Genomic DNA, 72,089 nt, shown 5'->3' with positions numbered 1-72,089 from the left:
TTTGAGTGTCATTTTTTCCTTTGGGGAGCACCGCCAACAAATGTTATTTAGTATTAAGGAATTTTTTTCCATTCAATACTCTTTCTACAGTTGGTTGTTACAACATACACAAATTGCAATATATAGATTTAGGCAAGTGCAGGACTACTACTCTCTTTTTTTTCTCCTCAATAGTTCCCAGTATAGTGCCATTAATACTATATTTTCCCTTTATGTCACATGAAATAGTGACTCCTAGATCCCTTTCCACCCCAGTAGATCCCAGTATAGTGCCATTAATACTATATTTATCCTTTATATCACCTGAAATAGTGACTCCTAGATCCCTTTCCTCCTCAGTAGTTTCCAGTATAGTGCCATTATTACTAGATTTATCCTTTATGTCACCTGATATAGTGACTCCTAGATCCCTTTCCTCCTCAGTAGTTCCCAGTATAGTGCCATTAATACTATATTTAGCCTTTATGTCACCAGAAATAGTGACTCCCAGATCCCTCTCCTCCTCAGTAGTTCCCAGTATAGTGCCATTATTACTATATTTATCCTTTATGTCACCAGAAATAGTGACTCCTATATCCCTTTCCTCAGTAGTTTCCAGTATAGTGTAATTAATACTATATTTTGCCTTTATGTCATCTGAAATAGTGACTCCTAGATCCCTTTCCTCCTCAGTAGTCCCCAGTATAGTGCCAGTAATACTATATTTATCCTTTATGTCACCTGAAATAGTGACTCCTAGATCCCTTTCCTCCTCAGTAGTTTCCAGTATAGTGCCATTAATACTATATTTATCCTTTATGTCACCTGAAATAGTGACTCCTAGATCCCTTTCCTCCTCAGTAGTTTCCAGTATAGTGCCATTAATACTATATTTATCCTTTATGTCACCTGAAATAGTGACTCCTAGATCCCTTTCCTCCTCCGTAGTTTTTTGTATAGCACCATTAATACTGTATTTAGCTTTTGGATGTTTGAGACCCAAGTGCATGATTTTGCATTATTTTGACATTAAACTAGTTGCCATGTTCAATTGCAGACATCCTTCAGTCTAAAGGTAGAATGAAAATAATACCCTGTCACCTTGGCACTAAAATCCAGGAAGGGGGTTGGGGGTTGCAGAGAAGATCCCTGGAAAATCCCAGGGCTAGTTGTACTTAAGGAGGAGAATATAAGGTTCTTAAATGTATGAACAATCAACACAGAGTGTCGAATAGTCCAATCAAAAATTGTTCTTTTTAATTTCTTTGCTGCTGCTGACCTGAGGGATATTAAGCCCTCAACAGACTGATAAAAAAAGTAAAAAATGTCACAGCGCACTAGAATAAAAGAAAAAATGTATATATGTATATATATATATATATATATATATAAAACTTTATTTAAAATACAGATAATATATTACACCTTTTAAAAGTACATAGAAAAATTACTATCTCACCTAAGAAGCCGCTACAGTGTTAGATCATAATATAACTCTTTATTTGCCACAATATGATGGAATTTGCAAACATATATTTAGCACAGTGTATCAAACACTAACTATGTCACCTTTCTTAAATGTAAGAATGTTTAAAAAAATAAAAAAAAATAAAAAAATAATAATACGGGGGGCGTGGCCAGGACGGGCATGGAGTAGCACACACATTGTGCAGCTCTCCAGCCAATAAATCCTCTAAACCCATCCTGTGATTCCCCCTGGGACTGGCCTGCCGACTACGGCTGGATGAATGCCTAGTGCCCCCCCTGGAGTATCCAAGACCGACTGCTGTTGCCTTCCTACCCGTTTGGAAGCCGTCCAGTGTGAGGCCTGGTGAGTGCTGGAGCCGCATGTGACACCGCGATCTCGCGCTCCCTCCACAACCGGAAGTTCGGCTCTTTCACCCTTGACCCCCGCCTGCTTTGGCCGCTACGGGCGGGTGTACGGAGCACGGACGCACAGCACACCGCTCCGTTTGGCTGTGAGGACACCAGGAGCATCCTCTGAACGGTGCTCTGCCCAGCCTGCGCTGCCCGACCTCACGGACACGCGGACCGCTCCCCGGCCTCTGCTGCTGAACGTAAAGACGCTGCCCACGCCACAGAGCTGTGAGTACCTGCTGTCCTGCTGCGGAGGGTGCCTTTGCTGGGAGGTGGTGCTGGGACTGTCACCCTCTCTCCCCCCTCTTTTATCCTGGATGATATAAACATATATTTCCTATATTAATATAAATACAGGATCTGAGTTCTCCTGCCAGGCCCAGGGACTTCCTCTGCTGTGCCTTAAAGTGATAGCGTCTGTGCAGGTGGGAAACTGCCTAACTCTCTGCTTCAGCCTACAGCTTTCAAATCCACTGTGCCGACATTCAGCAATACAACCAAGACCGCTGGTCCTTCTGTATATATATATATTCTTCCTACACCTCTTGGCCCTCTCACAGTGTGCTGGTGCCTGCGCCTCCTCTCTTTGCCTGTATTGCTTTGATATATAACTGGGTGAGTGCTGCGGCATTGTGTTGTCCAAAATGGTTAAAGGCCGCCAACAGAATGCGGCGGCGGGCGCAATGGAGAGATTTATCCGCAATCCCGGTCCTCAACAGCAGAGGAGGGAGACTACACAGTCTGAGACGTTGCCCCCATCTCCTGCAAACAGCTCTGCTTCGTCTGAACCGCCCGATGCTGCATTACAGAGAGTGTTGGATGCCGTGACTGCTAGTGAGGCCCGTTTGGCTGATAAAATCGGACAAGTGCAGTCTGACCTCTCCATTATCCATCAAGACCTTCAACGGGTGAGAGAGAGGGTGGGGGAGGCCGAAACCCGTATCTCCAATGTAGAGGACACTATTACCCCGCTGGGACGGCGTACTGATACTTTGGAGTCCCAGATGACTGACATGCGCAAAAAACTAACAGATATGGAGGGACGCCTACGTCGCAATAACGTCCGCTTCCTTGGTCTGCCTGAGAAGGAGGAAGGCTCATCACCTGAAGAATTTCTAGAAAAATGGCTTCGGAATGCATTTGGGTCTGAAGAATTCTCGCCTCATTTCACAATTGAACGAGCTCATAGAGTTCCGATGCGCCCATTACCTCCGGGGGCTCCGCCCCGTACCTTCATCGCCAAGTTCCTCCACTTCCGTGACCGAGACACTGTCCTGAGACTTGCTCGCACGAAAGGCCCACTAAAATGGAACGGGTCGCCAATATCGGTCTTCCCAGATTTCGCGGTGGAGGTGCAGAAAGATAGGGCTCAATTCCTACCTGTTAAGAGAAGACTCCGGGAACTCGACCTGCCGTATGCTATGCTCTTTCCATCGAAACTACGAGTGGTGGCAGATGGTGAAACAAAATTTTTTGCAACTCCTCGAGAGGCGATGATCTGGCTGGACAGACGCTTCCCAGCGGGACGGGCTCTTGCTGATCCTTGATTAATTCCTGTGACTCTAGTGGCAAGAGATTTTCTGTGCAGGATATGCTTATATATATGTTTACAGGGGGGCTGCAAGATAAGGGAAATGTTTAATTATCTATGTGGTGCTCCCTGAGGATGTGGGGGTGGAGGGAGGGATAACTGCTGCCTGATTTTTTTTTTTTCCTTCCTCTCATATTGGCCAATCATATATCTGTTGCCAGGTTGGGGGGTTGGGGGGGCTGGGGGGGGGAAGGGTATAGTCGTGGTCCAATTATATCCGATAATACGTTGTTCATAAGTCCCGGGGGGAAACTTTTTTATGTTTCGCCCCCCTTTCTTTCGGGGGTGATCTAGTTTAATGGCTGGGAGTGTTTTGTTTGTGTTTTGTTTTCTCTTTTCTCAGGGTCATTATATTCTTGGCTCCACCCAGAATATAGCTCGTTGTGTGCTGGGTTTGAGTCAGTGTTCTGTTTGGGGATCCAAGTATGCTGCAGGTTGGGAGTAGTGTACAGGGAGGGGGGGATGGGGAAGTTAAAGGCTATGGTTATTTTTTGTATGGATGTCTGGAGATTGGGTGTGTATGGCTTACGATTCTATTTATTGAGCAGTGGTGTCTTGCAATTGCGTGCCGCGTGGGTGTATCTGGCTGGCTGCGGGCTGTGGCCCCTATTATTATTTTAATGACTCCCCATGGTTGGACTTAAGATGTTGTCGTGGAATGTGCGGGGGCTTAACGACAAGATTAAGCGATCTCTGGTGCTTAGACAAATCAAGCAATATGCTGCTGATGTGGTATGTCTTATGGAGACTCACCTGGTGGGCAGTAAGACCCTTGCCATTAAGAGACCTTGGGTAGGTTGGGCATTCCATTCTACACACACCTCTGCCTCCCGGGGGGTCTCTGTCCTGGTGAAGAGGACTGTTCCATTTGTGCTGGATTCGGTACAGTCGGACCCGTGGGGGAGATATGTATTTTTAAAGTGTAAAATTCATTGTAACCCTCTGCTTTTATTGTCCGTGTATGTGCCTCCCCCGTACTCCTCCGATGTCCTGAAAAAAGCTGCAGGGTTTATGGCCTTGTCACCGGGAACACCTGTGGTTTGTCTGGGAGATTTCAATAATGTGTTAGATATAACAATGGATAGGTTCTCTACTACTCCCTCTGGTCCACATTCTGGACGGAATGGTTTTGCTGATGTTGTGTCGGGGTTGGGTCTGGTCGATCCCTGGAGACTGAGACATCCATCAGTTAAACAATATTCATGTTTTTCACATTCCCACTCCTCGTTCTCTAGGATCGACCTGGCCCTTCTATCGAGCGATCTGGTTCCTAAGGTTCGGGATAGCAGATATGAGACTAGAGGTATATCGGATCATTCTCCTTTAACGCTGGTCTTGGATTTTAATTGCTCTAGAGGCCAGGCTGTGTGGAAGTTCAATCCATTCTGGCTTGTACATATGGGCGATGGCTCCGATTTGGCGGCTGCATGGCGGGAATTTTTTGAGATAAACAAGGCTGGGCAGCCTATCTCTAATTTTTGGGATGCGTTTAAGGCCTTTTTGCGAGGAACCTTAATTAAACGAGTGGCTAATTTAAAATCCTTTTTTAAGCACCGGGAGTCCGAACTGGAGACCCTAAGTGTTGCTGCAGAAGCACAATATTTACAGGATTGTTTAGATAGCTCCAAATCTACATGGTTATCGGCCCAGGGGGAGTGGAGGGAATATCTCATGGAAAAGACTCAGCATAGACTCCTCTTCTCCTCTCATGCTTTTTCTACTTCTGGGAATAGGCCGGGGTCGTATTTAGCCTCCCTGGCACGGGGTGAGAGATCCTCTAACACCGTGGTTGAAATTGAGGCCTCAGATGGTACCACTTTGTTGCAAACCCCACAGATTGCGTCGGAATTTGTGGCATATTATAGGCGATTATATAGCTCTAAATTAAACTGTACCCCTGGGCAATTGGATGAATATTTACAGACTATACAGGTCCCTTTGCTGACTTCTGAGGCGCAGGACTTCCTCGAGGCACCCATTTCGCCAGAGGAGATTGTGGCTGCTATCAATGCTGCTCCCAATGGGAAGGCTTCGGGGCTAGACGGCATACCGTCTGAGCTCTATAAACGTAATTTAGATTTTTTTGTCCCCCAATTACTTGAGTTATATAATCAGATATTTACACAGGAATCCCTCCCAATATCTATGGCGGAGGCATTGATTGTAGTCCTTCCAAAGCCTGACAAGGATCATAGGAAGGTTGATTCTTACAGACCTATTTCCCTTCTACCGACCGACGTTAAAATCCTGGCCAAGGTCCTGGCATGTAGACTGAATCAAGTCATTACGCAGCTTATACACCCCGATCAGACGGGGTTTATGCCCCATAAATCAACATCCATTAATCTCAGACGATTATTTACCCATCTCCAGGACCCCCGTGAGTCATCCTCATCCATAGTTGTATCATTGGATGCCGCCAAGGCCTTTGATTCCGTTGAATGGGAGTATTTGTGGAGCATCATGCGCAAATTTGGTATAGGCCCTAACTTTATTAAATTTGTTCGGCTGATGTATTCCTCTCCCCTAGCCAGAGTGGCGGTGAATGGTTTTGTATCACATTCCTTCCCTTTGTCTAGAGGTACACGTCAGGGGTGCCCATTGTCCCCTACCCTGTTTGCCATGGCCATTGAACCCCTTGCTTGTCTTTTGCGGGTGAACTCTGAGATTTTTGGTTATAAAGTGGGTACCAGGGAGGAGAAAATAGCTTTGTATGCCGATGATATTCTGCTATTTGTGGATCGCTATGCTGAGTCTATGCCTAAGATTTTAGAAATTATCAATGAATTTGGGTGTTATTCTGGGCTCCTGATTAATTGGGAGAAATCCTCCATTATCCCGCTTCAGGGTGAGGTTCCTGCCTCCCCATTGGTTGCTCTCCCATTAAGATGGGTGAACTCCTTTAAATATCTGGGCATTTGGGTATCCAACGACCCTCACAAATTTACCTCCCTCAATGTCACACCACAGATATCTTATCTTCGCAATAAGGTCAAGGTCTGGGGGAAATTGCCCCTGACAGTTACAGGGAGGGTTAATATGGTGAAAATGGTCTTTCAACCCAAACTCCTGTATATTCTACAGCAGTCCCCAGTATACATCCCTCAGAAGATTTTTAAACAAATTGATGGTTTGCTATCTTCTTTGGTTTGGGCTAGCAAACGGGCACGGTTGAAACTTAATACTCTGACAAGGTCCAAAACATCAGGGGGTTTGGCTCTTCCCAATTTTCGTTTTTATTACTTTGCAGCACAATTAGCACATCTCTGGGAATGGGTTAATGATTCTGATATTTCGAGTCTGCACTCACAGGTAGTAATGCAAGAATACCCAGGTGGTTCCCCATTGAGATTGCTTCTTTGTGGAAGCGTCAAAATGTCGGCACTACCACTCATAAAACAATATATTACTATTTGGAGGCTGGTGCACCTTATATTGCAAGGACAGGGCATTGACCCTGACACTCCCCTGGACAATAAATATGGATTGCCGGAGTTGTGTCAGCTTCAAATCAGGGAAGTATGGGAACCATGGGGAGTGATTTCATTGGGACAACTATACACCGACGGGATTTTTAGATCCTTTCAGCAGCTTCAACATGAATTTAATGTCCCTTCTGCATATTTTTTTCGCTTCCTCCAATTGAGGCACGCTATGTTTGCCCAATTTCCTGATGGCCCGCCGGCGCTTACTGATTCCCCGGTCAAATTGCTGCTGCAGACGGTGGGATCTGGACATATAGTCTCCAAAATATACAGCCGATTACTTCAAATACATCATATAGACCCACTTATCTCCCTCAGGACTAAGTGGGAGTCTGATCTAGGTCCATTATCGGATGACATATGGGAGGACGCTCTGGGATCGAGCCGGCTTTCAACATCATCTGTCCGATATCAGCAAATTCAGTTGTTCGTGCTACATAGGGTATATATGACCCCAATGAGGCTGTCACATATAGGTGGATCCCATAGCTCAAAATGTCCCAAATGCGGTAATCAGGGAGCAGACTTTTGGCATATGATCTGGTTATGTCCCTTGATATCGTTTTTTTGGGAGAAAGTTATACGTGCTATAGTTGATACAGGTATCCCCTCTTCCGTACTTATACCCATCTCCTGTATATTAGCGGCTATGGATGAGGAGGTTCTGGATCCACCCAGTCGATGCTACATTGTGAACCTCTGTGCCTTGGCCAAGGTGTGCATAGCCAGACTGTGGTTGGCTAATGAAGCCCCAGCCCCACAATCCTGGATTTCTCTAGTTAACACCTCTGTTACACATGAAAAATTTGTATACCTGGCCAGGAATGCGGAAAAAAAGTTTATTGCTATTTGGGGGAAGTGGATGAGCTCTCGCTATTTCACCTCACGGATGAGTGTTGCTGAGTCTTAGAAGTATTTAGATGCCTGTTACGAGTGCTTCTGGGGGAGTTATGTGGGGTGTGCGGCTCGCGGCCAGCCGGGCTCAAATGAGTGATAATGCCGTGGCAACGTGAAATGCGCTATGAGTAAAATGTATAATGCCACTAGATCACCACTGCTCTGTTGAACTATGACTTTGACTGGGATAAGTATCCACACGTCCCACTATACTCTCTATATACAACTGTAAGCCTGTTGTTGATTTATTGCCTTATATTTGTTTTATTTGTTTTAGTGTGTATTTTATGTTTGTTTTGTATTGCCTTCGGCAATACCTAAATGTTAAATCAATGGAAAAACCAATAAAAATGTATTGAATTTAAAAAAAATAATAATACTATAGCAATAATAATAATAAAATATAATTTGTTATTTCCGGGAATCGAACCCGCTATGGGGCCTGTTACACCTCACCGCTAGGCCACAACGCCTGGTGATACAGATGCAAACTCATGTGTAAATAGAAGCAGTGATCCCTTTCAATTGGTTTTGCTTATGCTGTATTTTCTACGGGACTTGGACGCTCACATAACCCTAATGCCAATGGACCATTTTACACACGTAAGTCTGTATCTGTATACACTGTTTTTATTGATTGATTTAATTTTTGTGATCCCAACAGAGAATTTATATTTTCTACAGCATCACTTTATTAACAGTACTCTACACACTTCAAGTTCCTGATTGACTCTCTCCATCTGACAGTTGGTCTGTGTGTATAACATTACAGTTGTCAATGGCACATTGCCAGGGCTTGCTATGATTACTGTACTGTACTGTATATCCATCCGCCGCAATTCGCTCTACAGTACTGGATTAGTGGAGCATTAGCCACCCAGTGGTGAAGATGTGTATTGCATGCTGTGTATGTTGTCGCACCTCAACGAGCCTCTCCATGCAACACCTTCAACAAACTGAGCTATAGCTGAGGCAGGACAAATAGTCTGCTTAGGTGGAGAAACTGCAATGATGAGGGAGGCTCTATCTGTGTGTGTGTATATTATAAGGGCACGGTCGTGCCCTTATATTAAGGCTGAATCGAACAAACGGAATTCTCCCATAGGGAACTTCTGAGATGGGGGCATGGTGTTTGAGGGGCTACACCTCAAAACTGATTGGACGTACTGAGCTGAAATTTGGCATGGGCACGTAGAATCGTCACCCGGTGCTGCATGCCAAATTTCAGGGCAAAATAATAAAAATTGAGGAATTGGGAGTTTCCTAAAGTTCCAACTGTCAGTTTTTTTCTGCCACTCCCTCTGTGGCTTTTTGACATGGTTTTCCTATAGAGTGAATGAGGAGATTTTTGGGAAGGCATAACTCAGGATAGGGGACGAATTAAGACTTGGGGTTTGTTTTACTAGATAGAGTATGTCCCTGTGTAGTGCCTTTTGGGGTTGTAGTTTTTCAGAAAGTTATAGTTTTTTTTTAATGAAGAGAAATATGCCCCATTATAGAGATATGGCATTTCAATTTGTTGCGCCTGCGCAGTGGCCGCCAGCAGGGGGTGTACAGTGAGTAGCTGTAGTAGCCTATACACTGGCCGTTGGGCACGAGGAGACAGAGAGGGAAGGAGTCACGTGGAGCTGCAGGAGGACAGCCAGCGGGAGGAGATCGCCGGAGCTGCACACCGCTGGGTGAGTATTATCAGGCAGCCCCCCACTGTGTACCCTGCTTCTTTTCCCCGTTCCCCCCTGCGTGTCCGGCCACACTCCCCTCCCGCTGTGTGCGCGGCCGCCAGCCTGACCGCTCCTGGTGGCTGCCTGCGTCTCCTCTGCCTGTGGTGCCGTGGGCTGCCCGCTGCTGTCGCTCCTACTGTCCCCCCGCGGCTATCAGGCGTAGCGGATTACCGGTGAGCCGCTGGCCGGTGCTGGCGCTGCAGGCCGCCTTCTTGGTCAGCTTTGTGACCTGTAACGACGCCCCGCCGGTGCCCGGAGAGCCGCAGCTGCACATTGAGCGGAGCTGGGAGCCGGAGCTGTGCCGGCGCCGTGTGCAGGACGGAGACTTCGTGCGCCACAGTTGCAGTAACTTTTTTCCCCCCTCAATTAGGGGTAAGCTGAAACATGATTCCTCCAGATTGTCCACGTCCTCACATGTGCTGTGCTTTTCACATAGAGATGCTGAGTGCTCAGAGAGAATGCTTTTTGCAGGGCCAGCCTAGAATTCCTGTGGGACAATATTTTCGCAGGGCTGCATTGGTTATTTAAGCTCATAATGCAGATGCTATAATGTGCTTTTAAACACACACAATCTATTCTGTATTTAGATTGAGTTGAGAGGTTTCTGTAATATGTCTGCCGCCCCCCCCCTCCTCCTCCTCCGCTGTGTGCCGCCCCCCCTCCTCCGCTGTGTGCCGCCCCCCCCTCCTCCACTGTGTGCCGCCCCCCCCTCCTCCGCTGTGTGCCCACTCCCTGCCTCCCTGCTGTGTGTCCCCGCCCACCCTGCCTCCCTGCTGTGCCGTCCCCCCTGCCCTCCCTGCTGTGTGTGTCCCCCCCTGCCCTCCATGCTGTGTGTGTGTGTCCCCCCGCCCTCCCTGCTGTGCCCCCCCCCCTCCCATCCCTGCTGTGTGTCCCACCCCCGCCCTGCTGTGTGTCCCCCCCCTCCCCTCCCATCCCTGCTGTGTGTCCCCCCCCGCCCTGCTGTGTGCCCCCCCCCACCCTGCTGTGTGTCCCCACCCCGCCCTGCTGTGTGTCCCCCCCCCCTCCCCTCCCCTCCCATCCCTGCTGTGTGTCCCCCCCGCCCTGCTGTGTGTCCCCCCCCACCCTGCTGTGTGTCCCCCCCCGCCCTGCTGTGTGTCCCCCCCCGCCCTGCTGTGTGTCCCCCCCCCGCCCTGCTGTCCCCCCCCCCCGCCCTGCTGTGTGTCCCCCCCCGCCCTGCTGTGTGTCCGCCCTCCCTGCTGTGTGTCCCGCCTCCCGCCCTCCCAGCTGTGCTCCCCCCCTCCGCCCTCCCTGCTGTGTGTCACCTCCCCCCGCCTTCCCTGCTGTGTGTCCGCCCCCCCCCTCCCCCTGCTGTGTGTCCGGCCGCCCCTCCCTCCCTCCCTCCCTGCTGTGTGTCCGGCCGCCCCCCCCTTCTCCCTCCCTCCCTGCTGTGTGTCCGGCCACCCCCCCCCCTCCCTGCTGTGTGTCCGCCCCCCCCTCCCTGCTGTGTGTCCGCCCCCCCCCTCCCTGCTGTGTGTCCAGCCACCCCCCTCCCCTCCCTGCTGTGTGTTCGGCCACCCTCCCGACCCCTGCTGTGTGTCCAGCCACCCCTCCCACGCAGCACCTGATACACACACGCAGCACCTGACACACACACGCAGCACCTGACACAGACACGCAGCGCCTGACACACACACACAGACACGCAGCGCCTGACACAGACACGCAGCGCCTGATACCCACACACAGACACGCAGCGCCTGACACCCACACACGCAGTGCCTGACACACACACACACAGACACGCAGCGCCTGACACACACACACAGACACGCAGCGCCTGACACACACAGACACGCAGCGCCTGACACACACAGACACGCAGCGCCTGACACACACAGACACGCAGCGCCTGACACACACAGACACGCAGCGCCTGACACACACAGACACGCAGCGCCTGGCACACACAGACACGCAGCGCCTGGCACACACAGACACGCAGCGCCTGACACACACAGACGCGCAGCGCCTGACACACATACACTCACGCACCTTACACACACACACGCAGCACCTGACACACACACACGCAGCACCTGACACACACACGCACACGCAGCACCTGACACACGCACTCACACGCAGCACCTGACACACACACTCACATGCACCTGACACTCACACGCACATGACACACGCACTCACACGCAGCACCTGACATGCTCACACGCAGCACCTGACACACACGCAGCACCTGACACTCACACGCACCTGACACTCACACGCACCTGACACACACACTCACGCACCTGACACACGTACTCACACGCAGCACCTGACATACTCCCACGCAGCACCTGACACACACGCAGACACGCAGCACCTGACACGCAGCACCTGACACACACGCAGACACGCAGCACCTGACACGCAGCACCTGACACACACGCAGCACCTGACACACAAACACGCAGACACGCAGCGCCTGACACACACGAAGACACGCAGCACCTGACACACACACACGCAGACTCGCAGCACATGACACACACACGCAGACACGCAGCAGCTGACACACACACGCAGCACCTGACACACACACACACACACACACACACGCAGCACCTGACACACACACACGCAGCACCTGACACACAGACATGCAGCGCCTGACACACACACACACGCAGCGCCTGACACACACGCATACATGCAGCATCTGACACACACATGCAGCACCTGACAGACACACACACAGACATGCAGCACCTGACACCCACACACACAGACATGCAGCACCTGACACACCCACACACACAGACATGCAGCACCTGACACACCCACACACACAGACATGCAGCACCTGACACACCCACACACTTACAGACATGCAGCACCTGACACACACACACAGGCAGCACCTGACACACATATATACATGTGGCATTTAACGCACACACGCACAGCACCTGACACACAATCATATACACTCAGAGCACCTAACACACACATACACTCGCAGCACCTCACACACACTCGTATACACACGCAGCACCTGCCACTCACACATATATACACATGCACCTGCCACTCCCACATACATGAACAGCACCTAACACACACATATATACATGCAGCACCTGACACACACATACACGCGCAGCACCTGACAGTCACACACATACAGATGCGACACCTGACACAAACACATACACGCTCAACACCTGACACCCACGTGGCAGCTGACGCATACAAATGCAGCACCTGAGATACACACATACACGTACAGCACCTGACACACACACACACTCGTATGTACACGCGTGGCTCCAGGCACACACATACGTACGTACACACGCGGCACTTGACACACACACACACACGTACACGCGCGTCACCTGACACACACACACACGTATGCACACGCGTGGCTCCTGACATCCACACACACACATGTACGTACACGCGCGTCTCCTGACACACACACGTATGTACGTATATGCGCGGCACCTGACACCTACACGTATGTACGTATATCCTGACACCCACACGCATGTACACGCGCGGCTCCTGGCACACACACACACACGTACATGCGCGGCACCTGACACATACACGCGTGTACGTACACACATGCACAGCACCTGACAAACACACATGTAGGTACGCGCCACCTGACACACACACACACGTACACGCACGACACCTGACACATTCGTACGTACACGCACGGCACCTGACACACACGTACATACTAGTGATGAGTGGGTTCGGTTTGTTGGAATCCGAACCCCCAGAACTTCACCCATTTTACACGGGTCCGAGGCAGGTTCGAACCTTTCCGCCTTGCTCGGCTAACCCGAGCGCGCCCGAACGTCATCATCCCGCTGTCTGGATTCTCACGAGATTCGGATGTCTGCATTCGTGGAAAGGGGTCCCATGTGTAAACATGGGACCCCTTTCAGTCCGTCTGGTCCGGGTGTTCGGTTTGTTGTTTTGCCAAGTACGTGGATTTAATCTGGAACCTGGATCAGGTGAGTATAATTATCTTTTATTTTCAGGTACCCGTGGATTCTACTTGGAGAAGAGGACTGACTGCTTCGTGTCAACATAGGTAAGTATGTGTGTGTCGGCAAGTGTAAAATAAAGTTATACTTTCACGGTGTCTGTGTCCTGTTTTTATTTGGGTATTTTTTTCCCAGTAGAACTACAGGTACCAGCGGGCCCGTTTTTCTCCCGAATGCTGGTACTTGTGGTTCTCCAAGTACCAGCTTGCGGGGGAGGCTTGCTGGGACCTGTAGTACTACTGGAAAAAACAATATTCTTTCAATTTTCTCAAGACTATCAGCCTCCCATCTGCAGCCCTTGGATGGGGGGGGACAGCCTCGGGCTTCACCCCTGGCCCTTGGGTGGCTGGGGGGGGGACCCCTTGATTGAAGGGGTCCCCACTCCCCCAGGGTACCCCGGCCAGGGGTGACTAGTTGGATATTTAATGCCACGGCCGCAGGGCACTGTATAAAAGTGACCCCCGGCTGTGGCATTATCTGTCCAGCTAGTGGAGCCCGATGCTGGTGTAAAAAATACGGGGGAGCCCTACTCTTTTTGTCCCCCGTATTTTTTGCACCAGCACCAGGCGCAGAGCCCGGTGCTGGTTCTAAAAATACGGGGGATCCCCTGTCCGTTTTCCCCCCGGGTTTTTAGAACCAGGACCGGCTCGAAGAGCCCGAGGCTGGTTATGCTTTGGAGGGGGGGCCCCACGCAATTTTTTTTTCCGGGTTTTTTACATTCCTTTTAAAAAATAATAATCTTTTAAAAAATATATAAATAATACTTGTGCCTCCAAAAAAGACAAACCAAGTACCTAATCCCTTCTAATATAGATATGCTATTACCAAAAAAAAACACTTTTATTTATTAGATTCCGCCTGCAAAGTGTGGCGGATTGAAAATGATGAATTTACAGTTTAAAAGCACTGTTGTCGAATTTACAAACTTCAATTGAATATACTTTAGTCGAATTGCTGCATTTGTACCATTGCAGAAAAGTAGAATTTGTTAAATGTCGAATTTTAAAAAGTCGAATTTTGAAAGCCTGTAAGAATAGGCCCGCCCCCTTCTTCACATCAGCCGTCCCCTTCTACCCCTGTACCTTGCTCTCTCCCGTCTGTAGGACTAGGCCCCGCCCCCTTCTTACCCTCCTGTGACTGCTCTCTCCTGATAAGTGGACCAGGCCTGCCCCCTACACGCTGCTGGTGTCTTCATTGTTACTTGGTCTGGAGCTTCGTTGGGGAGAGAACTCACGTGAGCTCATTAAGAATGAGGAACTGGGATGTTTTAATTTTATTGTGAGTAGTGTAGTGTGGTGATGTAGTATGTTGTATGTATAGTGTAATTATGAAGTGCAGCATATGGGAGGGATATAGCATAGTGATGTAGTGTGGCATATGTGGGCTGGTAGCGCATAGGCGTGCGTACAGGGGGTGCCTGGTGCGCACAGGCACTCCCTAATGTCCAGCACCGCTGCACGCCACGCTTGCTGTAGCACAGTGATCGCTGAGTGTGTGATAGGTGGAGCCTAGCCTGCAGCCGGCCACCCCACTCCCCTCCCTGCCGTGTGTCCGGCCACCCTCCCCTCCTTGCCATGTGTCCGGCCTACCCCCCTACTCCCTGCTGTGTGTCCGGTCACCCTCCCCTCCCCTCCCCTGCTGTGTATTCGCCCAGCCCCACTCCTTCCGCTATGTCCGGCCATCCCCTCCCCTCCCTGCTGTGTGTCCGGCCACCCTCCCCTCCCCTGATGTGTGTCCGGCCACCCTCCCCTCCCCTGCTGTGTGTCCGGCCACCCTCCCCTCCCCTGCTGTGTGTTAGGCCACCCTCCCTCCTCCCCTGCTGTTTGTCCGGCCACCCTCCCCTGCTGTTTGTCCGGCCACCCTCCCCTGCTGTTTGTCCGGCCACCCTCCCCTCCCCTGCTGTGTGTTCGGCCACCCCCCTCCCCTCTTCCCGCTGTGTCCGGCCACCCCCTACCCCCTTCCCTCCCTGCCATGTGTCCGGTCACCCTCCCTTCCCTGCTGTGTGTCCAGCCACCCCCTCCCCCCTGCTATGTGTCCAGCCACCCTCCCCTCCCCTGCTTTGTGTCCGCCCCCCCCCCCTCCTTCCTGCTGTGTCCGGCCACCCCCTCCCCTCCCTGCTGTGTGTCCGGTCACCATCCCCTCCCTGCCGTGTGTCCAGCCGCCCCCCCCCCTTCCCTCCCTGCTGTGTCCGCCCCCCCCCCCCTCCCTGTTGTGTGTCCGGCCACCCCCCCTCCCTGCTGTGTGTCCGGCTACCCCCCCCAGACATGCAGTGCCTGACACACGCATATGCAGCATCTGACAAACAGACGCAGCACCTGACACACATGCACACGCAGCACCTGACGCACACGCAGCACCTGACACACACACTCACACGCACCTGACACTCACACGCACCTGACACACACACGTGTGGCACCTGACACACACACACGGATGCACACGCGTGGCTCCTGACACACACACACACACATGTACGTACACGCGCGGCTCCTGACACACACACACACACACACACACACACACACATATGTACGTATACGCGCGGCTCCTGACACCCACACACATGTACATGCGCGGCTCCTGGCACACACACGTACACGTACACACGTGGCACCTGACACATACACGCGTGTACGTACACACATACACACCTGACATACACACATGTAGGTACGCGCCACCTGACACACACACACGTACACGTACACGCACGACACCTGACACACACGTACGTACACGCACGACACCTGACACACACGTACGTACACGCACGGCACCTGACACACACGTACATTCTAGTGATGATGGGTTCGGTTTGTCGGAATCCGAACCCCCCAAACTTCACCCATTTTACACGGGTCCGAGGTAGGTTTGAACCTTCCCGCCTTGCTCGACTAACCCGAGTGCGCCGGAACGTTGTCATCCCGCTGTCGGATTCTCGCGAGATTCGGATGTCTGCATTCTTGGACATGGAACCCTTTTCAGTCCGTCTGGTCCGGGTGTTCGGTTTGTTGTTTTGCCAAGTACGTGGATTTAAACTGGAACCTGGATCAGGTGAGTATAATTATCTTTTATTTTCAGGTACCCGTGGATTCTACTTGGAGAAGAGGACCGACTGCTTCATGTCAACATAGGTAAGTATGTGTGTGTCGGCAGGTGTGAAATAAAGTTTTACTTTCACGGTGTCTGTCTCCTGTTTTTATTTGGGTATTTTTTTCCCAGTAGAACTACAGGTACCAGTGGGCCCGTTTTTCTCCCGCATGCTGGTACTTGTGGTTCTCCAAGTACCCGCTTGCGGGGAAGACTTGCTGGGACTTGTAGTACTACTGGAAAAAACAATATTCTTTCAATTTTCTCAAGGCTATCAGCCTCCCATCCGCAGCCCTTGGATGGGGGGGACAGCCTCTGGCTTCACCTCTGGCCCTTGGTGGCTGGGGACCCCTTGATTAAACGGGTCCCCACTCCCCTAGGGTACCCCGGCCAGGGGTGACTAGTTGGATATTTAATGCCACGGCCGCAGGGCACTGCATAAAAGTGACCCCCGGCTGTGGCATTATCTGTCCAGCTAGTGGAGCCCGATGCTGGTGTAAAAAATACGGAGGACCCCTACTCTTTTTGTCCCCCATATTTTTTGCACCAGGCGCAGAGCCCGGTGCTGGTTTTAAAAATACGGGGGATCCCCTGTCCGTTTTTCCCCCGGATTTTTAGAACCAGAACCGTCTCGAAGAGCCCGAGGCTGGTTATGCTGTAAGGAGGGACCCCACGCAATTTTTTTTTCGGGTTTTTCACATTTCACATTCCATTTAAAAAATAATAATAATCTTTTAAAAAATATATAAATAATACTTGTGCCTCCAAAAAAGACAAACCAAGTACCTAATCCCTTCTAATATAAATAGATATGCTATTACCAAAAAAGAAAACTGACACCACGCACTCACACGTACAAGCAATGCATTTCACGCCTATCTCCAGCCTCAGTCACAGGCTGCTGCCACCTACCCCCCTCCCTGCATCAGCTGCAAAGGCTGCAAAATATTTTGTCCAAAGTCTAAAGGCCCATACACATTAAACGATGTCACTCTGTGAGCGACATCGTCTAATGTTTCCCCCTCCTGGGCCGGCCGGCGGCCGACTGTACACACTGAGCGATATGACCGCTCATATCGCTCAGTGACGTCACGACAGTCCACATCCTTCATGCATGACCTACCAACAGCGACGATTGTTGCCGACCCGCGGGGCCGCGCATCGTTCGTCGCTGGCAGCATACACACTTAACGATAAAACGAGCGACGTCGCTCAAGGAGGGGGAAAATGAGCGACGTTGCTCATTAAATCGTTAAGTGTGTATGGACCTTAAACAATTCGGTTTGGTTAAAAAAATAATTTTGCACAGAACAGTGATGTTATACAAACATTTTCATTAAACATTTAAAAAAATCAAATGTTTATTCTTACAGTGAAATTTTACATTTCTGAATAAAAAAAATTAATTTAAAAAAAGCGATGAAATTCCATAGACAAAAAAACCTTACGGTTTCACATGTCCCATTAAGGCTTCTTAGACATGATCAAAATTTCAGAAACCTGTTGTAACTCTTCCACTCAAACTCCAAAAAGCAATGAAATTCCGATCATTAAGGCTGACGCCTTAATGGACGTGTTCCTTGCGCAATACAGATATGGTATGCCATCACAGCCTGTGGGTAAGTGCAGATTCAGCACTCTCACAGAGTGAGATTGCTGTCACTCACACAATGGTGGAGCTGCTAATTCACAGATTTGTGTGCTCATTGGAATACACACATGCAGTCTATGCAACTGAAGGTCTGAGTGGAAGACAAAGCTGCTCAGATGAGGTAAGAGTGTTGTTGATTGGAGGGAGGAGAGCGGTGTGGATGTGGGAACAGAAGTGTGTGGATAGAGGGAACACTAAGCAGCACTGATGGGGGGGACAAAGAAACACAGGGGGTAATTCAGACCGCAGCAGCAGCAATCGCTGTCTGAATTAGTTTGTGAGGTGCGCACGTGCAATGGCCGCACTGCGCGTGCGTACCCCTGGAGCCCAGTGAGATGGGGGAATGGTCTGCACAACGGAGGCGTTTCCGGACCACTGGGGGGTGGGCTGTAGCGGTTATTCCCCTGCCAAGAGCGCAGGATCCACAAAATTTACCTTCAGGATGTCAGCTACATGAATGGGGTAAGAGTGGTGTGGATAGGGGGTAGATTAAGCAGCAAGTATGGGAAGGGAGACAGAGCGGTGCAGATGGAGGAAATGGTGCAGATGGGTTGAAAACACTGGCATGGATGGGTAGAAAACTGGTGCAGATGGGAGAGAAGATAGTGTGCCATGTACTGAAGGAGGCAGAGTGACGTTGAAGAAGGAAACACTGAGCAGCACAGAGAGAAGGAAACGGTGGTACAGACAAGGCACAGGTGGGGAAAGACAGATGTTATAGATAAGTTAGTACAGACTAGCACAGATGGGAGAACACAGCTGTAGGTATTGGGGAAGACAGGGCAGCATGGGGGTGTATAGGGAAAGTAAGTGTAGATGCATAGACCGTAGATAGGGTATTATAGTTTTAGCAATTAACCAAGATGTTTGAGGGAGCTAAATGTGTATACTAAGTGAGATGGATGTATGGAGTTAGAAGGATGTTGTAACAAGGTGGGATTGTTGTGGTGACCGAATGGGATGGTTGTGGGCACTGTGTGGGATGGGAGCACCACAAAACCGCTCAGACCTTCAGTTGCATAGACTGCATGTGTGTATTCCAATGAGCACACAAATCTGTGAATTAGCAGCTCCACCATTGTGTGAGTGACAGCAATCTCACTCTGTGAGAGTGCTGAATCTGCACTTACCCACAGGCTGTGATGGCATACCATATCTGTATTGCGCAAGGAACACGTCCATTAAGGCGTCAGCCTTAATGATCGGAATTTCATTGCTTTTTGGAGTTTGAGTGGAAGAGTTACAACAGGTTTCTGAAATTTTGATCATGTCTAAGAAGCCTTAATGGGACATGTGAAACCGTAAGGTTTTTTGTCTATGGAATATATATATATATATATATATATACAGTATAGTTTGATTCTTTGTGTTTGCAATAGGTGACTATGGGGAATTACTTTTTTTCCTTTGTTGTCAAGATGTCTTCAGATATATCTTTATGCATACTCAATTCTATGATAAACTAGAGTTAAGGGATTGTGGATTAGGCGGACAAGCTTACTGCTATAATAAAATTACTTCGTTATAAGCCATCTGGAATTGCGTAGTGGTTTGCCGCACATCATCATTTATGTTACAGTCATCAGGGTTACATTACAATAGTGGACACTAGTATTCAGGCTTACCCAAGCACGCCCATTAGACTAATTACAGCTTGGATGTAGGCAGTTCTGTATTAGTTACCTCTGGGTGGTATGAGGGGGTTACACTTTTTTCTTAAGATGTAGATTTTGACCACTATCTTTATGAGGAGTGTGCCATGCCACGGCCGGTGCAAGATGATGATGAGGGAGAGATCGACACCTTGCATTTCCACTCCATAACACCAACGCCTGAGGCCACAACCACAAGAACTGCCACAGACATCACCACCACCTGTAATAATCAGAGATCCTCCAAGTTATACAAACAACTGAACAGACCCTGGTGGAGCTTCTCCAAAAACAAAGACAGCAAAATAGACAAACTAGGGGCCTAAAGCAGACCTGATCGCTGCTGTGTGTTTATGCTGAGGTCTGCGATCACACCCGGCCCGTGCAAGTGTGCGATTGCAGGTGTACAGCGCGTGAAAATGTCACCAGACAGAGGACAGCTGCAAACCCGTTCAAAGCTCACTCACCATCAGATTATCCATACTGTGCAGTGTGTGTGTAGCCCAGGACTTACTCCTACAGTACAATACAACCAGTCTGATCGGGGCGGAGCTGACGTCACACACCCGCCCTGAAAACGCTTGGGAACGCCTGCGTGTTTCCCTGACACTCCCAGAAAATGGCCAGTTACCACCCACACATGTTCTCTTCCTGGCAATCACCTTGCAAACTCCCCATGTGATAAAATTTTTTGTATCATCCAGTCACTGTTTGGTGACAAACCTGCGCATTGCTTTTCATACGCATGCGCAGTCATTTGATAATTGGCCACTGTGCAATTCCGTACAACAGCGATTAGGTCTGAATCGGGCGCTGAGACAGGTAAGGAGACAAACATCAGTCTTAACACAAATTAATTCAAACAAATTGTGGCTGAGTACAGCTATGGAAAACCAAACCCACAATATTACAGATTACTAGAGATGAGCAGGTTCCGTTCCCTGAGAACCGAACCCCCTGAACTTCATGCTCCGAGTCTGGATCTGAGTCGGCTCGGGACTCCCAGAACCAGAACAAGGCAAAACGTCATCATCCTGGTGTCGGTTTCTCGCCAGACCTGGACTTTGTATATTTTGCGCCTCCCGCACCGGCTTCTTCACTCCAGTCCTGGAGACTGTAGCGAGAGGACATGTCTCCTCAGTGTCTGTGCAGAAAAGTGGCATGGTGCATCATGGGGTGGCAACCTGCTCTTTTGTATCATTCCAGTGGTGTCCAGTGCTGGTGTATAAGTCCAGTCCAGTGGTGGTGTCTTGTGCTGCATCAGTCTAGTGGTGGTGTCCTCTGCTGCCATAAGTCCAGTGGTGGTGTACTGTGCTGCCATAAGTCCAGTGATGCTGCTGTTTAAGTCCAGTCCAGTGGTGCTGCCGTATAAGTCCAGTCCAGTGGTGCTGCCATATAAGTCCAGTCCAGTGATGCTGCTGTATAACGTACAGCGGTACAGCCATATAAATACAGTGGTACAGCCATATATGTCCAGTGGTACTGCCGTATAAGTCCAGTGATACTGCCGTATTTCTTCAGTGGTACTGCCGTATAAGTCCAGTGGTGCTGTTCTGTGCTATATATTAGTTACTCCAAATAAAAGGGTTATTAATATTTAATCTAAATATTTTTTACAGGTTATGCCCTGTGTGGTGTAATGGTATGCTCTGCTTTGCCGCATATTATTATAATAACTCCAAATTAAAGGGTTATTATCCAAATAATTTTTACACCCCTGTGTGGTGTAGGGGTATGTTCTCCTGTGGTGCATATTATTATAATAATGCCAAATAAAAGGGTTATTATACAAATAATTTTTACAGGCTTTGCCATGTGTGTGTGGTTTAGGGGTGCTCTCTCCTGTGCCACATATTGTTATATAACTCCAGAAATATAATGGAGAGCAAAAATTTTGAGGATAAAAGAGGGAAACATCAAGAACCACTTCCTCCTAGTGCTGAAACTGCTGCCACTAGACATGAAATAGACGATGAAATGCCATCGTCTGCCATGGCCGATGCCCAATGTTATAGTAGAGGGCATTTAAAATCTCTGTGTGTCCCTCTCTCTGTATGTGTCTCTGTGTGTGTCCCTCTCTCTGTATGTGTCTCTGTGTGTCCCTCTCTCTGTCTACGTCTCTGTGTGTCCCTCTCTCTGTCTGCGTGTCTGTGTGTCCCTCTCTCTGTCTGCGTCTCTGTGTGTCCCTCTCTCTGTCTGCGTCTCTGTGTGTCCCTCTCTCTGTCTACGTCTCTGTGTGTCCCTCTCTCTGTCTGCGTGTCTGTGTGTCCCTCTCTCTGTCTGCGTCTCTGTGTGTCCCTCTCTCTGTCTGCGTCTATGTGTGTCCCTCTCTCTGTCTGCGTCTCTGTGTGTCGCTCTCTCTGTCTGCATCTCTGTGTGTCCCTCTCTCTGTCTGCGTCTCTGTGCGTCCCTCTCTCTGTCTGCATCTCTGTGTGTCGCTCTCTCTGTCTGCGTCTCTGTGTGTTCCTCTCTCTGTCTGCGTCTCTGTGTGTCCCTCTCTCTGTCTGCGTCTCTGTGTGTCCCTCTCTCTGTATGTGTCTCTGTGTGTGTCCCTCTCTCTGTCTGCGTCTCTGTGTGTCCCTCTCTCTGTCTGCGTCTCTGTGTGTCCCTCTCTCTGTCTGCGTCTCTGTGTGTCCCTCTCTCTGTCTGCGTCTCTGTGTGTCCCTCTCTCTGTCTGCGTCTCTGTGTGTCGCTCTCTCTGTCTGCGTCTCTGTGTGTTCCTCTCTCTGTCTGCGTCTCTGTGTGTCCCTCTCTCTGTCTGCGTCTCTGTGTATTCCTCTCTCTTCTCCTTGTTCCCTTATCGCTGATTTTCATAGTGTAACCAATATTTGGTTTGAGGTCATGTATCAGTGTCATCACCCGTGGTCACACAAGCTTGCACTACTTTGCATGATGAGAAACACAATTTGCAAACAAGGCTCAGAGGATTTGTGCTTTGTCATGAGTGTAAAGACAGTAAATAAATGAATTAATTAAATAAAGGATTTGGTGTACTATTATTTATTTTTTAATAACTGAGAAAAGTCTTTATTCTGAAAAATACAGGGCCGGTTTCCTACCGGGTGGGGATCATTAGATCGACAGTATCTAGGTCGACAATGTTTAGGTCGACCACTATAGGTCTACAGTCACTAGGTCGACAGGGTCGGAAGGTCGACATGTTCTAGGTCGACAGGTCAAAAGGTCGACATGAGTTTTTTATGGTTTTTTGGTGTTATTTTCTTCGTAGAGTGACCGGGAACCCCAATTAGTGCACTGTGTCCCCTTGCATGGCTCGCGAGCTTCGGGCAGATTACCGTTCCAATCGTAGTCCACGTGGATCGTTAAGTATGAAAAAGTAAAAAAAGGAAACATTTTGAAAAACTCATGTCGACATTTTGACCTATCGACCTAGAACATGTCGACCTTCTGACCCTGTCAACCTTCTGACCCTGTCAACCTAGTGACTGTCAACCTATAGTGGTCGACCTAAACATTGTCGACCTAGACACTGTCGATCTTCAGACCGGAACCCTTTCCTACCACATTCCAAAAATAGACTAGTAAGTTAATTGGCTCCCAACAAAATGAACCTTAGATTGTAAGCTCCAGTGGGGCAGGGACTGATGTAAATAACCAAATATTTTCTGTAAAAGCGCCATGGAATATATGTGTGCGCTATATGAATAACTGCCAATAAATAATAATAATAATAATAAAACATAGACTGTAAGGCATATTCTTTAAATACAGTATTTTGGGTTATACAGTATTTACCAGTTATCATGTTTTAGACCCAGTAATTATAACTTATTAGCACTATTCATGGCAATTAGAAATTATGGAGTGCCCAAGTGTATATATCATATGCAGGAACAGGCGCTCTGAAAGGAACCCATCCCTGTGATGTATAAGATGTGACCATTAGTGCAGAAATGTCACTTCCATCTTGGGAACCCACCAGCAATATTACGCGTGTGGACTCTGATGACTACGTAAAGGAGGAGATGTTCCTGTATCAATGCTTCTAAATACTGGAGAAGTGGAGAATTGTAGACATTGCCCATAACAACCAATCAGCCTCTACTTATCATTTGATAGGCTGTCCTAGATCAGTGTTAGCTAGTAGCTGATTGGTTGTAATAGGCAACATCTCCACTTGTTTTGATACATCTCCCACTTTAATATGTTGATCTCTTGATCTAGTTTGGGGAGCTTGTTCTTGTGTTCAGTAACCAACTTTATGAGATTACTATTACATTTTTGCATAATGTCGTCCCATTACTTAAAACTGCATTTCCTTGATTGCGAAAATAAAAGTCGTTTTATTCAATCTGATATTGATTATCAAAATAAAAGTAGTTTTATTCTATCTGATAACTTTGGGAATCCTCTTATTTCCCCAAGAGTTTTGGAAGGACACAATTTCCAAACATATTTTTGTTTCAGTGGAGAGGACTTCTTTTTATTTAAAATTTTGAGGTTTAGTTTAATGGAGTCCATCCAGGTAGGATGGTGTCATCAGGTGAGAGGAGAGGAGTTTCCGCACATTGAGGCGAAAAGGTTTTTCACAGTAAGGACAATATGTGTTTGGAATTCCCGGCCTGAGAGAGTAGTAACTGCGGACTCAGTCAGCACTTTTAAGAATGGGTTAGATAAATTCCTATTGGATAAAGATATCCAGGGTTATGGAGCGTAGGCACGCATTATAGTTAATTTAACTAGTCCTAACATAAAAATAACTAGTCCTATAATAAGACAGCACAGGAGACCACAAATAGGTTGAATTCGATGGACAACTGTCTTTTTTCAACCTTTGTTACTATGTTACTATCAAAGATCCCCCATGCCTTGGATGTTTCTCCTTTTTACTTATCTATATTTCACAATTAAGGAATTTATTTACTAAAGGTTGATTTTAATTGATTTTAATCAATTTCAAACCAACATTTTTTAATTTCAATTTATACTGGTTTCAGGGGCAGAAACACACATTTACTACCAGATGAAGTATCGTATGTAATGCTGCCCGAGTTCAGCAGTCATACGGGATACCGACCAAACTCGGACATTTTTTAAAGGGGCAATCACTTACGAGACAAAACCATGCTTTGTAAGTGAGTGACCCTTTAAGAAAAAATGTCCTCGTTCGGCCGGTATCCTGCATGGCTGCCAAACTCATTTCCTCCGGGCAGATATTTGATATTAATTTTTAAATGTTAGTAAATGTGTGTTTCATCCCTGGAAGCACAACATCACTTTAGATTGAATTCCATTGATTTGAAGGGATGCAGTTCATATCCCGGTGGACGAGACCCTGGTGGTCAGAATGCCGACAGGATCCTGAACGCTGACAGTGCCGTCAACCAGAATGCCGGCTAACAGGGGCTATTCCCACTCATGGGTGTCCATGAGCCTGCAAGGGGCTTCAATGCGCTCGCCCCCGGCCACCATTCTGGCGTCCGGGATCCTGAAGTCGCTGTTCTGACCGCCTGGATCCTGACTGCTGAAATAGGTAAAAATCAATGGAAATCAACCTTAAGTAAATAAACCCATGGTTCTCTTGTTATGGATGGTAAATCTACAATTTAGTCCCTGGAGTCCATGGGTGGTGAAAGTTCTCCATTATCTGCTGCAGAGATTTTTAATACATAAGGATTTTCCTGGTCGGTGACTGGGAGGTAGCTAGAAATACAATAAAAATGCTCAACTCACACTGCAGTATGTATCACTTTGTTTTACCATCTGATACAGATATGAAATATTTCAAAGCAAATAAATCTCATTAACACAGATTTACTATCCCCTGAGGGCCCAGACAAGCACCGGATCAACACAACCTTGTGCCGGTGTAACTTACCTTTAACATTTTACAAAGTAGAGCTGTTATTTACCAAAATATGGCAGGGAAAGTTTCTGGACTCTATATGGAATATGATAAGCTATTAGAGACAGCTTCTATATGATGACACTTTACATGTCTGTGTTACTAACAATGTGTATGTGCTTGTTTTATTATTACTAATTTTTTATCCTTTATTTTTATACATTTTCATTTACATTTTATTTCAAAGACTAGTTAATTTTTTTAAATTGCACATCCCTTCTTCCTTTGAAATGCTGGATTTGCACAGTCCTTTACTGGGGTAGCTGCACCACAACATATTTAACACCATGGGGTATATTTACTAAGCTCCCGATTTTGACTGAGATGCCGTTTTTTCTTCAAAGTGTCATGTCGGGAATTTACTAAGCAAAAATCTCGGCAGTGATGAGGGCATTCGTAATATTTTGGAAGTCCTAGGAAAAAATCACGAATCAATACACCATCAGTCAAATACGCCTGCAATTTGGTAGAAATCAGGAATTTACTAAAAAGTGCAAATCACAAACACTGCCAACAATAGCCAAACACTGTCGTGCTGAAATACAATTCGTGAAAAAGTGCTAAAAAAAAACAGACCTGCTTTTTCTCCCCGTGTTTGGATAGGCATGCACGGATCCATGAGATCCGTGCATGTTTATCAGTGGGAAGGGGATGGTAAAGTGTTATTTTTAGGAAAAAAAATGTGTGGGGTCCCCCCTCCTAAGCAAAACCAGCCTCGGGCTCTTTGAGCCGGCCCTGGTTGCAAAAATATGGGGGAAAAAATGATAGAGGTTCCCCTATATTTAAACAACCAGCACCGGGCTCTGCGCCTGGTCCTGGTTCCAAAAATACGGGGGACAAAAAGCGTAGGGGTCCCCCGTATTTCTGAAACCAGCACCGGGCTCCACTAGCCAGATACATAATGCCACAGCCGGGGGACACTTTTATATAGCTCCTGGCGGCCCTGGCATTACATAACCAACTAGTCACCCCTGGCCGGGGTACCCTGGAGGAGTGGGGACCCCTTCAATCAAGGGTCCCCCCCTCCAGCCACCCAAGGACCAGGGGTGAAGCCCGAGGCTGTCCCCCCCATCCAAGGGCTGCGGATGGGAGGCTGATAGCCATTGTGTAAAAAAATGAATATTGTTTTTAGTAGCAGTACTACAAGTCCCAGCAAGCCTCCCCCTGCAAGCTGGTACTTGGAGAACCACAAGTACCAGCATGCGGAGGAAAACCGGGCCCGCTGGTACCTGTAGTACTACTATTAAAAAAATACCCCAATAAAAACATAAGACACACACCTTGAAAGTAAAACTTTAATGCATACATACACACCTCCATATACACATACTTACCTATGTTCACACGAGGGTCGGTCCTCTTCTCCATGTAGAATCTATCGTGTACCTGTGGAAAAAATTATACTCACATACTCCAGTGTAGAAGCCTCTTCTTCTTGTAATCCATTTGTAATCCAGGTACTTGTCAAAATAAAAAAACGGACACCCGACCTCGCACTGAAAGGGGCCCCATGTTTTCACATGGGACCCCTTTCCCCGAATGCCAGAAAAAACCCTCTGACTTATGTCTAAGAGGGTTTCTTCAGCCAATCAGGGAGCGCCACGTTGTGGCACCCTCCTGATTGGCTGTGTGCTCCTGTACTGTATGACAGGCGGCACACGGCAGTGTTACAATGTAGCGCCTATACGCTCCATTGTAACCAATGGTGGGAACTTTGTGGTCAGCGGTGAGGTTACTTTCGGTCACCCGCTGACCACAAAGTTCCCACCAGTGTTTTACAAGTCACTCAAGTAAAACACTGCCTAAAACAACGAATGACATCGACATCGGTAAACCCGAAAATGCAGAATACGGCGGCTTAGTAAATTAGTCGTACTAAATTCAAAAAGTTGCATATTTACACTTTCGATGTAATTCGTGATTGAACTTTGACCTCAAACGGAAAATTACGAATCTTAGTAAATTTACCCCCATGTGTGACAGGGTATGGAATGAAAGGTCTACATTCATAATGTTGACAGTCAGAAAGTTGACTCCAACGTTTTGACAAATTCTAATTTCAACATGGGTGTTAGGTTGACAGACACAATGTTCACATTCACAAATGTCTTCATACAATTTTTGCATATTTTACCCTAACACTAGTAATAAACCTATTCCTAACCATAAACATAAAGATAACACTAAAATGTGCTGTTAACTGTCACACTCTGGTACTTCATCATGTGATTTACCTTTGCTGCCATGTTGGAACTTCTCAGCTGCCCACATCTCCTCTAATTACAGTGCTCATTGCCTCATCTGACTCGGGCAGCCAATCTTTGACCTCCAGCTCCTATATTATTCCGTTCCATTACACCAATTCATTGCCAGAGCAATAAATGACATTGCAAATCCCTGGTTCCTGTTTACAGCAAGTCACATTGCTATTCCTGGCTCCAGTTAGTAGAAATAAAACAGTTCTCAGTTTATTACAGCTCCTTGCATTGCTAGGTTTCCTGCCTACAAAGCCTTCCAAGCCAAAGTCTTCTCTTGTACACCAAATTGGTTAAGCTTCTGTAATTCGTGCTACAGATTATCTGTTACTTGTCTCTCAGCTCCATGAAGGCTCTAGCTGCAGCTCACTGATTTCAGAACTCTTCAGTGCATTCAAGTTCCCAGCCTGTAGTAAACTACAGCCTTGCTCCACTGCTTTAAATTCTTTCTGATTACTTGTCCACCTATAAACCTCACCTGATCTCTCCAGAGTACCTTGCCTGCTATTTTGACACAGTACAGAGTTCATATATCACCTGTTAACAATCCACTGGATTAGTGCACTCCTCATTCTCCTGCACTGTTTATGAGTCCTGACATGCTGATAACCTTGCTCAAGGTCTTCGTAGACAATTAATTGGACACTCACCTATAGTTTAATCATGTTTTTCATCACTAAGTCTAGCATAATGAATGTGGACTCTTACGCTAGTCGTGTGGTTCCTATATGTTCAGTTTTCCCATGTAATTGCACCAGATATGTATCTGTCTTATAATTATCTCTTTATATTTAAATGAACACTACATTGTATTGAAAATATTTCATGTTTATCGCATCATACCTGAAAGCTATGTAATAAAAGGCATGCTATTTCTATGTATGTAAAGTAAAAATGTTAATATACAATAGAATGCAGAAGAAATATTTTATTTTGTTTATAGGTAAGCCACACATGGACAGTTTATAATGACCACAAGTCTCCTGTACATTGGATACAACTATCTTAACTACAGATACTGTACACTGCTGCCTCATTGCTGATGGGTTTAATAACAAATAAAACCTACAGCCTAATAATCAAAAGTGCTCTTAAAACCAATGCAGCATCTAGCAACTAAGCTAATGCAAGATGCACACAGCAAATATACACTGCAGTCTTATTTCTAAGATTGAATCTATGTGAATTATAGAAATACTCAGTGCGCAATGAAAGCAGCTAAGACCAACGTTTCTCTCCTATGAGGTTTCCGTCACCCCTCATCACAAGTGTTTAAAAAGGAATCAAATTGGAGAGTTCACTTAGCCAGCGCTATCCTGGATTTCTTCCCCTTTTTCACTTCAATATTATTTTCAGAAGTGCAGTAACATGTAAGGCAATAAAAAATTATATATAGTGAAATATATAATTTTTTTATTGCCTTACAAAAAGGGGAAGAAATCCAGTATAGCGCTGGCTAAGTGAACTCTCCAATTTTATTCCTTTTTATTTCTAAGATTAGTGTTGTCTCCACCAAGTGATACCAACTAATTATGAAATATTACAATAAAACAATTATTATGCAAGTTTTTGTTCAATTAACTATTTTCTGTAAAAGGTTTCAAGAATAATATGATTTAATAAATAGGGTTCCTGAGAGAAAGTCTGGATTGAATCCCAACATTAAAAGGTTACATTGCAATTACACATGGTAGGAAAATATATCTTTATCTATTAAACATCTTTGATTATATGTTCCTGTGAAATTCCCTGTTGTCGAAGTCAAAAACAAATTACATACACACCACATACAAACTCCAAACAGATGGGTCTCTGTTCGTGTGTTTTGCGCATATACGGTAGCATACGCATTCGCACAGAGAAGCCACAAAGACATATACAACATATTCATACAACACATAGACAAAACATGTTTAGCATTGTTTTGTATTAAATTATATAATAGGGTGTAACATCAGATATATATGTATTATTGGAACGGAACAAGTTAAACATATCATGCTCAATGTCAAAATGATCAGGAGAATGTGTGTATTAATTTGATAGCTACAGGTAGATTGTAGCACATTGCAACGATTAGTTATGACCAAAATTATGAATACAAAGGAACTTCCTGAAGACAGCACGTGTGCAGCAAAAAATAGTGGCTAACCCCTATAATTGCATCATCAAACTGGACGTTGCTTGCATATTAACTGACCAATAATACATCATGAATGAGAGACCTCCCTCCGCTGGACAAATAGCAGAAGACTCAGCCCCAGACATGTACCTCCCCCAATACACAGCATATAGGTATTTCCCCTCACCCAGGAAACTCTGTTAGTTGCTTGCTGAGATAACTATAATTCTGTAACCATGTTTATTTATATTATAACTGAATGATATAAATGTACCTATGTTATATTGTATGCATACCATTTTAATATCAAATATGTATATCTCTGAGCATTGGACCTCAGCTTACAATGTGTGCGAAAGCTTGCTTTCTCAGAAGGGATATAGTGCTGTGATGTTTAGCACATTTTTATCGTGTATCGTAATAAGATGCGCCTTGCGTCTGCAGTATATATTAATGCTGGCATTTTAAATATTTATTAGTAATAATTTGAAATTTACACTGTAAAGCAGTGTGGCCCGGATACTCAGGGGTATATTTATCACAATCTGCATCTTAGATGCGGTTGGAATGTGATACATTTGCCCTGATCTGCAATGTGATATAAGAATGCATTGCAAGAATGTATCAATTATTTCATTCTGGTACAGAGCTTGTGAAATAGCTCTATCCCTGCGAATCCACTTGCTGCAATACTCAGGGTATTTTACATCTCTATTTATAATTTCCAACATCCAGAAACCGGTTACATGGGGGGGGGGGGGGGCACTAGAATGTGCTCTGCTGTGACCCCTAGTGCTGTAAAGTGAGCTGCCGCATCACAGCATTACTTTACTGCATTGGGGCACAGCAGCAGCACAGAGATCCGATAACTGGCTGCTCTCCCATATCACCAGTTACTGGCTGCTGGTAAGTATTATTATTATTTATTTTTTTTTACTGGAAGACTTGATGACCACACCCACAGGAAATGCCATGTTTCCTCAGAATGTTGGCTTGCTGTCAATCAAAATACAATTTCAATGAAGCGCAGTTTATTTGCAGAAATAAATGCAAATCGCATTAACGCACATGAAGTGGACGCTGCACATGTGCAGTCATTTGATAATTGGCTGAATTGCGGTTTCTCAATTTTGCGATCCTGCGGCATCTGGTCCCCAGTATTCTGTACACAAAGTCGGTTTGCAGAACACAGACGCACAGTAGTAAGTCAGCTTAATATTTCTCTGTCTGCGTCACATTTTCTTTTAAAACAGTTCTGTAGAGACGACTGACAAGTAACCTTTAATTTCTTGTCTCGAAAAATAAGTGTTAGAGCTTGAAGATTCCAGAAAGAGAAATAAAACATCTTAAACATTCAGTATATAAGGGATGACACAGGCAATAATTGTTCAGTTAGGAGCAGTTGAGATAAATAAAATGCTCCATTCAGCGCTAGGAGCAGGATTAGGGTTTTGGTTGCGGTGATGTGAGCTTCCAGGTGGGAATTATCCAGGCTGGGTGACCTCTGTACCCTCCGGATGTGTATAATGAGAGATGTGAGCGAGGAGCCCAGTGACACCAGGATCAGCAGAAATGGGAATATTATCATGAAATAAGATTTGCCTAAAATATCCCGAACGCTGCTCATATACGTATCATTGATTCTTATACAGTAAGATGTGCTGTTATATGTATTATCTAGAGGAACTGACGTAAAGATGACACCAAGCAGTAAGACCAGTAATAATCCGCACATCCCTAGGGTTCCTCCTATTATCCAGGGAATCATTGTGGGGAGGCTCGTCTTCAGGAATAGGATGATCCGGTGTTGGAAGGAGACAAGCTTGATGCAGTAGAAGGAGCACAGCCATGACGTCAGGGAAACGGTGCAGAACATAGAAATTGCATACACCACATTAATAATGATTGTACACACATTATATGTTGACAACACGTCTGCCAACACCAAGTATGATAGATAAACAGAAAGGTGGAAACTCTGGAATAACGCGCTGCTCAGTCCAATGTAAAATATAATGAGATCTCGAGGATTGTTAAATCCATCAGTTACCCAGGTCCTGTAGCTGGCAGCTGCCATGAGTATGTTACAGGATATTCCAGATGATGAAATGATAATGGTAAGCACTAAGACAGACATTTCCACAGCCTCCATTCTCTTCTATCGGGAGAGGTTTGGTGAGTTAGCCACACGACGTGATTTCTGAAATCAGGTGTCTATTTTGTTTCAGCCTTGCATGTCTCTCTCTCTCTCTCTCTGTCTGTATGTCTGTCTGTCTCTCTCTCTCTGTCTGTATGTCTCTCTCTCTCTCTGTCTCACTCTCTTTATAACCCTTTTCCCTTTATCACATTATCTTTGCTGATTCGCAAATACTAACATATTTGTTTGGTTTTGAGAAAATCCATCCATCTCCTCTGGCCACAAAACAATATTTTGCATGATGAGAAGAGTAATTTGCAAAAAGGCCCCAAGGATTTGTGTTTTCTCTTGTATGTAAATAAATAATGTAAATTAAGTTTTTTTTTCTTTTAAGTACAATTTATTTTTCAGTATTTACAGCAACACTCAAGATATTAGAGACCTAACAGCAAATAAAATTAATACTTTTTTGTACATTGCTTGAAAATATTTTATTCTTGAGGTATCAGAATATAATATTGAATTATAGCTTGAACAATAACCTTAGCAGTGACTGTTATACTGTATATTCCAACATTCCAATATAATAATTGGAGAACTGAGGCACAAAACTCGTAGGTTAAAATTACTTTTTCCAAGAGCAAATATGAGCACAAAAACCTGTTATAGTGGTCAGTAAATAGCAACTCAACCAAATTATCCAAACTGATGGCATGGCACTAGATGGCGTTTTATCTTAAAGTTTATACATTTTATGCTTATTATACTTTGATTGTGATGACTCCTGTCTGAAGCAAATTTAAAAACTAGGAAATTCCCCAAACTATAACTATATATCTGACACATAGCTTGAAAGTCCCTTGCTGTCTGTATAGTTAAAGGTCACTGGAAAGAATCATAGTCCTTCTAAAATTTGGTTTGTGGTGTCCCAAACAAATCAAGCACTTCAGTGACAGGGACTGACACTTTTTTGGCCAAAAAGTGTCAGTCTCTGTCACCGAAGTGCTGGGTTTGTTAAACTGTGCATGTCCTTTTTAATAACCAACATAAGGGTGAGTGGGAGGGGCCAAGAGCAATTCCATCTTCCTCCACTTGTGCACTAGATTCATGAGAACAAACCTGGTATTATCCCTCATGCTCAGACTCTCTTTTGCACATCATAAATACACTACGGGGGTATATTGCCCAATTAGGAGGGAGGAGGTGAGGTTTTATTTCCAGCAGCTTAGCCTCCTAATTTTTATTAGTGTGCAATATAGACTGATGAAGTCAAACTCAAAGGCATGGTCCCCAAGCCACAAACCTGCACCTACCTTCTGGCTATATATATATATATATATATATATATATATTTTAGTGATGAGCGGATTTGGTTTTACTCGGTTTTACTCGGTTCTCAAAACGGCATGTTATTGGCTCACAGATGTCACGTGTTTTGGATAGCCAATAAGATGCCGATTTGAAAACTGAGTAAAACCGAATCCGCTCATCACTAATACATATATATATATATATATATATATATATATATGTATCAAACAAAGAAGACAGTGGTACTTGGATATAATTACTTTACATTTCAAGATGACTGGTATAAACAAGTCTGTGGCTCAGCAATGGGCAGTATTTGTGCTCCAAGCCTAGCCAACATATATATGGCTGAATGGCAACAGGAAATAATCCAGGGGAGGCTTAAGGAAAATATCATCATGTACAAAAGGTACATAGATGATGTATTAATAGTCTGGAAGGGCACAGAGCCAGAGTGGAATGACTTTCTAAAAGAGATTCATATTAATTCATACAATTTAAAGTTTACGGGTACTTTTAGTAGAAACCGTCTTGAGTTCCTTGACCTGGTATTATCAACAGAAAATAATCAAAGCTCTGGTGTTATTGAAACCTCCACACATTTCAAACAGGTAGACAGTAACAGCTACTTAGAATACACTAGCTGTCACCTTCCGCAATGGAAGGAAAACATTCCCCTGTCCCAATACACTAGACTTCGTAGGAATTGCACCCATGTATCTAAGTTTGATGAACAAGCTCAGGTGTATACTGATAGATTTACTGAAAGGGGCTACCCAGAAAAACTTGTGTCAACAGCTAGAGAAAAAGCTAGGCTAAAAGAAAGGACTGGCTTACTTCAGTATAAGAAAAGGGAGAATCAAAAGAAATTATTTTGCCCCTTAGTCACACAATTCAGTGCAGGATTCCGAGAGCTGGAAAAGATAGTCCGAAAAAATTGGCATATCCTCCAGCTAGACCCAGTCCTGGGACGTGAACTTATCAGCAAACCAGAGATCATTTACAAAAAGGTTAAACCATCAAATCCATGATATCTAAGAGTAAACTTAAAAAGGTTCATGGAAATATGGGAAAACAATTCCTGGATGGTCTAAAAGGCTTCTTTAGTTGTGGGAAATGTAAGGTATGTAATAATGCAGAACATGGAAAAAAGATGTTTTCTGGAAATAATAAGCAGAGTTCTCCCAATAACATCAGGTCTTTTATTAACTGCAATAACCTTTTTGCATATATGTATTGAGTTGCTCATGTGGACTAAGATACGTGTGAAAAACCAAAAGGGTCTTGAAGATTAGAATTTTAGAGCATACCCGGAACATAAAAAACCGGGTTCTAATTCACAGTGTCCCCCGAAAACTTTACAGAATGCCACAAAGCTGACCCTAGTTTATTGAAGTTTATGGGGATTGAACATGTTGCTCAAAATAAGGACAGAGGAAACAGAGAGGAACAACTGCTGAGACGAGAAACTTTCTGGATCCTGTCTCTAGACACACTGATTCCTAATGGGTTAAATGAAACATATGAGATCACCCCATTCATCAGACAGAGATAAACGTGGTAGGGTTAAATAATTATATAGTTACTTTCTCCCTGCTTCTAGTACACCAATATGAGACTATAGGGGTAGAGAGAAAAATATGAAGACACTTCCTGTCTCTGTACTGTAGAATTATCAAGACATGATTTGGTAGTCATTGATAAATTCCTCTGTTCGTTCTGCTGTTATTTCTGTTTCCATCATTTTACTTTTTATTATTACTAGTACCTTTATGTCTAATCTAGCTACCTGATATTTTCTCTATTCCCCCTGATTGTGACAGCTGCTATTCGGGACATATAGTTTATATTACTGACACCCTTGAGGCCAGAATGATCTGTGTCTGCTAGCAGTTTTGAACAATATTAGCAATACTGTTACAAATATGTGCAGTAGGTAACAAAATAGCTGGAAACGATCTTAAGTGATACAACAAATAATGGTTACAGTTGCTTTAAGCAACATGTAACAAGGGATCTAGCTGTGATTAACTGAGAGAAATGCTTAAGAGAAAGTTCTCCTGTCAGTTGTGTAGAGTTTAGTGTTCTGAAGTATCTTCTGGTACCTTCTCTCTGTGTGCACTCCCTGAATCCAACTACTGTGATCTTCTTCCTATAAGTAAAGATTTCTTATAGATATATTTTATATTGCATTATATGAATGTGTTTTGTGTACATGTCATGAAATGTTCATTAGTATTTGCTATTCATTGCCTGTGATCTATGTATGGTCTTTTAAGCTAAAAGTTGCTGCTATTAGGCTAAAAAGTGTTAAAAATGTTAAAAATGTTCTGTTGTTATGTTTTTAGAAAAAAGTGCTTTATTGGCATGTCTTAAACACTTTTACCTGGAGCCATAATAGTGCTCAGCTGCGCTTGCCACTAATTGAGCAGTGTGGGCTGATGCGCACACATAGCCCAGGGACATAAAACATGAGCTCAGCGTCAGACAGGCCAGCCTCCTGACGAAGTGTGATACGAAACGCGTTGGGACGTGGCCTGGCTGACGCACCATGTCCACCTGAGCAGCTGCTCCCACTGTCTGATCCAGAGAGGTTTCCCGATGAGTCACGGCTATACCATAGCCGGCGGCACGGTGTGTGGTCCCGGGCAGCGGCCAGCGGGTATGCAGTTTATGCCAGTGGATTTTCTTTGAACCGTGTGGTAACCAGCCCACAGCGTGTGCTATATGGTACGAGTCCTATACAATTTGTCCGTGGACCTGTTACTGTTTTTAAATTTAATAAACAGTCTGCACTATGAGCGCCTTTTCCATTATGTTTTATTCCTAGAAATATATATATATATATATATATATATATATATATATATATATAGGAAAAAGACAGGCACTCCACTTTCCCAAACTCAACTGCCGCAGGTGCTCAGCTCCAGAGAAGACGTAGCAGAACAGGGTGAGAGGCACTCCGCGGTCTTGTGTAAATAAACAAGCAGATACCACAAGTGGCAAAGCGACGTTTCGAATTTTACTCCTTTTTCAAGCAACAAAACATACAACAAGACATAGACAGTGTTCTTACCTAAATACCCTCTAAAGCCGACACTCCACACGTGCGTCTCCCGTTCCTGGATCTGGGCCGCCCGCACTTCCGGTGAACGTCACTTCCGGCCAGCGTCTCCACAAGCGTTGAAGTAACGTCACACAGCGTCCTCCCATTCTCCGGCGGTGTGTAGCTTAGCAACCAGCACCCAAACATAATGGGTCATGTTACCGCCTACCTTTTCCGGAAAGCGTTGTCCGCTGCTTGTCGGGGCGTTGACATGGTAACCAGATTAATCAGGAAGTGGGATGCACTGTGGGGAGTGGACAAATACATATAAGTGTTATATAAAAAACATATAATGGCAGCACAAAACGGAATCACCAAATGAGGATCAGACTAAATAAACATATATCTATAATCTAACTAATCACTAGATCTTTAAAGCTATTTAATATGCTTAGATCGATAATATTACTGTATGGTATAATGATTTACAGGAAAGAGCTAAATGTTAAATATTCATTGAGACCGCTAGGTTTAACTGTGTCCAGTTTAAATATCCACTGTGCTTCAAGGCATAACAATCGTTTCCCTCTATCTCCACCACGGAGATCATCCGGAACGTGATCTATGATCACATATCTTAGTGTGGATAAGTTATGTTTTTCTTGAGCAAAGTGTCTTGCTACCGGTTGGTCATTATCTTTTCCAGAAATGGCGGCCCTGATGGCAGAACGGTGCTGGGCAATTCTTTCTCTGAATGTTCTAATAGTCTTGCCTATGTAATAAAGGCCGCAAGGGCACTTTATTACATAAATCACATAGGTGCTGAGGCATGTAAGGGGATGATGAATTGGAAATTTCCGTCCATTGTGTGGATGTGTAATATATTTAGAAGCAATCATAAAACTACACGTCGTGCATCCCACACATCTGTAGCAACCATTGGATCTTGTTTGTACATTGGGGGCGGTTCTTTTCGATATATCAGTGCGTACTAGCCAATCACGGATGTTGCGACCTCTTTTATAGCATGACATGATGTTCGTATGTTTCAGCACTTTCAGTTCCTTATCTTGTTGAATTATAGGCCATAGTGATTTTGAAGTTTGTTTGATACTTCTATCCGCCGTGTTGTATGAGTGAACCCAGTGTAGTCTATCTTCTTTTTTGATAGGAGATTTCCTACTGAGTGTTTCGTCTCGACTTAATGCAGTAACACGATCCCTGGCTTTGGCTAATGTGTTGGAGGAATAACCTCTAGCCTTAAATTTTTTCTCCATTTCATCCATTTTTAGTTCACATTCCATAGGATCACTAGTGATTCTTTTACCCTCAAGAATTGTGAATAGGGTAAGCCTCTTTTTAGAGCCGGAGGATGATGGCTCTGGGCAGCCAAAAGTGTATTACGGTCCGTCGGTTTCGTGTATATCGCAGTAGATAATTTGTTGTTCTGCACTGAGATTAATACATCTAGATAATGAATAGATGTTTGGCTCATCTCATAAGTAAATTTGATAGGACTGTCCTGAAGATTAATATTTTCCATGAACTGAGAGAATTCTTCCTGTTCACCTGTCCAAAACAGGAGCACGTCGTCTATATATCTCGTATAAAACGAGATTTTCGAGGCCATAGTTGATAACTGAAACATTTTTCTTTCTACTGAAAACATGTACGCATTAGCAAATGCCGGGGCCACAGGGGACCCCATAGCACAGCCTGTTAGTTGTACATAAAACCGTCCATTAAAAATGAAAAAATTTCTGATCAGTGTAAGTTCCAATAGTTTACTAAACAATTCAACCGGAGGACCCAAATATTTGACATTATCTTTAATCAAATCTATCGTAGCCTGTATCCTGTCTTGATGCGGAATACTGGTATATAGGCTTGAAATGTCCAATGAGCAGAGCCATGTATTTGGAGGAATTTCTCCCAGGTCTCCCAGTTTGATGAGTAAGGATGTCGTATCCTGTAGATATGTTTGTTCCGCTTTTACACAAGGCTGTAGATGGTATTCCAAATATTTGGATATATTGCTGTATAGGGATTCTTTCGCCGAGATAATCGGTCTCCCCGGAGGATTCACCATATTCTTATGGATCTTCGGGAGACAGTACAGGAGCGTACGTGGTGGTGGAATAATCAGAAATTCTGCCGTCTCCTGTGTGATGATATTGTCTTGTACAGCTTTTTTAATGACCAACTCAAGTTCCTTTTTATATATTGGAGTCGGGTCATGCGTTAATTTTTTATATATCATTTGATCAGCCAATTGTGTATAGACCTCCTTTTTGTAATCTTCAATGCCCCACACCACAATGCCGCCTCCCTTGTCGGCCGGCAAGATCATGATATTGTCATCCTTTCGTAGAGATTGTAAAGCTGAATATTCATCTTTTCCTAAATTAGGGAAAATCTTGTTATTTTTTTCAGATTCACTCATGACTTGGGTATCAAGGACTTTCATAAAGCTGGAAATGGAAATGTTGTTTGAGAAAGGTTCAAATTTCGATTTATTTTTGAATTTGTTGGTTGCTTCGTCCCCTAATGAGGATGTTCTAGGTTCATTTTTAAAGAATTCCCTCAACTTGAGTTGTCTATTGAGATAGGCTTGGTCCACCTTCCATTTGAATCCTTTGAACCTATTTGTCGGGACAAATGTCAATCCTCTGTTAAGCACTTTCAGTGCTGAAGTAGTAAGGACTTTATCTGTTAAATTAAATACTAAGTTGTTTTCTTGGGACGTCCACGACTCCTCTTTTCTTTTTCTGTTGCACTGTCCACCCCTTCTGATCGGTCTGTAATTTTTCCGCGACCCACGCGGGTTTTGACCCCTAAAGGGGGTTTACCGCGGACATTTTCATTGGGTCCTCTTGTTCTTCCTGAATCTCCAGCAGAAGAATTGGAGTCGCTAGTCGTTGCTTCATCCCTATTAGTTCTTTGGAAGGGTCTACGTGCCCTATATGGTTTATTTCTTTGACTCTTGGTGCCTGACAGCCACGGATAGACATTATATTCAGAATAGTCTCTATTGACTTTCTCAAATTTATTTTTCTTAAAAGTTACTAGCTCAGATTTGAACTTAGTAACTTGTTGTTCCAGCTTTTCCAGCCACTTGGTGGTATCATCCTTCCGTAGATTTTCTATGTGATTGCTTCTAAATATATTACACATCCACACAATGGACGGAAATTTCCAATTCATCATCCCCTTACATGCCTCAGCACCTATGTGATTTATGTAATAAAGTGCCCTTGCGGCCTTTATTACATAGGCAAGACTATTAGAACATTCAGAGAAAGAATTGCCCAGCACCGTTCTGCCATCAGGGCCGCCATTTCTGGAAAAGATAATGACCAACCGGTAGCAAGACACTTTGCTCAAGAAAAACATAACTTATCCACACTAAGATATGTGATCATAGATCACGTTCCGGATGATCTCCGTGGTGGAGATAGAGGGAAACGATTGTTATGCCTTGAAGCACAGTGGATATTTAAACTGGACACAGTTAAACCTAGCGGTCTCAATGAATATTTAACATTTAGCTCTTTCCTGTAAATCATTATACCATACAGTAATATTATCGATCTAAGCATATTAAATAGCTTTAAAGATCTAGTGATTAGTTAGATTATAGATATATGTTTATTTAGTCTGATCCTCATTTGGTGATTCCGTTTTGTGCTGCCATTATATGTTTTTTATATAACACTTATATGTATTTGTCCACTCCCCACAGTGCATCCCACTTCCTGATTAATCTGGTTACCATGTCAACGCCCCGACAAGCAGCGGACAACGCTTTCCGGAAAAGGTAGGCGGTAACATGACCCATTATGTTTGGGTGCTGGTTGCTAAGCTACACACCGCCGGAGAATGGGAGGACGCTGTGTGACATCACTTCAACGCTTGTGGAGACGCCGGCCGGAAGTGACGTTCACCGGAAGTGCGGGCGGCCCAGATCCAGGAACGGGAGACTCACGTGTGGAGTGTCGGCTTTAGAGGGTATTTAGGTAAGAACACGGTCTATGTCTTGTTGTATGTTTTGTTGCTTGAAAAAGGAGTAAAATCCGAAACGTCGCTTTGCCACTTGTGGTATCTGCTTGTTTATTTACACAAGACCGCGGAGTGCCTCTCACCCTGTTCTGCTACGTCTTCTCTGGAGCTGAGCACCTGCGGCAGTTGAGTTTGGGAAAGTGGAGTGCCTGTCTTTTTCCTATACATATACCTTATTTTGGAGTGATTCCGGGATAACGTTTGGACGTGAGCACCCCCCTCTATTATATACTTCTCTCCATACCGCTCTCAAGGCTACATACTATTAAGTTGTTACCGCTGTCTCTATACCCCATTTGCAGGGGACACAAGGTGAGACAGCTGATGGTTTTAATAAGCACTTGCATCACGCCGGAAAGCTTACGATGGATCAAACCAGAAGCTTACCTGATGACATGTCTTATGGACGATTAATGATTCCTCCAGGAGAAAGATTAGACTTCTCAGAAGATGAGAGCATTGCAGTTCTTTTCTCAGAGAGATTGGTTGAATCGGGGGGAGCTCCAACTTTGGAGGAGACATATGACACTCTGTTCAAAATGAAGAAAAAAGAAATAGAATTTCTCATGCATGGCGTAACACTCTCTGAGTATTATAGAGAGAAGAAAATTCCAAGAGGATTTCGTGTGAAGAACATGCCGACGATAGGCAGATTTAATCACAAATTTTGTAGAAGATGGGTTGCTGTCCTAAATAACTGCTCTTTTGATCTCATGACGTTGGTCATTGAGGAATCAGCAAGAGAACTAAAAATCATCAGAGAAAAAATTGGGGACTTTGAACGCTTACACATAGAAAATCTACGGAAGGATGATACCACCAAGTGGCTGGAAAAGCTGGAACAACAAGTTACTAAGTTCAAATCTGAGCTAGTAACTTTTAAGAAAAATAAATTTGAGAAAGTCAATAGAGACTATTCTGAATATAATGTCTATCCGTGGCTGTCAGGCACCAAGAGTCAAAGAAATAAACCATATAGGGCACGTAGACCCTTCCAAAGAACTAATAGGGATGAAGCAACGACTAGCGACTCCAATTCTTCTGCTGGAGATTCAGGAAGAACAAGAGGACCCAATGAAAATGTCCGCGGTAAACCCCCTTTAGGGGTCAAAACCCGCGCGGGTCGCGGAAAAAGTACAGACCGATCAGAAGGGGTGGACAGTGCAACAGAAAAAGAAAAGAGGAGTCGTGGACGTCCCAAGAAAACAACTTAGTATTTAATTTAACAGATAAAGTCCTTACTACTTCAGAACTGAAAGTGCTTAACAGAGGATTGACATTTGTCCCGACAAATAGGTTCAAAGGATTCGAATGGAAGGTGGACCAAGCCTATCTCAATAGACAACTCAAGTTGAGGGAATTCTTTAAAAATGAACCTAGAACATCCTCATTAGGGGACGAAGCAACCAACAAATTCAAAAATTAATCGAAATTTGAACCTTTCTCAAACAACATTTCCATTTCCAGCTTTATGAAAGTCCTTGATACCCAAGTCATGAGTGAATCTGAAAAAAATAACAAGATTTTCCCTAATTTAGGAAAAGATGAATATTCAGCTTTACAATCTCTACGAAAGGATGACAATATCATGATCTTGCCGGCCGACAAGGGAGGCGGCATTGTGGTGTGGGGCATTGAAGATTACAAAAAGGAGGTCTATACACAATTGGCTGATCAAATGATATATAAAAAATTAACGCATGACCCGACTCCAATATATAAAAAGGAACTTGAGTTGGTCATTAAAAAAGCTGTACAAGACAATATCATCACACAGGAGACGGCAGAATTTCTGATTATTCCACAACCACGTGTACCGCTCCTGTACTGTCTTCCGAAGATCCATAAGAATATGGTGAATCCTCCGGGGAGACCGATTATCTCGGCGAAAGAATCCCTATACAGCAATATATCCAAATATTTGGATTACCATCTACAGCCTTGTGTAAAAGCGGAACAAACATATCTACAGGATACGACATCCTTACTCATCAAACTGGGAGACCTGGGAGAAATTCCTCCAAATACATGGCTCTGCTCATTGGACATTTTTAAGCCTATATACCAGTATTCCGCATCAAGACGGGATACAGGCTACGATAGATTTGATTAAAGATAATGTCAAATATTTGGGTCCTCCGGTTGAATTGTTTAGTAAACTATTGGAACTTACACTGATCAGAAATTTTTTCATCTTTAATGGACGGTTCTATGTACAACTAACAGGCTGTGCTATGGGGTCCCCTGTGGCCCCGGCATTTGCTAATGCGTACATGTTTTCAGTAGAAAGAAAAATGTTTCAGTTATCAACTATGGCCTCGAAAATCTCGTTTTATACGAGATATATAGACGACGTGCTCCTGTTTTGGACAGGTGAACAGGAAGAATTCTCTCAGTTCATGGAAAATATTAATCTTCAGGACAGTCCTATCAAATTTACTTATGAGATGAGCCAAACATCTATTCATTATCTAGATGTATTAATCTCAGTGCAGAACAACAAATTATCTACTGCGATATACACGAAACCGACGGACCGTAATACACTTTTGGCTGCCCAGAGCCATCATCCTCCGGCTCTAAAAAGAGGCTTACCCTATTCACAATTCTTGAGGGTAAAAAGAATCACTAGTGATCCTATGGAATGTGAACTAAAAATGGATGAAATGGAGAAAAAATTTAAGGCTAGAGGTTATTCCTCCAACACATTAGCCAAAGCCAGGGATCGTGTTACTGCATTAAGTCGAGGCGAAACACTCAGTAGGAAATCTCCTATCAAAAAAGAAGATAGACTACACTGGGTTCACTCATACAACACGGCGGATAGAAGTATCAAACAAACTTCAAAATCACTATGGCCTATAATTCAACAAGATAAGGAACTGAAAGTGCTGAAACATACGAACATCATGTCATGCTATAAAAGAGGTCGCAACATCCGTGATTGGCTAGTACGCACTGATATATCGAAAAGAACCGCCCCCAATGTACAAACAAGATCCAATGGTTGCTACAGATGTGTGGGATGCACGACGTGTAGTTTTATGATTGCTTCTAAATATATTACACATCCACACAATGGACGGAAATTTCCAATTCATCATCCCCTTACATGCCTCAGCACCTATGTGATTTATGTAATAAAGTGCCCTTGCGGCCTTTATTACATAGGCAAGACTATTAGAACATTCAGAGAAAGAATTGCCCAGCACCGTTCTGCCATCAGGGCCGCCATTTCTGGAAAAGATAATGACCAACCGGTAGCAAGACACTTTGCTCAAGAAAAACATAACTTATCCACACTAAGATATGTGATCAAAGATCACGTTCCGGATGATCTCCGTGGTGGAGATAGAGGGAAACGATTGTTATGCCTTGAAGCACAGTGGATATTTAAACTGGACACAGTTAAACCTAGCGGTCTCAATGAATATTTAACATTTAGCTCTTTCCTGTAAATCATTATACCATACAGTAATATTATCGATCTAAGCATATTAAATAGCTTTAAAGATCTAGTGATTAGTTAGATTATAGATATATGTTTATTTAGTCTGATCCTCATTTGGTGATTCCGTTTTGTGCTGCCATTATATGTTTTTTATATAACACTTATATGTATTTGTCCACTCCCCACAGTGCATCCCACTTCCTGATTAATCTGGTTACCATGTCAACGCCTCGACAAGCAGCGGACAACGCTTTCCGGAAAAGGTAGGCGGTAACATGACCCATTATGTTTGGGTGCTGGTTGCTAAGCTACACACCGCCGGAGAATGGGAGGACGCTGTGTGACGTCACTTCAACGCTTGTGGAGACGCCGGCCGGAAGTGACGTTCACCGGAAGTGCGGGCGGCCCAGATCCAGGAACGGGAGACTCACGTGTGGAGTGTCGGCTTTAGAGGGTATTTAGGTAAGAACACTGTCAATGTCTTGTTGTATGTTTTGTTGCTTGAAAAAGGAGTAAAATCCGAAACGTCGCTTTGCCACTTGTGGTATCTGCTTGCTTATTTACACAAGACCGCGGAGTGCCTCTCACCCTGTTCTGCTATATATATATATATATATATATATATATATATATCAACAGCTCTATTCCATACAGCGGCACTCAGAGACTTAGTAAAGTGGTGAAAATACTTTTACTGGATCATCATAAAAAGTTGCATTCCAACGTTTCGGGGCGCAACCCGCCCCTTTGTCAAGGTGAGCAAACAAACAAGTGAATAAAATCTAATGTTACATACCTTTATGTGTCAGGAAGACCCGTCGGCGGGAAAGACAGCGGTGTGCAGTGAGCGTAAGTGGCTTCCGGCTGCATACTGTGACGTGCGTGTGAGAAGTGCTGGTCAGGTGATCGCAATACTCAGCTGCGGCTCTCGGGCGTTGCCGTGGTAACCCCCAGTACACGGAAACGGCACCACGCTCGTGTCGTGGTCATGGCAACCACGGGACTCCGTGTGATCATGTCCTGAGTGCGGATCACTGTTATTGACTGTGAAAAGGGTGATAAATGAAAGTAAAAATAAAATAGAAATTGGAACAAGATCTGTTTTGTCTTAAACTTACAACAGTATATTGCACATTGTAAATATATGTACTCGCAGTGTTTGGTATGAAAACTGGTGACACACAGTGAATCTAAATATGGGAGAGAAAGAAGGATAGAAGAATGGAATAAAGAAATGCAGGTGACCGGCTGAGTTAGCGTCCTATGAATGTGTGACTATCTGGACTAAACCGAGCCGGGTGCGTAGGTTATTTGATATATGTAAATATATGTGAAAGACATATGTTAATATATTCAAATCCCCAAATGATGCAGTTCAGTTGATGTCCTTCATGATGATACGGTATATACGGGTCCCGCCATTCAATATTGTAATTGAACATGCGATGTAGATGAATGAGAAGTAGCTCAGAACACACTCCATTGGAAGCGGTCGTTGAGGCCCATTGGTTTGGTGGTATTCAGTTTAAACTGCCATCGTGCTTCCATTTTTAATAAGGCGCCAGCTCTATCGCCGCCGCGGATGTTCTTGGGAATGTGGTCTATAATTTGAAAGTTCAATTCGCTCAGCGTGTGTCCGCGTTCTGCATAATGAGTGCCGATCCGTTCACAACAATTATATATATATATATATATATATAAATAAATACTGCAAAGGTACCGGCTCTCCCATAAACTGCTCCAATATTGCGCCGGGTGCCCGTGCTGTAAAAAGCAATACACTAATCCTCGATGGCACAGCACTCCAGACGGCTTGTAAGAACAAATAATACACGGCAATTGATCAGCAACGTTTCAATGTATTGCACATTGTCCTCAGGCCTGAGGACAATGTGCAATACATTGAAACGTTGCTGATCAATTGCCGTGTATTATTTGTTCTTACAAGCCGTCTGGAGTGCTGTGCCATCGAGGATTAGTATATAAATAAATATAAATGAGTGTCCTTATTATAAACCATTACATATAACTATAGTCCTGGTTATAATGTATATATGTCTCCATTTTATTATTGAAGTGAGTGCTATACCACTGCCTTTGTGACCACCTCTTGCTTTACAAATTGATTAATGTTACAACTTCAAACCTTTACAAAGACTTCTATTCGGTAATACATAGATATATTAAAAACATTATTGGTTTACAAGAAAGATACAACATCAATGCCCTTGTTACGTCCATTAGGGGAAAGGGTATTTATTGTATAGATCCAATGTGACTCCCTCCTACAGAGGTGTAGTTCTCTGCTACCACCTCTAGTGGTCACTGTTATGTGTTCTAGTATAGTGAAAGATAGGTCATTAACATTGGCATTACGGTGTTTTGTAAAATGTCTAGGGAGACTGTGCGTCCTTATGTTGTTTTTAATGTGTCTAAGGTGTTCTTGGATGCATATTTTAGTGCACCTTGTGGTTTTACCTACATACATCAATTTACAAGTGCAAGTGATTCTAGAAATTACAAAACAAGTATTGCAGGTAACCAGATCCTATATGGTAAAAGTAAACCTGTTTTCTTGTTTATAACTGAAAGAAGAAATATATATATATATATATATATATATATATGTAGCGCTGCTGTTCCAATGCAAAAAATGTAGCAATCAATTTATAAAATTTTTAAAAATACACATATTTATTGCACAATACAATACAATACACTCGTCCGGTGTTAATAGTCAAACAGGGCAATAAAACAATTACACAGATATATGCTCCTGCAGAGCCGTATTATCTTAGATTAGTTACTTTTTGTAACAAGATAATATTTAATTATTATAGATGGCAAGAATAAGCCCTTGCACTTAAGAGCTCTATATTCAGCAAAGTCACTCAGTTAATGCCATATAAATGATGATGCAGTCCCGTTCTTACATTAAGGGTTCTCAGGTTATATATCAATTATCTCTGAAAATATGTGGCAGTCAAACCATCCGACCTCAGCCTTGCTTTAAAGAAAGCACTGCAAGCAGCGGCAGGTTCACACTATGGCAGCGCACATTTGATGTGATAATAAGCCTCATATTGTTAGCTGCAGGTCATAATTCCAGTAGGTGTTCCATATGTATATATAGGTGAAGGTGTGCCGATTCCGGTATTTTCTCACCACATGTAGATATGTTATGCTCGGTGACGGATCTCCTCCTCCACAATAGGTGTCAGCTTCTCCTCAATATGCTCAACCTGCTCACACCGGACCACAAATCTCTTTACGCATTTCTCAGCTTGTTTAACCTCAGCGGCTTCATCAGAAGAATACATAGTGCCCATTTGTCGGGGTTTAAATAAGGTGCTCATATTCCCGTCATTCATCCCACGCATGTGCACCAATGTGCATTCCAACTGCGTGTCATAATACACCTGTGTAACAGGTGCATTTAAAGTGACGGCTCCCAATATCTATATACATTGAACAATTTCATATAAAATCAAAAACATTTATACATATTTAATCATGTAAAACCTATTTAATGGAATCAGTCTGTACAAAGACTAAATAGAGCACATATTAGACTCAATTAATGTTTCCCATCAACTATAAGGATAATTATAATTAATAAATAAAATAAAAAACAATAATATAAATAGGTATACAATATCACACAGAGATGCAATATCCATGAGTACCCAGCAATTCTCATCATGGCTGTTAATAACCAGGGGTAGTAGCATACCACTGTGGACACGCACATAATCACAGCGATCTCCCCCGTTTTGGATGAAATTAAATAAGTGGTGCCACAGAGACTTTCACTATCTGCTCTAAAGGGACACTATACTCAATTGAGAACTTAATAAATTGGCTACAAGCGGTGTTATGGACTGCAATATTATAAAGTCTAGAGAGATGGTGATCTAGAGATAGAGGCATGGGCTTTAATCAATTGCATGGTATTACTTATTTTATTTGTTGTTTATGTGGAATGTAATTAAATAAACATATATTAGTAATTTAACAGTATATCTCTTAGCGCTCCTTTATATTTATTCTATTTTTCTTGTATTGTGGGTGGAACCGTACCACCAATAGGTGCTGCAGAAACTTGATTTTAATTGTAGTGATTAATGGATATACTTTAGGTTTTTTGGTGGTTTGATAAGCGCTGTGTTTTTAATTAATTACTATAATCTTTATTTAAAATGACCACCCCTCCGCCCTTATCGGTAGATTTGATAATTACATCACTACGGACACTAAGGTTTTACAGGGCTACTCTCTCCTTTATAGTCATCTTATCTCTAAAAAAATGATTGTCCATTTTAAGGACATCTGTCTGAAATCTTCCAGAGTTGCCTTATAAAAACTTTCTACAAATGGACCTCTATATTGGAGAGGGTAAAAATCAGACTTTTTACAGAATTTTGCTATAGGGTTAATATCAAAAACAATTTCCTCCTTATTACCTATTATTTTTAAATCATCTTCAGTATATAAGGATTCCAACATAGACAAAGCTACAGAGTCATTGTCATCAAGAATAATAGGAGATTCAGTAGATTTATTCTGCTTGAGAGCTTTTAGAGCAAAATATCTCTTCCTACTAAATGCTCTTATATATCGCTTCAAATTGACAAACAAATTAAACATGTTGGGTTTGGAGACAGGTGCAAAATGTAAACATTTTGATAAAAGTCTCAATTCATTTTCACTCAAAGCCTTTGAAGATAAATTATATATCCCTTTGGTATTTATCTTAATCACAGATTTTTTTTTCTGTTTCCTGACTACTCCTCTACATCCCCTGTTTCTCTTTTTCTTCCTCTCTTTAAGACTCCCTTTCTTAACCCTAATTCTCTCAATGGTCTCTGACGTGGTCCTAAATAATTACTATTGGCATGTGCGGGAGAGTCTATACTACTGGTTTGGTGTTTCCTCCACCTTGGACTATTGGGCCTATTGCCCAGCTGATTTGGTGTAACATAAGGTCCTTCACTTTCATAATTGAGTACCTCAAATCTATTGGGATGTTCAAATCTCTTACAGTAAAAAAAGCAAATAAAACAAAAAACATAATAAATAAATAAAACCATGAGAGCATATAATTGTTTTTGTGGTATTAGTTTCAACTGACTGTGTTTGTCTATTGATGTGACTTATATGAAGATCAGAGCACATTTTATGACCAATTTTTTCAGAAATCCAGGAAATTCCTAAGGGTTCACATACTTTTTCTTGCAACTTGTATATATATATATATATATATATATATATATATATTACTATACTAATTAGAGTAAGAGAACAAGTTATTCCTTAATAAGCAGATTTATGGTGGTGTGTGACAATATAATCATCTTAACGCCTCAGAATACAGCTTAATAAATTATTCTAGAATAAACTGTCTGGGATCCGCTCAGATTCCGGTCTGGAGTAGGACATTTGGAAAGAGATCCGAAAACTTTTTTTTATACAGATCGGTCTGACAACTGGGAAATTATTTATTTTATTTATTGCTTAAATATTAGTCTATTAATAATAGTGATACAATAATATCAGTGGCTATTTCTACATTTAAATAATGAAACTGATTCTTGTGTGTTCTCACGGATATGCTGGATGTAGCAAATCTCTGAATGCCTTCATGTAGACCTGTTGCCCCAGCTGCAACCAATTTGATGTGACCATTATTGCCCCTGCATAACGAGTAATGACCAGGTAATGGTTTATGTCTTACAATAATTCAGTTGCTTGAACCCTCAATGATTGCGAGCCCTGAATTGTTTACAGAAAATAATATACTGGGGCAAATCCTTCCAGGTATTCTTTAACTGAGGGTGATTAATAATAATAATAACAAACTGTATTGGGCTAAAAGAGAACATTAGTATCATAGTTATCCAATACTCTGGACTTTGCTGAGAAAAGGATGAAAAATAAAACTGAAAGAAAGCACAATAAAAAGCAGTATAAAGAAACATGTAATGCCTCATTCTAGTGGCCACATTCTGGTACATTTTCAAAGGGTCATCTCCAGAACTTCCCATGTTCTTCCCCATCGTATGTCCATGAACTTTCAGAAACCGAACAGTTAAAAGGACACTTACTATCATAGTCAGGAACGGCAAGCAGACCATAACCACAGTAAATTTGGCCACTATTAAATGTGCTGCTCTTCTTCCAAACGTAGAGTTGGCTGGTGGGATGACTGAGCTGTTTGTTGAAGGGTCTTCAGGAGCTGTAAAAAGCACCATACTTAGGAAGCTGATGCCCAGACACAACACATGTATCACAGCTACCAGATAGTGAGCAGAAGAATTCATTGTCTTCTTGGCCCAAACAAGAAAGTCGTATTTGACATCTACGATCTTTGTGAAGTAGAAGAAGCAGAGCAGGGCATTGAGCCAGGTGTATGAGCTGATGTTATATATGGTCAAGATGATAAATACACCATTTGAATACAGTGTTGTAAAGAGATCCGGACACAATACGTCACAGAGTATATTGGTATACGAAACAATGGTGAAACAGAAGCTGGACATTTGCAGAGCGAACTTGATTTTATCACTGGGCAGAAAATGTTTCTTTTTGTGGTAGTCACGTAAAATTGCAGATGAAATAATGGCATGGGCTAATATGGCAGCAAATTCCTCCACTGATAGAATGATAAAACAGGTGACAATACCAGGACTCCTCAGGTTACTATCCATTGGGTATTAATGCTGCTGTCACTTCTCTGCTGATCTGTCCTCAGGTCTCAGACTCTCACTGTGGAGACACTTGCAGATGGGTTCTTGTGTCACATCCAGTATAATATCAGAGCTTGCTCTGGTGATATTCCTGCTAAGCCTGAACATGTACAGCGCTGAGATGTCACTATATACCATGCTCTGACCTTGTGTATTTATATAGTCTCTGCACCAGCTGGGATACTGTATCTCTGGTGTTATTTGAATTAATTTACATGAGAATAACATTACGTAAAAATGATTTTCCAAGTCAGTTTAGAATCATTTCCATGTTGTTGCACATGAGAGTATACCGGCAGCACAGCAGGAGTGTGAGACAATGACTGGAGAGATAGTGATCATAGATAAAGTGTATCCCACCCTGCCAATAATTTCCTGTATTTACTTTAGTTGGTGCAGGTATATATCATATGAATGTTCCTTCCCAGTACAGGCTTCTCCTAGCTGCCCCTCTCATCTGCATAATAAAAAAAGCAGCTGCCTCATCACGTTATACTGTATGACCTGACAGTGAGACTGTGCCCCCTCCATGCTGCTGATCCTTGCTGCTGTATTTAAGTTGCTAATAATATATAATAATAATGTTATTAATCTAGCGCTCTTTCCCCTACAGTTGGGTATGCACCACCCAAGTTGGTCTCATGTGTATGAAGTTTTCCTCCCTGAGATGAGAACACGTGAGGCATATGTAGTAACATTACTTGGGTATAAAATGTAACTTTCGTCTATCTAGCAGGAAGTGGAAAGTTACAAACGGGGTTGCTGCTGTAGATAAATGCCATGTTACTTAGATATTCCTATATAATGATGCATGGTTCAGTTGCCAGGTATGGACACCAGAGAAATCCCTTGTTACTTGTCTCTGACACTGTATCTGGCTTTTATGAGATTTTTCTCTGTTGTGGTATGATTGGTCAACATGACATGTTTAGTAGGTGTTATGATTCCTGTACTCCAGACCGGAGAAGATCTTATGGCAGGGATCTGAGTACAGGAACAATATGCTGGTAGTGGGAGCTGGAGAGCCTAGTAACCCCTGGCGCCCTAACTCCGTTGTCTCGCCCGTGTTATCAGAAATCCCCTGCGAGACTATGGTTGCTTGAGCCCATGGCAGCCGCGTTCGAAGGGCGGATTATGTCTGCCCAACCCCGATGCCCCCGCAGGTCTTAATGGGAGACAAGGGGAAATCCGAGACAGGGTGATAACAAGGGGCCCTCTGACTAAGCAACCAGGCCAGGGGTTACAAGCTAACTAACTTAAATCTAAAGGTATTTGCGGACTAGCCGCCAGGGAAAAGGACAACCAAAGATCCACTGATCCGACACTCCTATCCGGCACCGCTGGACACCAGAGTGGATCTGTGGAAGCGGAATCCTCCGCAAAAGCTCCAGAACACAATTAAACAAAATAATAAACAGTAAGCGGACAAGCCGCAACACACGGCTGCGCCGCGACTCACGAACACCACCAGATGTTAAAGGTGCTCGGTCAGACTCCAGGAACAAATGGTAAACTTCCGAGTACAGGATCTCTGAGGACAGGAACAACTGAATAGACCGGGACTGGGAACTCTCTGCAGCAGACACAGGCAAACAGGAAGCTCAGGAACTAGCAGGAACCAAGCTCAGAACTCAAGCAGACTGAAAACCCAGAAATATCACCAGCGTCTGTGAACTGCAATCAGCCAGCATATAACAGAGAGGCCTAATTAATAATCCAGAGCAGCTGGCCTATTGCATGATTCCAACTGACAAGATGCAATTAGCAGCCAGGTGAGGCTGAACACATGGAACAAGCTGCAATTACACAGACTAACCAGCGGCAGCAGACAAGAGCATACTAAAACAGAGCCACAGGAAATCCTGGCATGCAAGACAACTTAATAAACATAAAATAGAAATGAACCACTACCTGTGGTTCATAACAGTATCCCCTCCTTAAGGGTGAGCTCCGAGCACCCCATGACACCCGCGGGGAACATAAACAGAAGTATAACATGAAATACCTAACAAAAATGCAAAACAGGAATGAGCCACAGCCGTGGCTCATAACATTACCCCCCCCTTGAGGAGGGGTCAAAAGACCCCAAAATTCAGACTATCCAGAACAAGGGATACAAAAAAAAAAAACCTGACACATTGGTCAGACAGACACGAAAATAGAAACAAGCTGCAACCACAGCTTGTAACAGTGCCCTCCCCCTGACGGTGGCCACTGGACACAAGATAAGGAAAAAAAAAAATCTTTTTTTTTTTTTTTTATATCAAGGCAAGAGTCAAAAATTATTTCTTTTTCTTCTTCTTCTTTTTACAAAGCTCTTTAGGTCTGACCAAGGTAATTCCCCAAACATTGTCTGAACTGATGGTACCACCCAACAAGGCTGCGTTCAAATCAGAGACAGGTTTCTTACCCTTGGGAGCTGAACTTTCTGGCAAAGTACTATTATTAGAAGAAGAAGAAGTCAGAAAAGCACATCCTGCAGTCAAAACAACGGGCTGGGACTCTTGTGCCGAGTTTACAGTATTTGGTGGAATCTCAGCAGACAAGACGGGTGACTTAGAGGAACCTGAACCAATTTCTTTGGAACCATATCTTTTAATAATTGCATTACTGAATGCTGGGGGATCCTGAAGAATGGGATCTTCAGCTTTCATTAGGCTAGTCGCCCACTCAAAAGGCTCTCCTTTAAAAGAATAAATAAGATAGAGCACAAGGTTCTCTGGAGTGATGCCCAGAAATGGTCTAGACAACATAATAATGTAATAGTGTTTGTAAAGCGCCAGAAATTGGGCTAAGTCCCCATCAAAGATTATGGATGTTGAGATATCAGAGTCAGGATCTGTTTCCTTCCCATCTGACTGACTGAAGTGCTTTGCTAGGACCTGGTCACTATTGCCCTTACTTGAGGCTGAGACTCTCTGAACCCCACACGGGGCAGTGACTTTCTGAACCCCACACGGGGCAGTGACTTTCTGAACCCCACACGGGGCAGTGACTTTCTGAACCCCACACGGGGCAGTGACTTTCTGAACCCCACACGGGGCAGTGACTTTCTGAACCCCACCCGGGGCAGTGACTTTCTGAACCCCACCCGGGGCAGTGACTTTCTGAACCCCACCCGGGGCAGTGACTTTCTGAACCCCACCCGGGGCAGTGACTTTCTGAACCCCACCCGGGGCAGTGACTTCCTGAACCCCACCTGGGGCAGTGGCCTCCGGGAACCCCGCTGGGGCAGTGGCCTCCGGGAACCCCGCTGGGGCAGTGGCCTCCGGGAACCCCGCTGGGGCAGTGGCCTCCGGGAACCCCGCTGGGGCAGTGGCCTCCGGGAACCCCGCTGGGGTCAGCACCTCGGATTCTTTTACTGGGACCGGGCCGTTGGCCTCCCTGACTGGGATCGGGCCATCGGCCTCCCTCTCTGAGTCGATAATTATCGAAAGTTCTCCCGGGACTATGACTTCCGGGACTTTTGCTGAAGCAATAACGTTCAGATCCTCCACTAATGCTATGCTTCTTAAGTTCTTTCCTGGGGAAGCGACTTCTAGACCCTTCTTTGGGGCTGCGTCTCTCGAGACCCCACTTGGGGATATTACTTCAAAGATCCCTTCTGGGGTTTTGCTTCTCGAGTTCCCTTCAAGAACTATGGTTTTAGATACCCTTTCTGGGATTGCGCTTTTCAAAGCCCTACCTGGGGTAACAGCTTCTGAGACCCCTTCCGGTATGGACACCTGAACTATAATATTTGATGTCCCTCTATAAGCTAGGGCATCGGGTACCGCTCCAGCACTCTGGGCATCGGGTACCGCTCCAGCACTCTGGGCATCGGGTACCGCTCCAGCACTCTGGGCATCGGGCACCGCTCCAGCACTCTGGGCATCGGGCACCGCTCCAGCACTCTGGGCATCGGGCACCGCTCCAGCACTCTGGGCATCGGGCACCGCTCCAGCACTCTGGGCATCGGGCACCGCTCCAGCACTCTGGGCATCGGGCACCGCTCCAGGACCCTGGGCATCGGGCACCGCTCCAGGACCCTGGGCATCGGGCACCGCTCCAGGACCCTGGGCATCGGGCACCGCTCCAGGACCCTGGGCATCGGGCACCGCTCCAGGACCCTGGGCATCGGGCACCACTCCAGGACCCTGGGCATCGGGCACCACTCCAGGACCCTGGGCATCGGGCACCACTCTAGGAACCTGGGCATCGGGCACCACTCCAGGAACCTGGGCATCAGGCACCCCTCCAGGGACTTGCAACTCCGCTTCCACAGGAACCTCAAGAGAGGAGAGAAACATTCTCTTTTGATTCCTGAATCTATAATGGGGCTCCCTTGCCCAAGGACCCCAATTATAGGACAGAGAGCTTTTTTGTGTGGGTTGTGTGACAAGTACCTCTGCCACAGTAGAGACAGGAGTAGGTCTTGTATCATGACTCAACTTGGCCAGAGGGCAAGACTCGTCACCACACTTTGGCTTGCGCAACTCACAGGTCTGCAGATAATGGCCTAAACCCCCACAATATAGGCATAAGTTTAAGTTTCTGCGACGCAGACGCTCCTCTTCTGAGAGCCTGGGCCGCAGAAAACTTTTAAACCTTTTCTCTTCAATTAAACCAGAGGATTCTCTTGTCACCATACTGTGAACAAGAGTCTCTTTAGAGATAGATGTACTCTCAACGACTTCTGGCAAAATGAGCAAGATTTTAGTCAGAAGGTTTTGCAGTTGCTTTAGGGATTGCTGCCAAACTTGTAGTCGCTCTGGTCTCAAAGCACTGAATACAGAGTTCAGGGCTTCGAGAGATGCCTGCAGGGCTTGCATAGTAGACATAGGAGGATTTAAGACAAGGCAAGACAAGGCAAGACAAGACAAGACAAGACAAGGCAAGACTAAATTTTGCTAAACAAATCAAGACTTTTTTTTTTTTTTTTTTTAAACACCGGACTGGATTCTTAACACCGGACTGGATTCTAAACACCGGACTGGATTCTAAACACCGGACTGGATTCTAAACACCGGACTGGATTCTAAACACCGGACTGGAATCTGCACACTGAATTCTAGACAGGACTGGATTCTAAACACCGGACTGGAATCTGCACACTGAATTCTATACAGGACTGGATTCTAAACACCGGATTGGATTCTGCACACTGAATTCTAGACAGGACTGGATTCTAGACTAGACACTGGACTGGGCCAAAAAAGAAAAAAAGTTTTATTTCTTTTTTGTGGTATGGCTGGTGATAATGTTATGATTCCTGTACTCCAGACCGGAGAAGATCTTATGGCAGGGATCTGAGTACAGGAACAATATGCTGGTAGTGGGAGCTGGAGAGCCTAGTAACCCCTGGCGCCCTAACTCCGTTGTCTCGCCCGTGTTATCAGAAATCCCCTGCGAGACTATGGTTGCTTGAGCCCATGGCAGCCGCGTTCGAAGGGCGGATTATGTCTGCCCAACCCCGATGCCCCCGCAGGTCTTAATGGGAGACAAGGGGAAATCCGAGACAGGGTGATAACAAGGGGCCCTCTGACTAAGCAACCAGGCCAGGGGTTACAAGCTAACTAACTTAAATCTAAAGGTATGTGCGGACTAGCCGCCAGGGAAAAGGACAACCAAAGATCCACTGATCCGACACTCCTATCCGGCACCGCTGGACACCAGAGTGGATCTGTGGAAGCGGAATCCTCCGCAAAAGCTCCAGAACACAATTAAACAAAATAATAAACAGTAAGCGGACAAGCCGCAACACACGGCTGCGCCGCGACTCACGAACACCACCAGATGTTAAAGGTGCTCGGTCAGACTCCAGGAACAGATGGTAAACTTCCGAGTACAGGATCTCTGAGGACAGGAACAACTGAATAGACCGGGACTGGGAACTCTCTGCAGCAGACACAGGCAAACAGGAAGCTCAGGAACTAGCAGGAACCAAGCTCAGAACTCAAGCAGACTGAAAACCCAGAAATATCACCAGCGTCTGTGAACTGCAATCAGCCAGCATATAACAGAGAGGCCTAATTAATAATCCAGAGCAGCTGGCCTATTGCATGATTCCAACTGACAAGATGCAATTAGCAGCCAGGTGAGGCTGAACACATGGAACAAGCTGCAATTACACAGACTAACCAGCGGCAGCAGACAAGAGCATACTAAAACAGAGCCACAGGAAATCCTGGCATGCAAGACAACTTAATAAACATAAAATAGAAATGAACCACTACCTGTGGTTCATAACAGTAGGTCACCAGTGATCATGTCAACATTCATCATGTCTACATATCATGTCTACACAAATGATCTGTCAGCATGATCAGTTGTTATCTAACAATCCCTGGTGGTCTAGTGGTCTCTATAACCACACTACAGAATTTATGGTACATAGAATTTATGGCATCACCTTGACCTATAGACGAAACGCGTTTGTCAGATCTTTATCCTGGACTCCTTGATTGAAGAGTTAAGCGCTATCATTGTACTTTTTCCTGTGTGTTTACAATCAGTTGTTTTTCTGCTATTTGCTTTTCATTTTATGACTAAATAAATAATGAATGTTTTTTAACCTACATTATCTCTGTATTAGGTAACATGCTTGGAGAAGTGTGTTCCTACTGAAACCCTGTGTGTGCAATATATCCTGATGTTAGTTACAAGCTTATATGTTAGATACATGTATGCAATATGCACAATCTTATTTTATATATATTCCCACAGTGTTTGTGTATATAAGAGGTCCAAAGACACAATGAACAAAAGATAATCCTTTTTCTATTGTTTGCACATTTGCACTTTATCATCAATATTAAATAAGCAGGTGCTGAGATTTATATATGCCTCACAGTTCCTCTGTGTCTTGCGGGATGGCTGCATGAATCTAACGCTCAGACCGGTACAGCTCCCCGGGCAGCACTCAGCTGGGCTCCGTCTCCTCGGTGCTCTCTGCTCATCCACAGATTCCTCTCCTTCATGTCACAGGTCAGCCTGTTGCTGAGGCTTCAGGTTTCCTGCTCTCTGGGTGCCTAGATTGTGAGCTCCTGGGCCCTACTGCTCCCCATATACCTGCTGCTGTTACCCACCAGGGGAAACAGTTAACCCTTGCAGTGTTCCAGTTCCCGCCAGTCAGTGTATGCACTATACTACTGCAGAACTATCTTAGGTGGCAGATCTTGGGGCCCCCAAATGATCCTTTAGTGGGATATCCCATATATGTCCATCTCTTTCTCTTCAGATCTGATATGTGTACAGGGCACATCTTCCCACATGGCATCCAACTTACTGGAACAATGATTTTTCTTCTTCCAGACTTTAATCTCCCACCTGTAGGGACGTAGATCTGGTGTCTGAATTATAACTCTTCCCCTGGAGTTGGTGTGTAGTCTCCATTCTTTTATCGACGATCTCTCAGGCCTCAGGCTGTGTCTAGCCAATGGTTATGTTCACGCACGCAAACGGTCTGAGGAATCACATGCTCAGTCACCTCAGGAGCCATTTTATATATATATATATATATATATATATATATATGTCATTAAGATCGGCACTCTCACCACAATGCATAATCTGCCTTGGTGCCTTCCAAAGGTAAGTCTTGCAACGCATGGAAATGACAGGAGACGGAATTCTGTATGTGATTAACTTTTCAGTTTTAACAATTTTCATCAGAAAGTTAAGATTGCACTACCGGTTGGAGGTATTTGCCCAAATCTATGTATTATAAAGTCTCCCAATACCAGGACAAATACCTACAACTAGTAGTACAATCTCAACTTACATATTTAAAGGATACTTCTACATTCATTCATTTACTACAGGCACTCCCACCAATTCCAGAAGGTAGTTGGCTTTGCACCTTAGATGTTGCAAGCCTTTACACCAGGGCTGGCCAAACCGGTCCTCAAGATCTACCAACAGTTCATGTTTTCCAGTCCTCCTGGAGATTTGTAGAATTGTCAGTTAGGAATGAATGCAGCACATCTTAATTAGTAATGACTACACCTGTGCACCAGTTAGGTGTTCTGGAAAATGTCAACTGTTGGTAGATCTTGAGGACTGGTTTGGCCAGCTCTGCTTTACACTAATATTCTGCATAGCAAGGGCCTGGAGGCAGTGAGACGATTACTATACATCAGATGGTATGTCTAGAAGCAAGGTTGTGCCATGGGATCTTTTGTGGCACCTGCTTTTGTGAATTATTACATGTTTGAAGTGGGAAGTTATTTATTCTTTACAGACCCTAACATTGCAAACAATATATTTTTTTCAAAAGATACATAGATGATTTATTTTTGAGCTGGATAGGCTCTGAAGAGGACTTTAACAATTCCCTGGCTAGAATAAATACAGAAGATGAAACAATTAAATTTACAGCTACCATCAGTAGTTCTTGTGTCCAATACCTGTATGTTGCAGTGTCTCTAGTTAATGGTAGGCTCCACACAGACTTATTTTGGAAGCCAACCGATAGAAGCACCAAATACTGTACATGCACATAGTCATCATCCATTGGCGACCAAACGAGGCCTACCGTATTCGCCATTTTTAAGAATCCATTGAATTTCAGACAATAGTTCCAATACTGAATTACCATGGCTAAGGATTTTCTCTCTAGGGGATATGAATGGAATTATTTATAGGCCATTAAAGCCAAAGTCCTAATGATCGACAGAAGGGCTACGCTCATAGGCAAGAAGAACAAGTATCCTGCAGCTAATAAGAGAATTGCATTTGTATGTTTCAATACAGCCAGTACCACAGCAGTGAAAATTAGTCATGAATCATGGGCAGTTGTGTCTACAGATACAGACTGAAAAATTTTAAATAATACATCAATACTCCCGAGCTTCACCCGAAGCAGGAACTTATGTGACCGGTCAGTCCATTAAGATATTTTATTGACCATGAGCCTAAAAAACAGTTCAGGATCTATGACGCGATCAGTGTTATCATTTCAGAAATGAAGAAAATAAGTGTTTTAAGACTTGTCCAGAGTGGAAACGTCTGTAAATCTTGCACCAACTTGTAGCCTTATGTTATTAGAGTCCTGGGACCTTTTCTCTAAGCACTGAATGAAAATCTATGAGGGGGCAGGATGGTGATCCAAAGTTACGTCTACCATCCATAACAATGTATGATGGTGGGCGTTATATCTACCAGACATCAACAATTACAATGGAAAACATGCAGATATAATTCGCAGTTTATAGGTTAACTTGGCTTGTGTATTATAATAGTGGTAAAAAGCGATCTATTTGTCTTTATGCGATTATCTATATTCTCAGAAAGGACGATTGTAGAATTATTTAATGACATGCTGACAAGGCCGACAGCTTACACTATTTCATTTAAAGCATTTGGTAATAAAGAAATCCTATTTTTTACAGGGCTTCCAATGCTAATACCGGCAGCAAATTCAAATGGGTCTATCAACACGGAAGATTCCAGAAGGCTAAACCACAGCGGTGTGTAGGAGCTGCAGATACTGTACCACAGCCCTGTGTAGAAAACATATATTTCATTTTACACCTAATCTTTTATTAATTTTATTAAGTGTTTTGAAAGTAAATATGGGTAGACTAAGATGCATGACTAATAACTACGCCTGCTGAATGCTGGAATTGGTTATCAAAAGCTACCAAGACTGTGTCCTTCCTCTGCATTGAGACAATCAAAGATGAGAGCGTTCTACCAGCAGCCTATTATCCAGCCTAGAGGATGCCCGGGACACCAATCCTATGGGGCCGGGAACATTTTATTCTTCCTGACAAATGCATAGTGGTGCGCTTATCAATATGTAAAACGGAATATTATTATTGTTAGCACTAGTGCATAGCCCAAAGCCAGTAACCATCCTTATCCACCCTGACCCATGCTTAATATAGCTTCCCGCACATATCATCACATGTTCCATGGCTATGGGACACAAACACTAAGTTGTACAAACACATGTGAAATAATACACATGCACATAAAGCTTCAGTTATTAATCCTTTAAAAATTGCTTGTGCAATCAGCTTCACAAAACAATACAACCCTATAGGTTTTTTGTTTTTTTGTAAGCCCAGCAATGTGTTGACTGTCAGTCTGATATGCTGCTAAATACCATTTTAAGAAATCTTTGTATGGCCAAGGCCTTCTGCCACTTTACAAATGTATTAATCCTGCACTGGTTTAATTTTACACAAAAATTTCTGCGGAGAGGAAAAATACAGGCAAGATGCAACCGCATTGGAACCAACAGGTTAAGGTGAGCGATGCATGTCATTGTATTTGGACTTTAAAAACATTTTCTATATAGGGAAGAAAATCACTTCAGCCAGCATTGGAGTCTCCTAATAACCTGCAGGTTTGGTGAAAAGTTACACAAGACCCAGAATATTATCAAACAAAACTACTGTATATGTAGACTTGTCACTTGCACAGTGGTGGTAGCTATAATGTGTGTTGAACTAATATTTGACCCATTCATTTGTTAACTAGTTATGCCACAGAGGCCTGTAGTGCCTCATGGCGCATTGAGGTCATTAGTTCCTAGAATTGTTATCAATATTGGTAGATCAGAGATAACGGCAGCTGCCATGAGCAGCCAAAATGTAAATTTTAATAATAAAGAAAATGTAATAAACTTTTAAAAAACACCAAGTTTGCAAGGAAATATCTTGCCAAGACTCTGAACTGCGGGCTTAAAAACTCATTAAAAAATATCCCCAGGCATGGGGAGAAGATGCAATTTAACCAAAATATTTTGCCAAAGAAGAGCAGCGACACTAGTGCTAGGGTATGTTAACCTATTCAGGTCTGATTATGAACTCTCTTCAGTCATCAGTCAGAATGCTGTTCCCCTTAGCAACCGGTTGGAGATCAGTGAATGGAAAGGTGACACAGGATCATTGTGTAACCTAAGCAGTTCATAGTTGATCTGTCTTAGGGGCCATCATGGCTTTATTTTATAGCAAAAGAACAAAGGATTCATGTGTGCCAATACATTTAGCCAATCAAAATACACCATGTATGTCTTGAAAACTGAAACACGTCATTGTCAAACAATATTATAAATTGCAATTAAAATATATTTATTGCTTTGCGATTATCAGCTTTCCCGAAACATCCTTTCTGGAGGTCAGGACAGGTCAAAATCCTCCTCGGTGTTCAGAACTTTTGGCGATATGCTTGACTGGCCTTGGAATACATCTGGTGTTATAACAATGGACAATTCATGCTTTGAATACAATGTTGCTTATAACATATCTGTGAAGCTTTTAAGGAAACACGAACCTAAAGAAGTGAGGAGCAGTAAATATCTTAGTTAATGTGAAAAAGCTTGAATCAATATATATTTGCCATTCAAAAGGAAGCTCTTACACCATCATTTCCCCTCTTTTTGATTCCACTTTTTCTCCCTATTCTACCTATACTATCTAGGCCTGAACTATTTTCTTTCAGTAAACCAGTCCCCTGGATTTATAGTCCAAACCTTGGGGATTACCCCTAACAACAATCAAAGGATAAGCAACTTCATTCTTCTGGCTGGAGAGTCACTGTCAACTTCTTCAAGTGGGATGCACGTAATCAAGTATCACGACCTTTCACCTTAATTTAAGGTAGACATGGTTAGCAGCACTTGATATGGACCATCATATCTTGGTTTAAAGGTCTTTCTCACATATCTCTTTAAATAGACCCAATCTCCTGGATTTAGCTTATGCGTAGCTGATCCTTCTGGGTCTGGAATGGAAGAAAACACTCGGCAATGGAGGTTAGTCAATGTTTTACAGACCTCCTGTACATAACCTGTAAAAATCATCATGATTATGTTGTAATTGTTGTGGATAATAACAACCTGTTCTTAGAGCTGACCCAAACAATATTTCATATGGAGTCAGTTTACTAGGTTTCATGGGTGTGGTCCTAATATTAAACAAGACTATAGGTAGGCATTCTGGACAAGTTCTTTTGGATTCTGTCATTTTCTGTAGTTTTAGCTTAAGGTCAAAGTTCAGATGTCCCCCCTCCCACTCGCCTGGGGCTGGTAAGGCACATGGAAGGCCTGCTGTACCCCCAAATCTTTCATTATATGCTGCATGACTTCTCCTGTGAAATGTGTACCTCTATCTGATTCTATAACCTCAGGTATCCCAAATCTACATACTACTTCTGCTATCAGTTTCTTTGCAGTGGTTTTTGCTGTGGCTTTGCTTACTGGCCAGGCTTCGGCCCAGTGACTAAACATGTCCGTTGCTACTAGTACATATTCATATGGACTGCTTCGTCGCCACTGTATATAGTCAATTTGTAGTCTTTCAAATGGGTAAGAGGCTTTGGGTATAGTTCCTAGAGGTGTCTTGGTTCTTTTTCCTGGATTGCTGATTCCACAGATCCAGCATCCTGCTACAAAGTTTGTTGCAGCTTTATTGAAGCCTGGAGCTATCCAATGCTCTTGTACTCTATTCACTGTGGCTTCCTTTGAATGGTGTACTTGTCCATGAGCTACTTGTAACATAGGTGGAAATAGAGCTGCTGGTAGACAGTACTTCAATTCTCTTGACTTCCAAAGTCCATGTTCATCTTCTTCTGCCCCCAATCGTCTCCATTTCTCCTTTTCTCCTTGTGATGCTTGTTGTTGAATTTTGATCAGCTCCTGTTCACTAGGCATTTGCTTCACGTCTTGAGCTACTAAGACTTACTCAAGTTCTTTTGATTGTAAGGCAATTCTCTTGGCTTCTGCATCTGCAAATGCATTTCCTTTAGCTTCCATGGTTTGGCTCTTAGTATGTGCTTGTACCTTGATTATTCCAATTCTTTTAGGTAGTTCCAATGCTCTGAAGAGTTCCATAATCAAACTGGCATGTTTGATGGGTTTTCCGTTTGCACTTTTGAAGTCCCTACTTTTCCATATAACAGCGTAATCTTGGGACTAGATGTTTGCTGTCATGTTTTCAGCATGTATGCAGGCTTTGGTCATTGCTATGAGTTCTGCTTCTTGTGCTGACATACTTGGTAGCAATGCTCCAGAGTCTATGACTTCAGTTTCAGTTGTTAGTGCATATCCTGTCTTTGGGGATCCATTATCATAATATCTTGATCCATCGACGAACAGGTTCATATCTGGATTGTCCAGTGGTGTATCTTGGACATTTAGGAAGAGGTAAAGTCTCTAATTCCATGAAGGCTAGGCAATCACTTCATATTTGGTAAGTCTGGCTGCAGAAAGATGCTTGCTATTTTCTTGACTTAATATTTCTGTTACAGCGTGAGGTACTTGTATACACAGTGTAATCAGGCAATCCCAATGCTGGGGCTGTTATTATGGTTTGCTTTAGTTGTTTTACTGCTTCTTCAATGGAGTCCCTGTTTTCTGCTGACGCCTCCTTTTTTATTAATTCATATATGGGTTGCATCAGTAATGAGGCTGAGGGTATCCATTCTCAGCAATAACCAATAAGGCACAGAAAAGCTCTGATTTCATTTAATGTTCTTGGGGTTTTTGCTTGAGTTATTGCCTTTGCTCTTTTATCAGTAAGATGCCTTGTTCCTTGAGATATGCAGTGTCCTAAGAAGACAACTTTTTTCTGTACTAGCTGAAGCTTGTCTTTTGACACTCTGCAATCTTCTTCTGCCAAAAAGATGAGTAGTGATACTGTTTCCTTTTTTTGCACTTCTCTTCTGTCTGTGCAGCAATAAGCAGATCATCGACATATTGAACTAACTGGGTGTCTGTAAAGTGTGGTCTCCATTTCTGCAGGATTAATGCCATTGCCTCTGAGAAATCTGATGGACTAGTGGCTCCCCCTTGGGGTAATTGTGTCCCACCATATTGTTTACCTTCGTGAGTGAATATTAGAAACTTCTGGCTTTCCCATTCATCAGTAGATAATCTGATTTTCCCTCCTTTTGAATCTTGAGATTCAACACCTTTATTGATTAATGTTGGAAAAGGGTTGCTGCGTTGAGGGTAATACATCTTCTGATGGTTACTTGTCGCATTTTGGCAGTGCTACTTCATACATGGTCAGCCTTGCCACTGACAGGTGTTTGGTTCTTGCTTGTTGAAGCTTCTCTGTACCTGCATGCGGACCCTGGATGATAAGTTCATGATTCAGCACTATGCCTGTGCTCTTGTCCTCTTCTAGGACTTCTGATTCATCACTGTGTCTGTGCTCTTATACTCTTCTAGGGCTGTTGCTGCTATCACTGCTCTGATGCCGGTAGGTGCTCTTTGATTACCGCTGTCAAGCTTGCTTAAGTTGTAGGCCACTGGTCTTCACCTCAGTCCATGATTTTGCATAATGACTTCTATGTATGGCCTCCTTCTTTAATAGTCAGGTAGTTCTAGGGCTTGAGATGAGGCAACTGCTGTTTCCAACTGTTCAATAGCCTAATTTATCTGTTGCTGTATGTAGGATGCGGACCCTCCTCCCTTTCAATGTTGTCATACAATGCTTGCATGTAGACTGGTGCTAGAGGTATCCGTGTTCTGTAGTGTCCTACTAGGCCCATGAATGATCATCTGACTTGCTTGACACTAGTTGGCATCTTAGCTTGCAGTCTGAATCTTTTCCTTTTCACTTTTGTTAGATGTCTGGTGTAACGATTTCTAGGGTTCTCTGTGTGTGCGTACTTTGAAAGATGTCAGCTGAAGCCAGGTGAAAATTAAGTAAAGTTTATTGTGGAAAAAGTAATCGTAAAAATAAATATAAACTGGATCCTTGATTGCATGGAACAAAACACGATAAATGGAATATTTCAGGTTAAACATAGATGCAAAATAAACATGAAGATATCCGGGTTTAAATCAAGCAGGGGAAAAATAACATACCAAAAACGAAGTGATCAGGTAGGAATGGAAACAAACTGCAAATAATAGTCCAGGAATGTAGATGCTGAACCGGCAGGGTAAGAAGTCCAGAAGCAAGGCACATGAGTTAGCAAACTGCAGGGAAGTCTCCAAGATGCATATAAGGCGGAATCTGGACAGGGTTACTGGAGAGAGCCCAGTCTCACTCCATACGGAACCACAATGATCTGCAACTAGATGCCTGTGAGCTGGAGTTAAATAGCAGCACCAGGTGTTGGGCTCCAGGTGCAAACAATCAGGTAATTACCCTGCAGAGGCAGTGTGCAACTGCCATTCAGACCTGAGGCAACCACTGAGACCCCTAGAGGCAGGAATGAGGTAATGCAAGGCAAAACAAACACAAACATTCCTAACATTATCCCGCCCTTAAACAGGCGGATTCCAGACGCCTCAAAGTTCACCTTCTCTTCTTTTTTCCTCTTTTCTTTTTGGGTTGCCTAGACCTACTAGAAGGTGTCACAAAGACACTACTTGGCAATACAGGTCCATCAATAACAAGTCTAGGATCATACAGAAGCTCACTCTCAGAGTCGGAGCCACAACCCAGCGGTAGAACTGACTTCTTATTTTCCTGTATGGAATCAAGAGCGGATGGTAAATTTGTAGATGCTAAACTTGCCGAGCAATCTGCGTGAACACCTAGAGATACCTGCCCACATCTGAAAAACTGAAGGTGCTCCCCAGACTGCAAAGGCAGGTTCTCAGACGGGCACACCTTAATAGACTCATCTAGGAGAGTGAGGACAGTTGGTGGACAGAATCTTTCGGTCACAGCTTTGAGGAAAGCGGGCAAATCTTGTAACACTGGATCTCCCTTATCAATAAGACCATTTACCCACTTCAAGGCCCTCCCTCTGAATCTCATACATAAGTTAGCAATGATATCAATAGGGGACAAGTCATCAAAACTCAGAAAATATCTGAAGAGAGCTAAACAGTGAGAGATATTTCCATAAAAATAAGGCAGTTCCTCAACGACTTGGGTTTCCAAATTAGATTTAACATCAGGGAGGATAGACAACTGTGGCCTCCCAGACAAGACGGACTCTTCTTGCACCTTAGACGGAGAAGTCTCAGATGGCCTCGGCTGGGCAGATACCTCGGGCAAATCTTGGATCTCGGGCATGGCAGGCACCTCTATCTGGTGCTGGACAGGCGGAACCCCCTCCTGGGGCTGGACAGGCGGAACCCCCTCCTGGGGCTGGGCAGGCAGAACCCCCTCCTGGGGCTGGGCAGGCAGAACCCCCTCCTGGGGCTGGGCAGGCAGAACCCCCTCCTGGGGCTGGGCAGGCAGAACCCCCTCCTGGGGCCGGACAGACCTTGGCCGGACCTCTGGCAAGGTGGACACCTCTCAGACCTCTGGCAAGGCGGGCACCTCTCGGACCTCTGGCAAGGCATGGACCTCTGGCAAGGCGGGCACCTCTCGGACCTCTGGCAAGGCGGGCACCTCTCGGACCTCTGGCAAGGCGGGCACCTCTCGGACCTCTGGCAAGGCGGGCACCTCTCGGACCTCTGGCAAGGCGTGGACCTCTGGCAAGGCGGGCACATCTCGGACCTCTGGCAAGGTGGGCACCTCTCGGACCTCTGGCAAGGCGGGGACCTCTCGGACCTCTGGCGAAGGGGACACCTCTCGGACCTCTGGCGAAGCGGACACCTCTCGGACCTCTGGCGAAGCGGACACCTCTCGGACCTCTGGTGAAGCGGACACCTCTAGGACCTCTGGCGAAGCGGACACCTCTTGGACCTCAGGCGAAGCAGACACCTCTTGGACCTCTGGCGAAGCGGACACCTCTCGGACCTCTGGCGAAGCGGACACCTCTCGGACCTCATGCCGTGAGGCAAGGGCAACAGGGACCTCATGCCGTGAGGCAAGGGCAACAGGGACCTCATGCCATGAGGCAAGGGCAACAGGGACCTCATGCCGTGAGGCAAGGGCAACAGGGACCTCATGCCGTGAGGCAAGGGCAACAGGGACCTCATGCCGTGAAGCAAGGGCAACAGGGACCTCATGCCGTGAGGCAAGGGCAACAGGGACCTCATGCCGTGAGGAAAGGGCAACAGGGACCTCATGCCGTGAGGCAAGAGCAGCAGGGACCTCATGCCCGAAGGCAAGGGCAGCAGGGACCTCATGCCCGAAGGCAAGGGCAGCAGGGACCTCATGCCCGAAGGCAAGGGCAGCAGGGACCTCATGCCCGAAGGCAAGGGCAGCAGGGACCTCATGCCCGAAGGCAAGGGCAGCAGGGACCTCATGCCCGAAGGCAAGGGCAGCAAGGACCTCATGCCCGAAGGCAAGGGCAACAGGGACCTCATGCCCGAAGGCAAGGGCAGCAGGGACCTCATGCCCGAAGGCAAGGGCAGCAAGGACCTCATGCCCGAAGGCAAGGGCAGCAGGGACTTCATGCCCGAAGGCAAGGGCAACAGGGACCTCATGCCCAAAGGCAAGGGCAGCAGGGACCTCATGCCCGAAGGCAAGGGCAACAGGGACCTCATGCCCGAAGGCAAGGGCAGCAGGGACCTCATGCCCGAAGGCAAGGGCAGCAGGGACCTCATGCCCGAAGGCAAGGGCAGCAGGGACCGACACCCCTCCTGGGGTCGCAGGGCCGGACACCCCTCCTGGGATCACAGGGCCGGACACCCCTCCTGGGATCGCAGGGCCGGACACCCCTCCTGGGATCGCAGGGCCGGACACCCCTCCTGGGGTCGCAGGGCCGGAGACCCCTCCTGGGGTCGCAGGGCCGGACACCCCTCCTGGGGTCGCAGGGCCGGACACCCCTCCTGGGGTCGCAGGGCCGGACACCCCTCCTGGGGTCCCAGGGCCGGACACCCCTCCTGGGGTCCCAGGGCCGGACACCCCTCCTGGGGTCGCAGGGCCAGACACCCCTCCTGGGGTGCAGGGCCGGACACCCCTCCTAGGGTCACTGGGCCGGACACCCCTCCTGGGGTCGCAGGGCCGGACACCACTCCTGGGATCGCAGGGCCGGACACCCCTCCTGGGGTCGCTGGGCCGGACACCAATCCTGGGGTCGCTTGGCCGGACACCACTCCTGGGGTCGCTTGGCCGGACACCCCTCCTTTCGAAATTTGAGCACCACAGTGGCATAACTGAGCAGAATTTGGCACTATGGCAGAATGAGGAAAGCTCTTTTTATGTTTGCGAGCAGGACATAACTGAATAAAATGTCCCGACCTGCCGCAATAAAAACAGAGCTTCTTATCCCTTCTATGTCTCCTTTCTTCCTCAGAGAGGCTGGGTCGTGGAAAACTCCAAAACTTGCCTTTGCTTACGCTAGAAAAACCGCAGCCAGAATTGAGAGCACCAGACTGATCTTTTCCCCTTTTTTCCTGCGTCTCCTTAAAGGGAGCAGGTAATCTTACTGAACCTTCAGGCAGAGCAGACAGTATCTCTGAAGACAGGATTTGAATACCCTCCAGTTTCTCTCTGAAATCCACCAGCAATGCAGGACTCAAAAACGGCAAAAACTTGAGAGGCAGGGAACCTTTCTGAAGTGAAGCCATTTTATGAGATTCAGCTGAATCAAAACAAAACTCCTGCACACGTTTATTTTGGCAGATCATTCTGTAACGATTTCTAGGGTTCTCTGTGTGTGCGTACTTGGAAAGATGTCAGCTGAAGCCAGGTGAAAATTAAGTAAAGTTTATTGTGGAAAAAGTAATCGTAAAATAAATATAAACTGGATCCTTGATTGCATGGAACAAAACGCGATAAATGGAATATTTCAGGTTAAACATAGATGCAAAATAAACATGAAGATATCCGGGTTTAAATCAAGCAGGGGAAAAATAACATACCAAAAACGAAGTGATCAGGTAGGAATGGAAACAAACTGCAAATAATAGTCCAGGAATGTAGATGCTGAACCGGCAGGGTAAGAAGTCCAGAAGCAAGGCACATGAGTTAGCAAACTGCAGGGAAGTCTCCAAGATGCATATAAGGCGGAATCTGGACAGGGTTACTGGAGAGAGCCCAGTCTCACTCCATATGGAACCACAATGATCTGCAACTAGATGCCTGTGAGCTGGAGTTAAATAGCAGCACCAGGTGTTGGGCTCCAGGTGCAAACAATCAGGTAATTACCCTGCAGAGGCAGTGTGCAACTGCCATTCAGACCTGAGGCAACTAGTGAGACCCCTAGAGGCAGGAATGAGGTAATGCAAGGCAAAACAAATACAAACATTCCTAACATCTGGTACCTTGAGTGTCCTAGGAAGATTAACTCTTGCTTGACTAGCTGCAATTTCTCCTTCTGAGGCTCTGCAGTCTTGGTCTTCCAGAAACTTCACTAAGGACACTGCCCCTTCTTGGTACTTCTTTTGGTGGTGGTGGTAATCAACAGTTCATTCACATCCTGTATTTAGCTGTGTGTTTTGTGGATAAATCACTTGGTGATATAGCCCCTCCACAAAGCTATCCTAGTCCAGTAGTATTGCTTCCTTTTTTCTACAACTGGTACTGCGGGAATGAGCCAATACTGAACTTCTGTTTTAACTTGCTTCTAAATGGCTTTTTGTTCTTTCCTTTGATAAGTTGCTGGAAAGTTAAACTTCTGCTGGTGTGTACTGTATTCTCCTTGGATAAGCTTTAGTACATTGTGCTTCAGCAAAGTCACTGGACATGTACTCCAAGGTCAAGAATTGGGCTGGTATTGGTGACTGCATTTCTCTCATCTCCTGTCCCTTTAAGAATTTCTGATATCACCAGTTCTTGTGGTATCTCCCTCTGCTGTCTTCTGCGTGTGCCGGCTCCAGCATTCATTAGGCACAAACGTATTTCTCCAGTGGGCAAGGTAACTGTAATCATACCTTCTGCTGTTTCTTCTGGAGACATTATGTTCACTGGGGAGTACCTGAAGAAGCTTGTACTTCATATTGGCAGAAGAAGCATCATTCATTTGTTTTCTGGAACTTTTTCTGTATTGTTCCTTATTATTTGCTTTAAACCCCAGAGCTTCTGTTGCTTTAAATCATGACATTATCTCTGTAGTCTTGCCAGGTAGTACTGACAACTTGTCAGATGTCTTTCTTTGTCCTTCTTAAAGCAGACTTCCTTAAGTCTCCAAACTTTCATGCAACCTTCATATTGTTTCTCAACTTTTCTTTTTTCCAATCACCTCTCTTTATGATTCATTCATTATTCTTCATACTTTGTCCTTTCTTCACTTGCATATTCTTTCTCACTGCTGCTGGCATGTCATTTTCTTAGTCCAAGTCCACCCAGGCTGGTGTTTAACATAATGATGTTTATGCTGGGAGTTGTTGTTCCTCTTTGTCTTACTTTTCCTGTGAGAGATAGTCTTGTATAGCAGCTTGTATTTCAGGTTACATCTTTGCTTTCTTGCAAGGGTAGGGCTTAACCTCCGAATCCAGTCGTTGCAATGGCTTGATCTGTAAGTAAACGCAGAGGAATCTGGTTGTGCATAAAAACAGCTCTTGAAACCCTTGGGTCTCCTGTGGGTAAAGTCACTTTTATCGAACTGCCAGTGGTGACTGAGTACACTGTTGTCGACACAGGAGTTGCACACCTTCATATTCTATCATCTTGTGTGTCGTATAGTGACTTTATCATAGTAAGTTCTGATGGACTCAGTCTTTTCCTGTTTCAAGTCTGGGGCTGCTGGTGCCCTGAGTGTCTGTGCATGACACCATTTCTTAAGTCTTGTCATGTACATCTTTCCACTTTCAAACGTTGTTCTATTTTTCTCTGTCGGAACATCTGTTATGGCTGGGCAATCATCTACTGCATCTGCTTTTAACATGGTGCTTACTGTTTGGGCAGTTGCTGGTCCTAGTATAGCCTCACACAACTGGTGGTAGTCGACCCATGCCAGTGTCCATATGGTTTGAATTCTTTCCATATAGGCATAAACTGCTATTGGGTTTTATCTAGGATCTGGGGACTCTGCAACTATATTTGCGAGGTCATTGCCATTCCATGGTTTGTGGTGTTGGCTCTGTACGATGTATGGTTCGTTCATCCTGGCTGCATTATCTGAGTTGCGTATTCTCTGTACTTGTGCTGGATACAGAGAAACAGGCAATGATGACCGTCTTTCAGTATTTCTAGTCGCATAGATATCTTGGCATGGTGGTTCATGGTGTGAAATCCAGTTTCCACAATTTGGGCAATGTTCATATCCTTCTGGAACGCAAAACTGACATACCGGACACAATCTTTCTGGAAAATATGTCAGTTTATTCTGTACATTATGCACCTGGGCATGAAAAGCTGTAGAGGCTGTGTCTTGACCCCTTGCTTCT

Source organism: Pseudophryne corroboree, chromosome 7 (genome assembly GCF_028390025.1).
Source record: "Pseudophryne corroboree isolate aPseCor3 chromosome 7, aPseCor3.hap2, whole genome shotgun sequence".
Classification (NCBI taxonomy): Eukaryota; Metazoa; Chordata; class Amphibia; order Anura; family Myobatrachidae; genus Pseudophryne; species Pseudophryne corroboree.
This window is presented reverse-complemented; position numbering follows the sequence as displayed.